At 39.8% G+C, this 70,267-nt stretch overlaps 6 protein-coding genes across 10 annotated transcripts in view; 1 reads left to right on the top strand and 5 right to left on the bottom strand.

Annotated features, from left to right (window-relative positions):
• The window catches only part of LOC122765835 (adenylate cyclase type 4-like), a 17,568-nt gene extending 17,184 nt beyond the window's left edge, over positions 1-384 (bottom strand). Inside the window, exon 1 of the mRNA XM_044020274.1 lies at positions 213-384. The gene's annotated coding sequence lies outside the window, so the exon portion shown is untranslated. The remainder of the gene's footprint in view (positions 1-212) is intronic.
• Positions 385-5,941: 5,557 nt separating this feature from the next.
• On the bottom strand, positions 5,942-16,511 carry khnyn (KH and NYN domain containing). Of its 2 annotated transcripts, none has more exons than XM_044021518.1 (9): positions 15,815-16,511; positions 14,498-14,766; positions 11,484-11,618; positions 9,090-10,855; positions 7,996-8,126; positions 7,789-7,885; positions 7,583-7,690; positions 7,104-7,205; positions 5,942-6,729 (listed from the first exon to the last, which is right to left on the bottom strand). In XM_044021518.1, the coding sequence occupies exons 2-9, from the start codon at positions 14,726-14,728 to the stop codon at positions 6,387-6,389; spliced, it is 2,913 nt and encodes a 970-aa protein (XP_043877453.1). In that variant the 5' UTR covers positions 14,729-14,766; positions 15,815-16,511; the 3' UTR covers positions 5,942-6,386. The 2 variants fall into 2 exon arrangements, with proteins under 2 accessions (XP_043877453.1, XP_043877454.1); XM_044021519.1 differs by lacking the exon at positions 15,815-16,511 and adding an exon at positions 14,878-15,286.
• A 1,527-nt stretch (positions 16,512-18,038) lies between these two features.
• On the top strand, positions 18,039-29,293 carry ripk3 (receptor-interacting serine-threonine kinase 3). 3 transcript variants are annotated; one of them, XM_044021515.1, is made up of 13 exons: positions 18,039-18,169; positions 19,990-20,152; positions 20,264-20,432; positions 21,234-21,389; positions 22,045-22,193; positions 23,798-23,847; positions 25,791-25,952; positions 26,075-26,157; positions 26,499-26,562; positions 26,923-26,987; positions 27,592-27,628; positions 27,742-27,899; positions 28,878-29,293. In XM_044021515.1, the coding sequence occupies exons 1-13, from the start codon at positions 18,097-18,099 to the stop codon at positions 29,103-29,105; spliced, it is 1,557 nt and encodes a 518-aa protein (XP_043877450.1). In that variant the 5' UTR covers positions 18,039-18,096; the 3' UTR covers positions 29,106-29,293. The 3 variants fall into 3 exon arrangements, with proteins under 3 accessions (XP_043877450.1, XP_043877452.1, XP_043877451.1); XM_044021516.1 differs by lacking the exon at positions 18,039-18,169 and adding an exon at positions 18,177-18,269 and having other exon boundaries at positions 28,878-29,292; XM_044021517.1 differs by lacking the exon at positions 28,878-29,293 and having other exon boundaries at positions 27,592-27,665; positions 27,742-27,858.
• Positions 29,294-32,632: 3,339 nt separating this feature from the next.
• Positions 32,633-37,506, bottom strand: si:dkeyp-74b6.2 (cerebellin-1). The gene is made up of 4 exons (XM_044020446.1): positions 37,403-37,506; positions 35,696-36,273; positions 33,464-33,583; positions 32,633-33,098 (listed from the first exon to the last, which is right to left on the bottom strand). Exons 2-4 carry the CDS (start codon positions 35,993-35,995, stop codon positions 32,901-32,903), a joined length of 618 nt encoding a protein of 205 aa, XP_043876381.1. The 5' UTR covers positions 35,996-36,273; positions 37,403-37,506; the 3' UTR covers positions 32,633-32,900.
• Positions 37,507-41,368: 3,862 nt separating this feature from the next.
• Positions 41,369-45,098, bottom strand: LOC122767270 (E3 ubiquitin-protein ligase TRIM39-like). The gene is made up of 10 exons (XM_044022704.1): positions 45,050-45,098; positions 44,315-44,552; positions 43,844-44,222; positions 43,638-43,733; positions 43,179-43,412; positions 42,801-42,948; positions 42,671-42,697; positions 42,496-42,560; positions 42,266-42,388; positions 41,369-42,000 (listed from the first exon to the last, which is right to left on the bottom strand). The coding sequence occupies exons 1-10, from the start codon at positions 45,081-45,083 to the stop codon at positions 41,611-41,613; spliced, it is 1,734 nt and encodes a 577-aa protein (XP_043878639.1). The 5' UTR covers positions 45,084-45,098; the 3' UTR covers positions 41,369-41,610.
• A 13,858-nt stretch (positions 45,099-58,956) lies between these two features.
• On the bottom strand, positions 58,957-67,672 carry LOC122767271 (E3 ubiquitin-protein ligase TRIM39-like). 2 transcript variants are annotated; one of them, XM_044022705.1, is made up of 10 exons: positions 67,642-67,672; positions 64,778-65,006; positions 64,355-64,688; positions 64,152-64,247; positions 63,013-63,246; positions 62,527-62,674; positions 62,404-62,430; positions 61,813-61,877; positions 61,414-61,536; positions 58,957-60,560 (listed from the first exon to the last, which is right to left on the bottom strand). In XM_044022705.1, exons 2-10 carry the CDS (start codon positions 65,002-65,004, stop codon positions 60,174-60,176), a joined length of 1,641 nt encoding a protein of 546 aa, XP_043878640.1. In that variant the 5' UTR covers positions 65,005-65,006; positions 67,642-67,672; the 3' UTR covers positions 58,957-60,173. The 2 variants fall into 2 exon arrangements, with proteins under 2 accessions (XP_043878640.1, XP_043878641.1); XM_044022706.1 differs by having other exon boundaries at positions 63,013-63,243.
• Between the last annotated feature and the right edge of the window lie 2,595 nt (positions 67,673-70,267).

Here is a 70,267-nt window from a genome sequence, read left to right as displayed (position 1 = left end):
ACCGCTCCCTCTCCCAAACCAAAGTCTATAGAGAAAATCAGCGTTTTTAGCTCGTGGCAACACAGGAGCTGATTGTGTGTGGGGGGGTGTGTGTTTAACAAAGCGACACAAGCTTAATTATACAGTTTCTTCTTAAGATATCGTAGACGACATAAGCTGACATAGAATCAATTAAACTTTCCCTTATGTCAAAAAACAAACAAACCCTTTACCGTTTCGTGTTTCGACTTGGTCTGTGTCACAAAAGCAAAGTCCAACACTGTGAGCAAGGAAGTTGTTCTGGGCATGGTTTCAATGCCTTTTTCATGACTAGTGTTTACTCGTCATTTCTCCATTATGCAAAACAACTTGTTGGTTAAGCTGCAGCCTCGTTCCCACACACACACACACACACACACACACTTTTCAGGTGTGTACTGGAATGACATGAGCGTGACACACCCATTGCAGGTTGAGGCGTTTTTTCCTGTCCCTGCTTTACTGTAAAAAGCAGCCTCCATTAGTGGTTTTTATCACAACTAAACCATTTTGGTCCCTGGTTGCCTATTTAAAGCTAAAATTAGCAGGTTAGCAACTAGTTTTGTTTCTGGAATGTTCTTCGCGTCACAGTTCACACATCGGGTTAAAAAACAAATGAAATGGTCTTATTTGGCTGAAATTAGCAGGTTCTCTAAGGACAGCATTAAAAAAGGGCAATTAAAGAGTGTGGGTTTCTATTTTATTATTGTTTATTACTGTTTCTTCAGTTGCTCCTTTAATAGATGTTTCTGTTACTGCAAATTCATGAAATAAAAAACAACGCGCACTGTCCAAAGTTGTAAAGAGTAAGGCTGGCTACAGACATTCACGGCTAATGGCTAGGCTAACAGCTATGTAAGGGCCCTGCAGCCATTTTTGAGCCTGATCTCCACCAGCCACAAAACCTATTTGACCCATAAAATGAAGATAACGCCATGTATAAAGTTTTATCTACAAATATAATAGCTAAAGTTTGTGGTTTAGCTTTCCATATTTCAAACACAGGTCTGTTGAGTTCGGGGAGGTTTTTGAATGTCCAATCCGATCCAATCCAAATTTATTTATAAAGCACATTTAAAAACAGTTGAGTGCTGTACAGTTGGACATAAAAACAACATAAGAAAACACTAAGACCAACTTAAAACCAACAGAAACATTAAAATAATAAAAGTGTTAAGACCAATAGGAAAGGAAAGATGGATTAAAATAGGCAACTCTAATGTCGCACTGGAAAAAGACATAGAATGTCTATTTCTTTAGTTGATGGAATATTAAAACTCTGAAGAGTCACATGTTGCAGACCCCTGGTCTATGCTAAGGGCTGGCAGGAATTAAGCAGATGAAGAAGATAGATTGTACTTTAATCCAAACTGAACCTATGTACTCCTGAATCCGCATACGCACAGTACCTCATACAACCTGATTTGAAAAAAATAAATAACTCATAACTTTACTTTATCACCTGGACTCACCTGCAGCCTTTGATTCACTTGCCCAAAGTTTTTTTTTTTTTTTAAGTGTGAAATGTTTGTGTGACACTGATCTTGAGCGACGACAGTAAACTGATTGTTCTCACTCTGATGTGAACTTGGCTGATGAAACTAGTGTTTCGCTCACTTCTGGTTTTGGCAAAATGACGAAGGGGATTTTTCCAGAATGGGCTCCTCTGCTCTTTTTAAAAAGGCCAAAATCAAACGATCTCAAAAATGATTAGTAGTTTTTTCAACATATTCATTAATACAGTGTTCCCCAAACTTTCAATATAGGGATCCTGCCGTCCATCTGTGGGGTCCCGACCCAATCATTGGGAACCGGCTGAACAGGCTGTAACTGTACATTTCTAGAGATTACAAGACAGCTTACAATCAAAACATACGATCAAACTAAGTTAAACATTTGTTTGGGGACCCAAAAAAATCTCCTGTGACCCGATTTTTGGGTCCCGACCCAGTCTTTGGGAACCAGTATTGTGAACAGCCACACTTAGCCACACTAAAACATAAAAACAGTCTAAACTGCCCAACATTAAAAAAATCATTTATGAGAATAATCTAAATATGCTAAATTAAAACCAAAAGAAATTTTGGGGACCAAAGAAAATTTCCTGTGAACCATCTCTGTGTCCCAACCCAGTCTTTGGGAACCACTGTTACAGCATATCATAATAACAACTTGAAAATGCTAAGTAAATTGATTCATGGGTGAATATGAGCAAGGTTTCACATATTTTTACTAAGTGATTCCAGAAATATAATGTTGATTTTTATGGATATTAACGTCCAGTTTTGTGATCATGTATCTTATAATGAGCTTGTAAGTGAGTTACTGAGTCAGAAATAGTAGTAAAATATGACTAAACTAAATTTTAACCTAATAATAACCTAATAAAAGCCGCTAAACAAACAAACAACGTGAAACATGACAAATGACGCAATAACATGAGTTTAAAGACATTAATGAAGATGAATGTTACCTGAGTTTTTTTTTTGTTGCGGTTTAAAAGTGTCTCGCTGTGTCTCCACGTGCTCTTGTATCCTTTACAACCGTCACGCGCGACTAAAAAACGCGAAAAAATCTCTTTATTTCAACATAAAATCTTTCAAACGTATTTATTTTTTTTTTCTGTTCGGGCGCGACGACGACTGTGTCCGCGTCCTTTACCGAGTGAGAGGCGAGGCAGGGGCGCGCGCGGGATCACGAGCACGAGCACAGTTATGTCATTTGCCTATCGATCTATGAAAAGTCATTTTATGTGTAGTTTTTAAATGTTTGTGTATGCCTACTGTTTTTGTGCATCTATTGATTGTTTTTGTGCATATTTTGCTGGAAAGTGTGAATATTTTTGCGAGTTTGTTTGTGGTGGTTTTGTGTGTAATTTAAAATTCAGTTTTAAATTTCCTTCTATGTGGTGTTTTTGTTTCTTATTTAAGTAGTTTTACTATTTTTCTCCAATGAAATTGTGTACACTGTTTACATTTTTGTGTTTCTTTTAGGTGATGTTGGTGGTTTTGTGTCTCTCTGTGGTGTTTTTGTGTATTATTTCAGTGTTTTTTGTATCTTTCTCTCTTGAAATTGTGTACACTTTTTATATTTTTTGTTTCTTTCAGTTGGTTTATTGTATTGTTTTAGTGTTTTACGTCTCTCGCTGATGATTGTGTGTATGATATTTGCATTTTTGTGTGTCTTTCCAGTGATTTTGGTGTATTTGGTACATTGGTGCATTTTTTTGATGATTTTTGCTGTTTTTGTGTCATTTTTGCATTGTTTTATCTTCTGATGATGATTTTTGTGTCTTTCTCTGAGGTTTTGTGTATGTTTTTTGAATTGTGTGTCCCCCCTGTGATTTCTTTGTATCTTTGTGGTGTATTTGTGTAGCTAGTGTTTTCATCTCTCTCTCGGATGTTTTTGTGTATATTTTTTTTAATTTTTGTGTATATTTCCAGTGGTTTTATGTACCTTTCTGTTGTTTGTTTTTGTTAGTTCACAGTGAATCAGTATGTTGGTTTAAACACCAGTGACGAAGACTGTATTCAAACTCATTTTACTATTTGTGATTAATCATTTTCAGATTTATTCGAAACCACAAATATTTTTTTGTGGATGAAACAGATTTGGACATTTTGTGCCTCAACAAAAATTCACTTAACTAATTATCATTGTTTATTTCACCACCTTTGTTGAATATGTGTTAAAGTCATGTTAGAAATATGGGGTGGAGTCTGAGCTGCCACCACTCTCTGCTGCTTCACATGGGAAACTTGTCTGTAGACGTTCTGGATACTGAATATTAAATCCAGGCCAAGTACACTCACCTCTCCATTAAACCTGTGCTTTCTTTCTTTCACACACCTGTGTGAAAATATTCCCAGGAAGTTCTCAGAATAGATTTCGTTATTGTTTGAAACTCACAGAACCGGTTTGATTGCTTCTATTTCTAGAGCGAGACCATTTTTATGTTTCTTTGTTTCTTCCAGAAAGGACACGAGTCACCCTGCGGTGTATTTGAGTCAATCTCTCCCCGTGTAAACACAAATTATAATTATACACACACGAGAAAAAAAGAGCCAGAAATCATTACAGCAACCAGGAAAAATGTACTCAGCTGCTTCTCTTTCCTCTTTATTTATTATTTTTTATTCTTCTGAGGAAGAATCCTGATATTTTCCATGTTAAAATGATCTGTATTCATTAGTTTGCTCAAAATCAGCTGATAAATTTGCATATTTACACCAAGGTTTCCAATAATAACTGCACCAACAATAACAAAAGACTTTCAACAACTTTCGACTACAAAGAACATTCAAACGGTGATTTTGAAGCGTGAAAGATGCTAAAATGTAGAAATGAAACAGTTGCAAGCAGACATTTGAAGGGTTAAAGGTGCAGTGTGTGAAATGTAATTTGGCCGAATTTGAAGCTAAAATAAGTATTAATACATATTATACAAGTGAACGATCACTCTATTGTAGAATTTATTGATTTTCAAGCGTGAGGTGACTTATATCCAGCTGCTAAATTTCACAAGCTGCACCTTTAACATTAAATAGGGAATAATGTCATTAAATCACAGATTTCTGCAGGTCAGAACAACATAGGAAACATAAGAAAATAGGATTGTACATATTTTTCCTCATACTATACATGTTCTGGCATTTATTTGCAGTGGTAGGTAAACCTGCATTATCTCTCAGAATTATTATTATTCTTATTTTATTGTTAATATTTCTATTTTCTCTTTTAAAATTGTTATTTATATATTTGTATTTTGCACCAAGGGAGTGGCACCCAAATTTCGTTGTCCACAAAATAACGACAATAAAGGCTATTCTAATTCTAATATCTCAAATGATTGATTCTTCTACTGGGTTTGGACACGAAAACAAAAATGCTTTTTATGTTTGACTTTTGACAGAAGAGGTTCAAGTGGTAAAATATTACTCAAAACAAAGAATATGTTAAGAATAAATTTGAACATGAATTAAATCCGCATTTATTGGAATTTGCTGTACTCGCTTGTCTCCTGTCTTGCAGTAAACGTTGGTAATGTGCACCCCCTGGTGGACACAATTGTGATCAGTTTATAATCTGAAAACTGGGAATTTGTGTCAAAACTCCACACACACACACACACACACAAAATAGGTAAAATAAATTGATTTATTTTGTTTGACAAAGTCTGGAAAATATAAGGAGATGTTTTTTTTAACACTTAAAAACAAACACTGATTCCACACATGAAGGCACACAACTATGGGTCAGCTGATACAAGGTCACTCTAAAATAAATTAATAATATAAAAACGTATGATTCAGACTATCAAAATCCAAATCTCTTAAAAAAAACAAAAAAAACAGGTACTTGCTTTGTTGCTCCAGAAGTGACAAAGAATCTAAAAAACCTGAAAACCTAAAAACGTGTCACCTGAGGAGCACCTGTGATTAGGAAAACGACGATTAATAGCTTAAAGGGATAGTCCTTTTTAAAAAAAATAAAAAAATTGGGGTTAAAGTGAGGCACTGAGGCAAAGTAAGTGCTAGCCTGAGACACGAACGCTAGCTGCCAGAGAGGAAACGAGAAAAAAATGATTTTAACCACTAAATAAAAGGCTCAATTAATAAAATATACACAAGCTTCAGTCTCTGCTTTCTTAATAATATGTTTATTACTTTATCTCACAGTTACAACGTCTTTTAAAACAGGAAACTGACGTTTGTTAAACGCTCACTCTCCCACACCAGATCTCATAGAGAAAACCACAGATTTTATGCCACAGCTCACAGGGTGCTTATCTACTGCTGCCCCCGTTAGGGAGTTAAAATGTGTTGTTTTGTGACTTTCTGTGTTTGAAAACTTTCAATAAAATTTAACTTAGTGACACAAACTGACCACAGGAGGCAGCAATAGACGAGCAGCTCCTGTGTCCACATGAGCTTAAATCACAGATTTTCTCGATGGACTTTGGTGTGGAAGAACGCGCCATTTAAAAAACGTACATTCCCAGTCAGAAAAGACTGTCAAAGAATGAGACAAAGCAGTGAACATGTTCTTTAGATATTGCAGACTTAAGCTGACATAGATTTTATTAGGTGACACCTTTGTTAGGTGGCTTTTTCTTGTGTTGTCACAGAGAACTAGCGTCCGTGTCCGTGTTGTTGCTGTATGAGGGTTATGTCTGCACATAGGAGGGGGTGGAGTCTGGAGGAGGAGGGGCATAAGAGTATGAGACTGACTCTGACTATGTCCACTTTTTATATACTGTACAGTGTGTAGTTGCAGCTCTACCTGTGACCTCACCTCAGCAGCACATCACAGTTTAACAGTAAAATCAGAAGACCCGGTTAAGAAACGTATGCAGGGACAAAAGGTCCCTAAACCTTCTGCAGCTCCAGGATCTGGTCCGACAGGACGTTGATGTCCGTCTCCGCTGGGTGACACTGTAGCACCAGCGTCACTTCGTTGTCCTGTCCCGGGAAGACCAGACACAGCTGCTCTCTGAGACTCAGCGTCTCCTCAGGACTCCTGGACTCCTGAGTCCACCTCCGCGCCGCCTTCCCCTGTCCTCTCCCTGTCCCCCGGCCACCTCTGCCCGCCGCACCGCTACCCGGTGTGCGGTCGCGAAAGTTCAACCCCTCCGTCATGGAGCGGGGAGGTTTGGAGGACGGGAACGAGGTGGCTACGCCGGCAAACGAGTGGTTCCCTGGGTCAGGACTCCTGAGACCGCACCGAAAAAGTCAATCATTTTAACATTTAAAAGGTGCAGTGTGTAACATTTAGGAGGTTTTATTGTTAGAAATCAAATACACAAACCAAAGGTATGTGTATAAATGTGTAAAATCGCTTTGTAGCCTTAAAATAAGGCTTTTATATAAACTTTAGGTAAAAGTTTTTGTGGTTTGAAGCTACCTCCTCTCCCCTGTGTGAAGGCCACCGTAGTTCCCTGAAACGCAACTTTTTAACCTTTATCTTAAATTTCACATCAGAGTATAAATTCTGGAGGAACTACAGAGTCTGATACATTAACAACAAAAACTGTGATGTTTTTCACCATACATAAATTAAATATGTGTGTGTGTGTGATTTCACACCCGTGTTCTGAGCGTAGAAAGTCGTCCAGGTGAGGGCCTCCTCGTCCCAGAGGGTCGTCGGGCACCATGAAGTGATTGCCAACAAACGTGTACTGAAGAAGTCTGAGGATAAAAACAACAAATACCCTCTGTATTCTATGGACTAGCCCTTTGAGCTGTACCAAAACTTGACTGTAAATAATGTTTATGTTTAACGTTCATCTGCCATTTTGTTGTTATGCACCAATGTTCTTCATAAATAACGTCTTTTTTGTTTTTAAAACTTTTAAACTCTTTTTTTAACTTTTTAACGACTCAAACCATTTAATAAATCATCAAACTAGTTGCCACTCAACGTATTATCAGTGAGCAAATTAAATATTTGGCTGAAAGTTAATTCAATATGTAGAAATAAAAGGGAAAAAGAGCAAACCTGAGTCGTACAACACATCTCTTTGTCAACATAGCGTAGAGAAACATGCAGATTATTTGGACTGTACCTCTTTTTGATGATGTCCCTCCACAGTGTCGACTCGTCCGAAAGGTCCCTCAGGTTGTCGTTGGTTACGATCACTCCGCCTGTCTTTTGAGCGAGCTGCAGCATAAACCTGAGCAAAAACAAAAGAAGAATGCGACAGACTGTTATAAAAAACACATCCGTTATCCGATTCATCTCATCGAATATGGGCGTAAACTGTTCGTCCACCTGTCGTCGTACGAGCTGATCCTCTTGCCTTGCACTTCTCTGGAGGGAGTGTAGGAGAGCAGACCAATCGTCTGAAGCTCCGTCAGGTAGTGCTGCTCTGAGAAGACCACCAAAAAAAACCACTCAAGACTCAGCACACACTTGCTCCACATTTACTTGTTACATGTACACTTTTTTAGGGGGTAAATAGAACACGGGACGGGGTACCTTTGATTTTGGGGTCGCTCTTCTGTCTCCACTGTGGCAGCAGGACGCTGATGTCACGATGACCTCGGTCCCAGAAATGCTGCACGGCCAGAGCGATGCCTCGACAGGAGAAGAAGTGACCCAGCCCGTGACTGAGCGACACATGTGGAGTTTTTAAACATCAGACTCAAAATCCTGGTCATTTTGACACATTACATGCATCATATTTAAAAATATAAACAGACAAACCATTTGAAATGTTTTGTGGTTGTTGTGTGTCTTTCAAAGAGATCAATCTTAAGAGTCACATGATACAGAGGTCCGGACACAGCCACCCTACCAACATGTTGAGCCCCTGAGCTTGTACCTGGAATCAGGAACCAGTAATCCATCAATGTGTGGATTAATGATTCTGGATTAAACATTTGAGCAGAAAAACCTTTTTTCCTCAAATAGCAAATGGGAAACACACAACCTGTAGCCGTGTTTCCGCTACATGGTCCTAGCTCGCCTCGCCTCTACACGGTTTGGTTGTGTTTCCATTACAATATACTTCCTCCTCAATGCGGCACACAAACGAGTGACTAGTGACTTGTAAAGCAGTTGTTTTCAGTGTACTGAATCATTAGAATCAGTTCATTTTAGCTCCGTCTGACACAGTCACTGGACTGAAATACAATGATAGGGTTTGTGATGCGGCTCGCTAGTTGTGATCGCAGGCTTTCAGCAGCGCTGTCGCTAAATACACCAGATTTTAGACAATTCCCTAGTAATTGTTAGAGATTAACCCATGTTTTTAGGATTAAGTCTTTTTAACTGATCTACAGTTCATCATTGTTTGGCTTGATTCTTATGTCGAACATCGCACTTATGCCTCTTCCTGTGACGGTGACCAATCAGTGGCCGGCAGTCTAACGGCTTCACGCATAGTATCACGTCAGCTTGCTTGGAACCTCGCCAGTGCAGGTACTAAAAAAAGTACCAGGTTCCAGGTACCAGCTAATGGAAACGCAAAATAACCGCGCCGTGCCAAGGTGAGTCGCGTCGCACTAGTGGAAAAGGGGCATTTCCACTTAGAAATACATCCACTCCCAACCCTTTGTTGTGATTCCCACCTCATGGCCACGTTGCTCCCATCAATGATGATCGTCCTCAGTTTTGGGACTCCGGGTTTGTCTGTGAGCTGGAGGTCAAAGGGAGTCAGCAGTCCCTCCAGGAAACGTTGCTCCCCTGTCACTACCACTGAAGACGCAGGCATGAAACCCTGTCTCTCCCTCGCTCTGGTCGGAGACGAACTGTTCCTGGTGAAGCCCGGGCCTTTCCCTCCTTGGTTTACAGCGTTGGAAGGCTTTGGATGCATGATGTTGTCATGAGTGGAATGGTTGTGTTTTGATGTGGCTGGATCAGGCCAGAAGATGTTTTGGTCAGTGTTCGTTTGGATCTTGGTGAGTGGGGGATCTAGGGTTGAGGGGTAAGTGGCCATCGGTGGCCCTTTCACCTCAGGAGGAACGATGGGGTGCTGGGTTTGAGTCTCTGAAGGCCAGTGTTGCTTTGGCTGCAAAGTAGTTTGATGGACGGGAGGTTGTTGGGGTTTAACAATCCACGGAAACAAGTCTAGTTCTGTGATGGGTGCAGTCACGATTGGAACTTCCACCCATCCCTCATCATCAGGTTTACTCTTTTCTCTGTACCCTGCTGGAACAACTATTGGTCCATTTTTCTCCAGGACCACATCGTCTATCTCTCTGGGACCCTCCCTAAATACATCCATCTTACTGCTTCCCTCTCTCTGAAGCTCCAGGAGAAGCTGGTGAGTGGATCTGTCAGGCAACATTTTGTAGACTTTAGCTACTTCCTGTTCGGTGTACCCACAGCTGGCTGCAGCTTTTTTTAACACTCCAAGGACAAAGTCTTCCTCATGTCCTTCATCCTTTTCCTCCAAACTACCTCCCTCAGAGCGTCCAATGCATGCTATGGCTCCTCCTTCTTTTCGTTCATGAACTTCTCCATTGCTGCTCATCACCGAATCTTGACCTGCTGCTGTTGCAACTTCATCCTCCCTGTTCTCACACGGTCGGTTTTTCTCACTCACGTTTTGGGTATTATGTTTTGGATGATGGCCTCCTTGAAGCATTTGCTTCTTGTCGCTGCGATCCTGCTCCTGTTGAACCAAGTCCAGTATCTGTGAGGCCTCCCTTGGTCCCGTTTGGGCGAGCACTCGTTTCACGACGTCCTCTGTGTAGCCCATGGCTGTGAAGAACTTTAAAAGAAGCCAGAACTCTTTGTATCCAGTTGATGATTGACGCTCTTCTTCGTCCCCCTCCTCCTCTTTGGTGCCTAATACGTCCTTCTGTGCAGGGTGCCCCTCTTCTCCTACCTCCTCTGGAGAATGCATTAGTCTCTCCTCAGTACCCTCCGCCCTTCCTCGGGCACCATATGATGCAGATAAAGACTGGACAGAGTCCATGGATGCTGCGTCTTTTCCTGAACCTGCAGTCATCCCTTCAAACAAACCAACAGTGCTGGAAGGCTCAGGGTCTGTGTGTTTAATGGTGGAGGGTTTGTCCCGAATCTCCTCCGATCCATCACGCACCCTGACATTTCCCTCTGTCTTCACCAGGCTTGGGCTTGATCCAAGTCCTGATTCTTTAACCAAATCCAACAGGATTTCCATCACTGATCCTGGAAGCAACAGAAGATCCAGTATGTGCCTGTCCTCCCACTTCTCAACCAGGGATTTGAAGGCCCGGCGTGACTCCAGGGTCTCACCTGAGCCTCTGTCCCCTGTTGCGTGTCGCTCCACCAGCTCTGAAATTAGGGAGTAGGCTCGCACCACGGGCTCGACCAGACCTGATATGAGCAAGAATCCAGAAGAGCCAACCTGGTTTGGTGAGAGAAAAACAGAATTGAAGCTGCTGTTGTTGAAACACTAGTTAAATCTGCATTAAACAGTTGCATTTTCAAGCAGCTAACACTGGTAATAATAATAATTCATGCTTAGGAATACACTCTTCTGAACATTTACATACATTTTTTCGAATCACAATGTCCATAAAGGGGTGAAGAAATATAAATATGGGATTTCCAAGGTATTTTTAGAAACATGTTTTACGACTACCACTGAAAAAGGAAGTTGCTGAAAACAATAAAATTTCCGTGACTTCTACAATTTCGGTGTATCAAAATGTGTAATAAAAAGAATGCAAAAAAAATTCCCTGTGACAACATCGCAGGCGTTTCTTCATAAGTGCAACAGATGAATTAATAAAGCAACTCCTTGAAAAGAATATCACATTATTAGTCAATGTCATTACATCAGTCAACACCGAGTGACTGATGAGTGACTGTACAAAGATGGGGGAGAGTAATGACTCATCACAATCCCCGCCCCACAGAGGAAAAAAAAATGCCTGGGCAAATCCAACATTTGACTTTTAATACCAACATTCACTTTGGGAAATTCCTCTTTTCCCCCCAAAAGCTTAATGACATAGACACACAACACTTACCATAATATGTGCTGACGTGGTCTTAATCAGGGAGTCCATGAACAGCCCTCTAGCTCCACAGAAGACACAGTGAAGGACCCCGGGGTAGGAAACCTCCTGCTGCTCTTCCTGGTTCACAACTCCCTTCACAAACAACTGAAAAGAAAAATTTATTTATACCATATCGAAAGGGCCACCGCTTCTTCTGGATCTCCTGATCAACATTCCATGGTCTTTATTAACAGATATAATTAACATTTCTAGTATAATAACCGCCGTAAAACACAAGGAATCAGCTGAGGGTGTGATCAATCATGCTTTGTGAACAAAGCGTGGATGGACTCCAAAATGAGTCGGCAGACAGACACAATAAGTCAGGGGGAAGTCCCTGAGCTGGAGCAGCGTGTGATGCATTTTGATGTTGACGGATTTCGGAAACAAAAGAAGACACGCGAAACAAGACGCAGAAAACGGGTCCCATTGTCTCTTGATCTTTTCTCTGAGCAAAGACAAAGCAGGTCTGCAAAGGGCATGTCTATATGGTCATGTTTATTGCTTAATTAAAATCATTCAAATTCTTCATACGTATATCATACATCATAATTTTCTATAATCGTTGTCTTTTCAATCACCGATGTCATTTATGATCAATCTTAACATCCTATGTTCGCCCATCAGGCACAATTGTCAGTCAGTCAGTCATCATCTACCGCTTTATAGCCAATCTCAGCTACATCGGGCGATAGGCGGGGTACACCCTGGACAGTTCGTCAGTCCATCGCAGGGCCACACACAGATAGAGACAAACAACCATTCACTCTCACACTCACTCCTATGGTCAATTTAGAGTGTCCAATTTACCTAATCCCCACATTGCATGTTTTTGGACTGTGGGAGGAAGCCGGAGAACCCGGAGAGAACCCACGCACACACGGGGAGAACATGCAAACTCCATGCAGAAAGGCCCTTGTTCCAACCGGGGCTCGAACCCGGGTCTTCTCGCTGCAAGGCGAGAGTGCTAACCACTACACCACCGTGTGGCCCACTTTGAATTGTACTGACAATATTTGTCGGAAAACTGCAATACCAATAAAGTTTTATTGTTGTGTTTTAATACTACATTCTTGTTGCTCACTGCACTCGGAGGCCCAGGTTAACCTAGTTTTGTTTGTGAGTAGACAAAACTTGTGTTCCTAGTCTGGCGTCAACACTCCGAGGCCTATAAATAAATGCACGAGTCACGTCTTATGAATGTTACGACAGCAACTGTGGACGAGAACTGACGGGAACAACAACAATACCACAGTACTTGTCAAGTAGAAACCAAAAGGAAAACGTGCTAGTTTGAAATCAGGAGTTATCGAAAAAGGGAGTGGGTCAAGTTATTGGGCAACGTAATGACGCCAATAATGACTAATGTTAGAGGTGAAACCAAGTCTATGCAACTACTGCATAGATTGATTAATTCAACCACTTTATGTGTACTCTATCTTATCCGGTTTTATATTTCTATACTATCTTGTGTGTATTTAAGGTGTGCAGGGAGCACATTACAATAAATTTCTCGAATCTGAATCACAGAAATAAGAATGTACAAAAAAAGTATTGTTCGACACTCTCTACTACTACTACCACACTTACTACTAATACCATCATATTTTGTTAATCAATGTGACGGGTAGTCACCAAGGTGTTTCATCTTCAACTGTCAACCCCCAAAATTGCTCTTCCCCTGGCTAGAGTGGTAACAACACAAGGAAGCACCCTACTGCCATTCATTTGTGGCCCCTCCATTTTGTGGCCTCTTAAGTAAAATATAAACTTGAAAAATTTCTAAGTGAGGGCCTTTCTCATGGAGAAAAGTGATGCATTGTTTTATAAGATGCCCCTCCAATCTAAAAGGGTGCCATTATGTCCCTACATGACAGTGTCCCACTCCCAAAGGGTAATGTTAGAGGAAATGCTGTACCTGTATCGGGAAACACAGGTATGTGAGAATGTGGAATTATATATTAGTAGTGACTGCCCCCACTGGTGCGGAGTAGATGCCATTTTCAGTTTTTGCCCCTGCCCTTGTGTTAGTGCATCTATATCCAGACTAGCTTGAGTGAAATTGTACTTCATCAAATTTCTTAAAGTCAGACTATTTGTGTTGTGTTTCCATTTATGTCACATGATGAAACTGACAGTGAAGTCACTTCCACATTCCAGTCTGAGAAAATACGAATACAAAAGTATTTTGTATTCGAAATTGTTAGCAATACCAGTCGAAAGAAACTAAATTCTATGCGGTATTTTACAATCAGCGTACCGTAGCAACATGTCATTGACACAACACAACACAACTATGTCTATGACTGAATAAAGGTAAAAAAAAATATGCAACAGCAGTGCAATTAAGTGTAGTTTTATTATTGCCGCGAGTGGCAACCATCTTGGAAGCCTATATTTGTGAGGTTGCTCTGACTTTCCAACTTGAAGGGGGCATTCCAGTTGAAACTTCCGACTAGAAACTTGAAAAATTCTAACTTCCTGTTGCCACTGGCATACACCATAACAAGTAACGCGACTGAGAGTAATAATTCTAGCATGTATACGTTAAACGGGACCCAAACTAGCCTTGGCACTCTGCACATGACCCACAGTTCCCGCTAGACCAGACCAAAAAAGCTAGACCAGTGGTTCTCAAACTTTTTATACCAAGTACCACCTGAGAAAATACTGAGCTCTTGAACTAACCACCAATGTTAAAATACATTAAAATATCATGTCCTCAGCTCTGCTCCGATCACAAAAGTTTTTCTGATTTTATTCCAAGTACCATGACAGGAAGCTTGCGTGATTAGGAAGAACATGTTTTTTGGATCGTATCACTGCTTTACTGAGAAAAAGAGAAGGCCATGTGAAGCTGACAGGCAAATCTTAGTTTGTTAGACGTCTGTTTATGTTTCAAGGTTATGTACTACAGCTTTAAGTCTATAAACATGACTGGAGTCTCTGACGACTCAGGACTAAATAAAGTAAAAGTTTCTTACTTTGGCTGCTTTGACGTCATTGCTCGAGCCACGCAGTTTGAGCCAAATCTGCCCATTGTTGCCATGCGGCAAATCATCGGCCCCGATCCCAAACGTCACCCGGAATATTCGCTCCACGGAGTCGTGCAGGGACGTCAGAGATCCACGCAGTATCCCGGCACACGCAAACTCATCCTCCACCTCAGGTGGTTCATCATCTCCTCCTCCTCTATCACTTCTTTCACCGTCCATCCCCTGTTCTTTAGATCATCGGAGAGGAGTTGGACATACTGAAAAAATAAATAAAATAAAATAATTTAAAACACTCATGGAATTGTTTTTTTACACACAACTAGAACATGTGTATGTTTCAAAATGCATAAAAAGAAGGAAAAACAAACCACATTCGGATGTATGAACTGTTAAAATCAGCTAAGACAGCGACTGAAAAAACATGGGAAAATGAGGATATAATAAAAAACAACAACAGGTACAGTGTAAACAGAAATGCCGACATATTTTTCTGACATATATTGCAACTACAATTTGATTCGCGATTTACGGACAGCCCTTGCATTTTGCCAACAGCCAGAGACGCCACGATGCGATGTTATCACGATATTTAAGTAACAATGTGACATTACCACGATAATTAAGTCACGATACCATATTATCCCAACATTATCACAATATTTAAGTCACAATGTGACATTACCATGATATTTAAGTCACGATACCATATTATAATGATATTTAAGTCATGATGCGATATTATCGTGATATCTAAACTATGATATTATCACGATATTTAAGTCTCAATACGATATTATCATGATATTTAAACTATGATATTATCACGATATTGAAGTCATGATACGATATTATAATGATATACTATGTATACTATGATATCATATACAAAATTATATATCCATATTGCGATATACTCACACAAATCCAGATCTAGTGAGAGTGAACACTTACTAGACTATAATATTTCACTTAATCAATCACCCCCCAACCCCTACTGCGTAAATTTTCGTGCATTCCAGTTGTAGTCGGAAGTCAGATTTCCAACTCAGAAAGTTGAAGGAACCTAACAAAGGTAGTATTGCGTCGGGAACCACACTTCACACATGCGTAGTACAAGAAATTATTGCCATGTTTTTATCGCGATAAATATCAACAGTATGTTGTCATGAACAGAGCTGCTGAATGTGTATTTGTGAAAAACACACACAAAGGAACAGGACATGGAGGCCGCTCGAACGGACATACAGTTCCAAAATAAACAACAACAATCACGAAATGTGATGTTTTTTTCGTCGGTTATCTTACTTGAAATCGCGTGCGAAGTTTCCGCAGCTGGCGACGCAGCTCTCCTCAGGTGTTCCTCTTTCACAAAACAACAACAACAAGCTCGAGCATTTTGACCAAGAATGATAATAATAATATTAATAATAAGAAGAAGATCAACAACAGCGGGAGCTGGAGAAGCAGCGGGGCAGGAGCAGCGACTCTCTGCGGGCAGGAGGAAGAGGAAACCTGGGCAACGGAGGACAAAAAACACCCCCGGATCAAAATCGAAACCTAACGCACACTCATGCGGAGTTAATATGTCTAGCAGGGCGGGTACTAATGACACAGCAGAGAGAGCGGAGGTCAGGATAACGCTGCAACTCAGCACTTTAACGCCATAATAATAAAATAAAAACAACAACTGTCACCACAGCAGATTAAATGTTTTTTATGTTCCGTAGTTTAACATTCAATTTTAACTTATTTGAAAAAACGTACTCATTTGTGTGCCAAATATACATTACAAAGGCTTGAACGTTCATATTTAAAGCGTATGTGTGGATTTAAAATGTTGTATTCACGGGTTTTTGTGCAAACAACAGATGTGGGGGATTTCCAGTGACGTCAGAAACGGGATTTTTTTCTGTCTGTGTTTTGTTTTGGGTTTGACTCACCGACAAACTTAATAACACGTACATTCATCTCTATCACATCCCCGTGGAAGTGTATACTTTCAAATAATAATTTTACTTCTTAAAACTTACATTTAATTTGAAATAAATACTTTATTTTGTGCTGGATATATGAGGAGGAGGAGGGCCGGAAGTGAACTGTAGCTTCCATTTCCGGTGTAGACTGTCAAGTTTGTGGTTTTTCCCCCTCCTCTCCTCATTGTCATAAAATTGTCACAACTTTTTTAAATTTGGGTGAATGCTGACAGTTTTATCACATTGGTTTTTCATATATCTCATACATTCTGTCTCATGTTATTCTTTTCAATTGATGTAAAGTGTCAAGCCTGTTAAATGTGTGGTGCCTTAAATTATATAAATTCTGTATATATTTGTAGTAACTTGGTTCATATGATAGTATGTACCACACTATTTCTATTATTATTTTATTTATTTATTCATGACCTTATAGCCTTTATTTAAATTAAAAATTAAATTAAATTAAATAAAGCACAGGCACAGGTCTATCTAATAAAGTGAACACAATTCAAAGTGTATTTTCTGTGACACTGAACAAGCTCACATTGTTGTCAACCAATTTCCTGTAAGTCACAATGCAGTCTCTGCCCTCTGCTGGCAAAATTGTATTTTTTGTCACCTTGGATTTTCATTGTGGCTGGAAAAGACTCTTTAAAAGTGAAATGTAAACTAATGTTCAGGGTTAAAAAAACAACAACATACAAATAATATAATTGGGATTGGAAAAAAATAAAATAAAATCCAGGACCGTTTCAACATAAACAAATGACAGATTCGCAGATGTTATTTTCCTTTGATTTTAATTATATGGAGTACACAAGTGTGTTTACTGTATTAGAGCTTGATAAACATTAGTAGTTTTGTCACAATCTCATGTATAAAAATTATGAACAATTTTGTTCTCCTTTTTCTGTATTTTTTACAACACCATGTTATTATTTTTTCTGTTCATTTTGAAAATGCAAATAAACAATATTTGAGGGATTGATCGAGAATATAATTGATATTATTGGCAAAAATTGGACTATGTATCAGTTTTGAGTTTGAGCTCTCACTTAAAAACAGTACAAACTAGGAAAATATGAATTCAAAAGATTAAATAGAAAGACTTAGGTGAACACGAAATACTGTAATTGAACTCATGAATCTTAACTTAATCCAGCAATCTGCTACAATACTCGGGTTGGATATTGGCAACATCCTTTTAGCTGAGTCATGTTTTGTTTTGCTTATTTCTTCTTTATGGGAGGAATCACATGTTTTGAGTTGCACAAAATGGATGTAGGTGGAGAATACATCAGAAACAAACAACCTCTTAGTTTATATTGACTGATAAAGTACTGAGATTGGTATATCGGTTGGTCGGTTGGTCATAAGAGGAAAATGCTCTGCTGAAATGAAAGAAAATTGAACAAATTCAACACTATCACCAAAATAACAATATAACACATCTTTTTATGGCAAGTCAGAGAGAAAAATTGCTACCATCACCACTCACCACTTTCCTGAAGCAGAAGTAAAAGGGAAACTCATGGGCAGCTCTCTTTCACTTCTGCTTTCTCCCGCTCTCACGAAACACAATAGAAGCTGCTGCAAAGTAGAAAGTCACCAATGGAGGCGGCAGAATTTCGCTCTCTGTCCAATAGTGTGAATAATGAGGAAGGAGAAGAGCGTGGCTCCACGGGTGAGTGCTTTACCCTCATGTTTTAGTTGATTTATTGGCAGCAAAGTGCAGCTTGTGGTGGTTTTGGAGCCGAGTAACTTCACGGCTTTGATGTTTTAAGGTAAAACATTTGATTTTTACTTTGTTTTTACTCTGTTTGCTGTTTAGCGTTTAGACTAAGGTGTAGGAATTGGGTGAATACCTTAGATGAGCAGTGTCTGCTACTGAGATACACAAATGTCTATGTTAGGATAAGTTGAAACAAGCAATATATGAGAACAGATGTTATTTTCTCCATTTTTGTATGGGGACAAACTATCATGACCCAATTCATAGTTTGAATCTACAAAAAATCTATAAAGAACAAATTTGTGTATATAATAGAATGCTTCTGAATATTTCACTGGCATTTCCATGATATGTATATACTGTATATATATGTATATATGTATATAGATACACAAATCTTGAGTAAAAATGTAAATACATTTGCCCCCCCAAAGAAATACAAATAAAAACCAACAACAAAAAAACCTCAAGTCCCAATTCGTAGTTTAAATCTTTACAAGCACAACTTTGCGTATAATATGTTGTTTCTGAATATTTTTACTGCCATTTTAGTGACGTTTATGTTTCATAAACAAATGTACACACATCTTGAGTAAAAAAAGAAGAGAAATAACAACACAAGACATTGAAAATAACATTGAACAAAAGTCAATTTAAAGAAGACAAATATGTGATAAAATAAGATTTGTACATTGTAAATTAAATTGTAATTTGAACAATCAGTGTAACGTTTCTATTGTTTTGTCCACCCTCAGATTGTTTGCTCATAAACCAGACGAAGAAAAAGCTGTGGTTTCCTGTGTTTGTGTGTAGCTCCTCATGTCTGTCCCTCTGTAACAAACCAATAAAGTTCATCTGAATACACACACATATACATTATACATAACAGTAGCTTACAGTCGTTACCTTGTTACCACTAACTTTATCTCTTTTTATTTTTACTAACTTCCTGAAATCAGCTGACCCGCTGGGAAAACTAACACATTTTGGTTGATTTGAATCAAAGAAATTAATTTTTAAAACGTATATCGAAGAGAAAAGACAAATATACTTGGTGTAAGATAGTAGTGAAATCTAAGAAATAGAGTTAGTTATTTGGCACAGATGTCCAACATTTTCTGGTTTCAGGTTCTCAAATGCAACTATTTCCTGTTTTCTCAGTTCTGAAAGTGGAAAAACTGACAACATGTTTCGACACGAGAAAAACTTGTGAGGATCAACTTTTGTTCACAAGCTCGTAATAAATCAATCAAAAGTGATTTAAAAGATAAGCTCAAGATTATCGTCATTGGCACAGGAACCACTGTCCTTTGTAGTCAAGGGGAAGTCTGAAATCAAAATGGGGACTCTGGATGTGTAAAACAAAAAGAAAATGTTACAATCACATTTGGATTGTCATGGTTTAATGGTTGCTTCCGCTGCCCCCTGGTGGAAAAACCTGGTTTATATATCGCACATAAAATAAATAAAAATAAATAAAGGATTTGCTTGTAATCTTGAGCGTTCTAGACTAAATTTAAGTTCTGGAACGTCCTGGAATTAAAAGAACTCTCTGCCCAAAGAGAGAGCCAAACTGAGCGTATCTAACACTAACTGTAATTGTAACTACCTTACAATTCAATGCTGTGTTTTTTTCACATTGCATATAACAACATTTTGTTGCCAGTTTCACTGCTGTGTTTTCCGTGCAATGACAATAAAAGTAAGTCTAATAAACTAATAATTAACGCAGTGACTCTCTGTTTTGATCCACGACTAATCCCCCCCCCCAGTGAATATGGCTGTAAACATCTGTTTACGTCCTGAATTGATCAAAGACTCCAGCCTCAGGGACTGGAAGGTGATCGGCTCTGGAGGGTTCGGACAAATCTACAAAGCCAGGCATCATCACTGGTGCTACGATGTGGCCATTAAGCTGCTTCACTATAACAACGGGTGAGTGTTAACAAAGATTTGGTTTTTTTTTTTTTTTATATCAGTAAGGCGAATAGATGAATTTTATCAGTAAGTGTTAATTGCTGATGACGCAAACACACTCTCACACAGGAACAGTGCATCTCTGCTGCGTGAGGCCGCGATGATGCATCGAGGGAGCAGCGAGTACGTCATGCAGGTCCTCGGGGTCTTCCAGGGTCGAGTTCCGAACTCTGGTCCTTCAGAGCAGCTAGGTCTGGTCATGAAGTTCATGGAGAAAGGATCTCTGACCTCCCTGCAGGTAACTTCTCCTTCAGTAAATTAATTTATGTCACTGACTTGGTTAGAACAACAATCCAGGTCATTCAGGTGAGTTTATGTCTTTCATTTTGGGTAGATTGCAACTTTGGCACAAATATTGGTAGTCCCAAAAAGATGAATCCTGGTCATTGTGGCAAGCCCCTTCTGTTGTACTTCACTGTCACACTGACATGTTCAATTCATCCAACAATTCAGCAGATTTCAATCAAATTTGGTAGAAATATTCAGAGTCCCAAGAGGATGACTCCTGGTCTTTGTGGTTATCTCCTTCCTTTGGTTCTACTGTCATGCTGACATGTTAATATCATCAAGTGGATGGATTGCAATCAAATTTGGTAGAAATATTCATGGTCCCAAGAATATACAGTAACTCCTTGTCATTGTGGAGATCTCCATCTGCTGTACTTCACTGTCACATTGACACGATAAATTCATCCATCAAATGGATAGATTCCAATCATACTTGGTACAAATAGGGTTCCAAGAAGTTGAATTCTGGTCGTCATGGTGATCCTGTTTAATATTTAATGTTCTCTATCTTTTGGATAGATTATTGGATAGATTATTTTGGCACAGTTTCACTGTCCCCTTGACAATAGCTTTCCTTTGTCGTTTCCATCAGCTGAATAGATTGCAGTGGTTTTGGTCTCCAGAGAATGAGTCCTGATATTTATTGTCTCCAGAGGTCAAATCCAGATGATTACAATTGTCCTCCTCCTTCCGTCATCACCATCACAGTGATTTAGATTTCCCTTTATTTATTTATTTTTTTCCCTGACAGGAAACCTTACTTGGACCTCCACCGTTGCCATTGATCTTCAGACTGGCTTATCAAGTGGCTGTGGGTATAAACTTCCTCCACAGCTGCTCACCTGCCCTGCTCCACCTGGACCTGAAGCCCAGCAACGTACTGCTGGACTCCGATCTCAATGTCAAGGTGAGGTCCATTTTAAACTGATCAAATCAGGCATTTAACTAGGTGATTAAGTTAATCCTTCCGACAGCAGCTTTATATTTCAATTCCTTGCTCTGGTCTGACATAGGGCCTCCTGGGTCTTATCTGTCTGGGGTAGAAGAAGCAATATTTCAATAAAGTTTCACTTTTCAAAAAACTTTTCAACATGTTTTGTCCATTTGTTGTGATGCAGGGCCACACGGTTGGTGTAGTGGTTAGCACTCTTGCCTTTGCAGCGAGAAGACCCGGGTTTGAGTTTGCATGTTCTCTCCGTGTGTGTGTTTTCTCCGGGTTCTCCGGTTTCCTGCCACAATCCAAAAACATGCAGATTTGGGAATTAGACAAATTGGACACTCTAAATTGACCGTGGTGAATGATTGTTTGTCTCTATATTTCACCCTATGTCAGCTGAGATTGGCACAGCACTTCCCAGTCTGTTAAAATGATTTACATTTATAACTTTGAATAGTCCCCCCCCTTCTATTTCCTCTTCAATTCATTTTAATTGTTTGACAGTGTCACAAAGTCTATGAACTTGTTCTGTTTTTGTGTTAACACCAACCACTGTGTGCTTTTCTTCCCCTTACCTGCATGGCTTTTTACGGTCCAATCCTTGATTCTTCTTCTCCCTCTCCAGCTTACAGATTTTGGCCTTGCAAAGATTTACCACAGTGTCACGCGAGCCTCCAAAAAGGACAGTGATGATGAAGGAGGGACGATCAGCTACATGCCACCGGAGGCCTTCGAACTATCGTACGCTCCCACACGAGCCTCAGATATCTACAGGTACAAGAGTCACTCAACCAGACTTATATTACAGTGTTTTATATGTCATATGTTGCTCAAGTGATGACAAGGTAATCCAGTGAGTAGTAGTCTAGAGTCGCCCCCTGATGGCCAGTTAAAAACATGACCTACACTTTTATATAACACTCTAGGTCAGGGGTCAGCAGTTAAGTTTGGATAAAATATTGGGCCAAAACATAATCATAATCATCATCAGGCAAAACCCGATTCATATCTAAACTATCCAGTCTTGTACAAATACACAAATGTGTGTGAGATGCGGATAATAAAATGTCCAAAAAAAAAAAACAACCCCTAACAAACTATATTTTTCCTTTTCATAGTGTTAATAATTATTGTCTTTTCGAGCGTTAGCATATTTAGGCTCGCTACCAGTAGTGTTTTATTTTCTATTTTTTCAAATCAAACATATGCCAGTTAATTGTCAATTCTAGCAACAGAATCTCTTTGAATCAGTACTTCTTCTTTTCAAAATCAAGGCTCTGAATTTCTGTATGAAATTGATACTTTTGTGTAGACAAACTATTTATTTAAAAAATTTACAAATTACAACTAAAAATGTCCTATACTGCAGTCAACCACCAGAGGGCACTCTTATAAGAGCACATATGTATTTCTCTGTAAAACAAAAAGTCAAATCATTGCAGTCTCATTTTTCTCCATAGACTTTTATGCAAACCAGTGGCCCTGATGGCCATTTATATATTATATATCATATTATATTATATTTGGGCTGACAATATGGGTCGCAAGTGGGTTTGCACATGGTTTCCACGGTGGTCCCACTAATGTTTGCCCACTTCAAGCCCACATAGTAGACTTTCCAGGCTATCTTGGTACTAAGTTGGTACGAAAGCCGTGTTTTCCACTGAGTGGAATGGGTTCAGTTTGTACGGGCAGAGCTAGAGTGACTCCACCCACGACAGTCAGCTGATTGGGCATGGGGCCCACAGGTGGGGCCACCATGGAGACCATGGACAATGCAGACTGGACCGGAACTGGACCAGGAACACTATGTCCATTTTTTATATACAGTCTATAGTGCATCCATGTTCCATCAACTAAAAAGGAGGCTGGATTTATGACCTATACTGCATTCAACCACCAGGTGGCACTCAAAGCCTTTAGGTTTCACAGTAGAGTCAGAGTGACTTTTTAGAGACTTTTAAGACATATCCAGACCCATCTAGTGCTGGAGAAAGTCGATAAAAGTAATCAGTAAAACCAAATAAAACATACAATTTGGATGTGCTCATTTATGAAAAGCCAGAGAGAAGAAGTGAGCAGCAGTTGTTCAGAGGACCTTAAGGCTATACACATGTTTTACAACTGTATGTGTTTAAAATGTGTTAATTACTCTCAGGTTCTCAGGTGAACTCCTCACCTTACAGAATGTTCTCTTTGCACTTCCTGCTCCTCCTGAAAAAAATTTCTTGCTGGTTTTTAATTAGTGGTGACCTAATTCTCTCACGAGACTCACCTTACAGACAAAAAACATACCGCAAACCGGCTCACCATGCCAGTAAACATGCTTATGATGTTTGTGTGTAAGAAGTGGTGATATCTGACCTCTTCTCTTTCAGCTATGGCATTCTCCTGTGGTCCATAGTGACCGGGAAACAACCGTATGCAAGTAAGTGACAGGGATGAAACACGCCCTCTCCTCATTCTCTACCTGTGTGAAAACGGGGCTGCGATAATTAATTGTCCCAGCTTCTTGATTGTGAATATTTACAGTTTTCCTTCTCTATGACAGTAAACGGGAGGAGGAGGAGGAGAAAGTATGCTCACAATTCTCTCGTTTATTTGGCACACGTCACAAAACAAACAAATTAAGTGTGACGTGAGCAAAAAAAAAAACTAGGGCAGTTGTTCTCAATCTTTTTATACCAAGTAGGGCAGCAACGATTATTCTGTGACCTGTGCCTCAGGTGCACACCTGGGAAATTGCCATGGGAATAATACATGGGGTGTGCGTGTGTTTATAGGTCACATCTTCGGTGTGTTTTTTTGCTGTTGAGTCAAAGTTATGATTCATTTTATATTGTATATTTAAAAAAAAAAAAAAGATTGTACAAAAGTCTCAAAATAGAGTTTTTATTTTATTCTTGTTCATAAAAACAAGCCGAGCGAACTTCACAAATTTCACAAATTCAGTCTGGTTTAAAACATTTAGTTTAGTGCTTTTTGCTCAGGTGCGTTTATATAGTTGACATTGCAGTACGTTGTGTACATTCCTATAGCCTCTGTGCAGTATAGGTTTTAACATAGTAATGGGAAAAAAAGCAGCCTAAATGCTCTGTGGTCTAACTATTTTGGTCATTTTCGCGCTTCTTTGCTCCGTATAACAAAGAAATCCTTAAAACTGAATCATTTCGGTTTGAGAACGTCATCGCTACAAGCTTTGCTAAACATTTTTCCAACATTTTCTGACATTCTAGAGACCGAGCGACTACTACTAGCCTACTATTAATCAAATATGAAAATAATCTTGAGTTGCAGCCCTAATACAGAGAGCCATCTGAGAAACTAACCATTATCACGAACATTAAAATACAGTGGTGTAAATAAATCAGCTACAGACCACCAGAGGAAAGCTTGCTTACCACCAGAGGCCCACGTACCACAGTTTGGGAACCATGGAACTAGACAAATGCAAGTATTTTGTCCTCCTTGATTGTTTGACTTGGGATACTGAATTACCTTTTATTTTATTTACATAGTGGTTCAATTTAATCGCGGTTGAAACACAAACTTTTTCTCAAATGAAAGTAAACTGAACATCTTTGGTTTTGTGGACGAAGCGCACTGATTGACCTTTCTTTTTGGACCAAACGAGTAATCGGTTGATCAGGAGAATAATCGACAGATTGGCCGACGATGATACAGTCTGAAGTTGCAGCTCTACCTGACAGTTCTCCTGTCTGTGTCTTTGTTTACCGATTCTTATCCAGTGCATGCGTCATCACACCCGCCACTTGTACTCAGGTGTCACGTACGCAAACAAAGCACTCGCCAAGGCTTATCAGATACACTGATAACAACAACCAGCACCTTTTTAAATTAGAAATGTGACTGTGTAACTGTCAGTTAACTGCCTTTGGCTTTAAGAAACACTTTTATTTTGACAATTATTAAACGTAATTAAAAAAAACGTGAGAAAGAGTAAACATAGACAGTAAAGATACTTTGTGTCTCACTTAATTTAATAGAATTTCCCATTTTTACCGGGTTTAGCTAAACTTCCACTCCTTATATACATTTTTTCCCCCATTTATTCCGAGAATTTTACATCATTTCACTATAACGCTCCATCTGACTTGAATAATCTACCAGATTTTTTACAATCTGTAACCCATTTCCATCGCTTCTGTATCCATCTTACATAAACATAAACAAAAATTCTTTTGTTGCTGAGATAGACATTTAAATTGCCACCAAATCCTTAATCTGGCTCAGATCCACATTTATACTCCAATTTTGTCTGTTTTCATCCTGGAACTTCATCAAAATAATGTTAGTTGTACATTCTTATTTTTTTTTTATTAATCCTTTGTTTCTCTTCTCCTTCTGTAGATGCAAAGTCCTGCATTGTGCGTTTACGGATCCCGGAGGGGGATCGTCCGTCGCTGGTGGAGTTCAAGAACGAGGCTGAGGGGCACGACGATTTGCTGACCCTCATGGGTCTCATGACTAGATGCTGGGAAGCGAGCCCTGGCCAAAGACCCACCTCATTTGGTAATAAAAAAACAACAACAAAACTTTAATAATAAATAAGTCACGTCTTGGAAGTCACCATATGTGCCACGTCAGCACAGAGTTATGTTAGCATTCCGCTAAAGCTGTCTGTCTTCTGACAGATTGTGCCACTGCTACCGAAAAACTGTTCATGAGACACAGAGACGCCGTCGTCGATGCCGTCCATCTGGTACAAAAAAAACTGGTACGTGTCAAGAAAAACGCCCCATAAACTGTAGATCAGTGGTTCCCAAACTCTTTGTACCGAGTGCCACCTGAGAAAATATTGAGCTCTCGAAGGAACACCATGTGTTGCTCTTGTTTTCTTTTGTTATTTCTTTAAAGTTCCTCAGCTTCACACCGATCACATACCCTGGTATAAAGAGTAGAACAGTATTTCTGATTACCACCCGAGGAAGCTTGCGTAGACATACCACAGTTTGAGAACCATGGCTCTAGAGTAATGTTGAGAGGTGGCAAAATTCAGGCATGACTCAGCGAATCACTGTTTAACATCTGACTCACGCTTTCTCTTCCCTTTTCCAGAAGCAAAAAGAAGAAGAAAGAACAATAGAGCAGCTCCAGGGGGTTCATATCACTCCCTTGTCAGGTCTTTTTCATCATTAACTCAACATTATTATTATTATTTTTTTAGTTTTCAACTTTTCTTTTAGCGTTCATAAGCTAGCTTAAGCCTAGTTAGCATTTAGCAGAATGAAAGCCTGTCTTCTCACTTGATTGACACTTTTCTTTTCAACGATTAATTATATTTAATGACTGCATAAAAAGGATTATGAAGATAAGTTTGTTAGAGTAGTAGTTAAATGAAGGTAATCGGGTCAAAACACTGTCCCCAATGTCACGTCTCATCAAACCAAAAGATCAAACCTTACACATTAGGTTTGGTGTTAGTTCTCACATTTGATTAATTTTTAAATGTCTCTTTTTTTTGTCCTTTTTTTATCCCCAGCATGTGCCTCGGTTCGAGGAGTGAACATGTGCGACAACGTGCCGACAGGACGTCCGCCCGTTCAGGTGAGACGCAGAGAGTTTCGCGATCACTTTGCAACAACAACTCCGCCCATTATGTCGTTATTTTTCATTTCATGTCTTATCTGCCTCTGCCTCTAAGACACTGACATAAGTGGAATAAAACCACATCAAACTACTTTTACTAATCAAAACTATACCAGTTCGAACCTGGATTATCTTATTGGGAATAAATCTGCCTCCTGTGAAAATTCCGTAGCTGACTTTGATCGACCTATTTACACCACTGTATTTTAACGTTGGTGATAATAGTGTTACCTCAAGAGCTTGATATTTTCTTAGGTGGTATTTGGTATAAAAAGTTTGAGAACCACAGCACTTACATGTTAGTGTAAGTAGTGTAGAGTACTTGTACCACATGTACTTCCTGTTTACCCCGCGTCGCCTCAATAAACTGGGTCAAGATCTTAAAACCCACAACATCCTCAAACTTCACACCTATATGTCAGCGTCAGAACTCTTAAAATGCCCTGAAGGTGTTTCTCTGCTCCTAAACAGAGAGGTTAAATGTCAAAAGAACACACATTAGCAGGAGTTATCTTACCAGCTAAGTGCTAACAAGCACAACGTTGACTTCTTTGTGTTGCAGGAAGCTGGCAGTTGGACCGCAGCGAGTGAACACAAAGGTAAAGAGGGAGTAGCAGCTGCACAGAATCATCCAAGGTTTGCAGGGAAGGTTTTGTTTCAGGTCGTGATTTAGACAAATTCATCTCTCATGGCCTGTCGTTTTCTATTTCAGACCCGATAACACCTCCACAGGGAAATTCATCCTCAGAGCACTGTAAAATTATACCATCCTCTGTTTATCCCATCGGTGCATCACCACTGCCTTCATCCACCAGGAAGTCATCTCAAGGCAGAGCACCGAAGATGGATAAAGTCTTTCACGAGTACCAGGTGGGTTTTTATGGTGTGGTCCGAGTGATTGCAGCCATCTTGTAATCCTATTTTGAAGTTGGTGAGGTTGCTTTGACTTTAGCCTCAAAATGAGAAACAGGTGTCCGTTCAGGCTCCTACTAGATCTACTATCTACTAGATAGGAACAGCAGACTGATGGAGGGTGAGAGTGCAGAGGTGGATCCAAGTGCAGAAGGAGATAGGAGGGGTAGGGTAAGTGCTAGGACAGAAGATGCTCTTGGAAGTGCTGGGTTTTCAAGAGCTTCATGAAGATAGGCAGGGATGCCCCTGTTCTGGTAATGCTTGGTAGGTTCCACCACCGTGGAACGCCAGAGAGGAGATATAATTTCTTCCTCCCTGTCCTTGGTCTCCCCCGAGGTCTCCTCCCAGTTGGACCTGCCAAGAAGAGATCCTTAAGAAGGCACCTTGGGAGTTGTCACCTTACTGTGGTCTGCCAACCAACCTGGGAGCTATGTTGTCAGTAGCCACATGCTCCTTGTAGGGTCTTCCATGCCAAATTGGTCTCAGACAAGGGGCCAGACAAACAATAGTTCAAGAAGAACTCATGAAATGTAACCTTGCCTGAAGCTCACGTCTGGAGCCAGGCCCAGCGAGCACCTAGTGGCACAACCCAAATAAGCGACATGGAAACCCGTCCTGCCCCACCATCCTTGTCAACACCTTACCTCGACATATATTTTTTACGACAGTTGTAACAAACAATACCGTTTACCAACTGTGGTGGGAGCCAGAGAGCAAATCCTACATTGTGTAAGCAATTATATACTCATACGGACATACTCATGGGTCGTATATAAAATATCTGCCAATAAACCCTCCAAAATGTTACACACTGGACCGTTAAGGCTTCAAAATGGCAGTTCACAATTCCAGTACTTCCAACTGCTTTAATTGAATAAAAATGATAGTATTTGTATACTATTACTATAAAATTCTACCTCTCTTTTGTATGTGCAGCGTCAGAGTTCCAGCCCCGTCACTTGTTCCAACAACCCTCCTGACTCGAGGAAAGTCTGCATCCACAGCAGCCATGTGACCGGCGTCCAGATCGGGAACCACAGCACCATGAACATCACATACAGGGACACCTACGAGAGGAGACGTCACCCAACAGCACCGCCTAGTGTCAGCCTCCCAGCGTCACGCTCAGGAAGTTTCAAGAAAAAGACAGGAGGAGTCGGCTGAGTTCAACCGGTTCACGTCAAACTTCTCAGATTTCGTCAGGTTTCTCGTGATCTTGCAAAACAAAGGGTTTATGTTCTCTATGAAAAAAATAATAATACATTTAGGATTCAGATAGAGGTTTCAGTTGCATGCATCCTTGTTTTTGTCATTCTTTGAATTTTTATATATATGTATATATATATATACATATATATACATATATATACATATATATATATATATACATATATATATATTTTTTAACATTATTTATTCCGTTTTTTTTGTTTGTCCTTTCTTTAATAAGAAAAAAAGCCCCTCATACGTCTTGTTTGCTGTCATGTGTTTTTTTGGTTATTCAAACTGTCAAATATTCCCAGTATCAGTGCCAGGGTTAAAGCAAACATCGGCTTGGCAACAGACGGACCGTGAATCGAAAGTGACCGCAGTCAAGTCCGACCTGTTTACAAGCACGTCAACATTTCTTTAAAATGTACAGATCGATAGATACTTTGAAACCCTTCTGGGTATTTGAGATGAAAGCTGTAATCTCCACCTCTTTGACGTCGCTGAGGTGAAAACGACAAACAAACACATTGTTTTTCAACTTGTCAACGTTCATCTGCAATGAAATAATGAACTGGATCATCAAACTATAATGTTATTATATTTTCTTAAGGTGTTTTTGAAAAGGGAGAATGTTTTTCTATTTCTACTAATTTTGGTTTGATTTATACTCGCTGTCTTTTAGTGGGAAAATCTTGAAAATAAGGTGCTCAAATTTTTAAATCCTTTTTACTTGTGTTGTATATATACAGTATTTTTTTTTTTTTCTTAAATCGAATGTCAATTTTCAATTTATTTTTAGACACAAGATTGACTTTTAACAGGTTTGTGGTTGGAAGGAAGGGATAATAAGTTGGATTTGAACTAGAACCATGATGTACTGTAGCTTCAATGAAGTTTCAATTACACACGAAAAAAGCTTTATCTTCAAAGAAAAACTTGAATGAGAAATACACAATGAAGGTACTTCAGTGGAAATGAAGGGAAACATTAAGAACCACGCGATTGTATGTACAGTTTACTATGATTCTGATAATAAATGTTGCATTCAAAACCCAAATTATTTGGTTTTTATGATTTGATTTTCTTTTATTAAGTAGTTAAAAAAAGGTGCAATTTCAAACACCAAAATCTGGCCACCGTGAAGCAAGAATGGAGAAGAAAATGTGTCTCTTACAATGGGATTTTTCACACTTTTGATTAAAATTGGTCAGGCCATCAAATGAATGGCACATTATTGTTTCACATTATCTATCATTCTCTTTTTGAGAAATTAGAGGTGAAAGTTCTATCACCGTCATGAATTTGCAACAATGATATTTGTGACGATATTTCACAGGATTTAAAATGAAAAAAGTTAATTTTTGCCACTACAAAAACATGACGAGTCACCACTAGATGAGTGCAAATTATTACAATTGGAATTTAACGTTTTTCATAGATTTTTTTAAAACATTTTCTGTGAGGAGATTAGAGCCACATTACTTTTAAACCCCGAGTTTTCCCGTTACAGCTTTGCTCTCCCGACACGAGTCGCCAAAGTGCTAACACAGGCCTCTGCTGTGCACCAGGGAGTTGAAACTAATCGGTAGCGATGGTCCGGCGTGAGATCGGCAGGTTTCTGGCAGCAGAACCTTCCCTTCGCTGCCAGACCTCCATCTGCCACCGGATCCACTGCAGGGCGATGCATGTTTGCTGTGCGTCAGCGAGGATGAAAAAAAAAACAAGACAATATGTGTAATTTGTGTTTTTTTTTTTTTTTTGTCAATAAAATCATTATTTAACAATTTTTAAGATAAATACTTGAAATGATGCTGGTACAGTATGTACGTATGGGGAAAGTAATTGTGTACGGACACCACTTAGGTCAAACGTCCCGCATTCTCCTGGACACACAGCGGGGGACGCAAACTATTTATGGAACAACCGTCTGTCTGCGTCAAGTGATTTATTTGAGCATGAAAAGGTTGTTTGGAGGCCAAACGAGTTTCAGCATTGATCAAGGACATGTGATCAATATGTCCTCCTCGACTGGGAGCTCACTTTGAAATACGTGAACTTTGAGGTTTGAAGAAGAGTGAAACGGGAAATCGATAATACCGCGTGAAAATGTGTGACTTTCTTTCGTCAAGAAATTCCTTGTCTACCGGAAATTTAATAGGGGTAGGAATCGCCGGAGACAGTGCGATACGGTATTGTCGCGATATTTAAGTCACGATGTGATATTATCGCGATATTGGAAAACAACAGTAGTGAACACATAAACCCCAGCCCAACACAGAACACTATTGTGTTACTACATTCATATGCTACAGGACCCTGATGTGCAAATATTCCAGGGTCCGCGACGCTAATGCGACGCGCAATGCGATGCTCGCGGCGCGTGGGCGTAAGTACACCAGGGCCTAACACAGAACAGAAAGAATGGAGAAAGTGAGTCAGAACAAACCAAGTGTACTTATATTCCACACAATCCCTCAAGTAGTACAGACAGTTGGGTCAACGAGGGTCAGTGAAGCTACATTCGTGTTTTTTCCTTCATCAACGACCAGTGAGTACTAAATTCATAGATATATGCTGATACATAAAGACACAAAGTGTATGGAAGAGAACAGACACGATCATCGCCTTTATGTTTTCATGCACTAAAAGGAAATTCACAAACCTCACACAGGATGACACCTAGGGCAACGTGGACGACACATTACAGTTGTCAGACACCACACAATAATGGCGCTTTTCCGTTACACAGGTCTAGCACGGCTCAACTCGACTCCACTTTTTTTTGCTTTTCCATTAGTGATAGTAACTGGTACCTGGTGTTTTTTTTTTAGTACCTCCTCTGGCGAGGTTCTGGGCCGATACTGAAATGTGAGGTCGACAGACAGTCAGCGGACCGAACTGTAGATCAGTTAAAAAGACTTAAAGATCCTGAAAACATGCGTTAATCTCCAACATTTATCAAAAAGGAAATGTCTCAAATCGAAACATTTAACGGAGAAGTCCGGTGTATTTGGCGATCGTGAGCTGAATCACAACCCGTTCGTGTGCCAGATGGAGTCTGTGCTCCGGTCATGCAGGAAGTACTGAACAATTCTGTGAACAAATCTTTTTAATGAACTGATTGTAATGATTCAGTTACACCCAAAACTGTTAAAAAGTTAATAGTGGATCATTTGTGTATAAAATGACCTCGCCCACGCTGAGGAGGTACTATTGGCGCATTTCCACCGCCTCGCCTCGCCTCGCCACGGTTTAAGTAGTTTCCACTAGCATAGTTTCTCGTGATTTTACATATTTTTAGTACCTGCTCCAGTGAGGTTCCAAGCGTGCTTAAGTGGGTACTATGCGATGATTGGTCAGACTTCCGGCCGCTAACTGGCCAGAGTCCCGAGATGCAACCTAATGGTGCTGTGTCGTGCCGTGCCGAGGCGTGTAGAGCCGGTGGAAATGCGCCATAAGAAGTAATGGAAAATGATGTGTCTGATACCAAACCGAGCCGAGTTGAGCCGGGTAGAGCTAGAACTGTATCGCAGAAAAGCGTCATACGCCATAAAAGTGCAATACAAATGAAGATTACGTTCATTTAAATGATCCAAAGTGAATTCACTCATCCATTTGACACCTATGAAGCCGCATCAAAGCATTTAAATGTCTTTTTTGACACTTCCTCCGTCGCGTCAAGGAGCCTTATAGTAAAGTCGTTATTTCATACGGTGCTCTGCGTGGCTGGGACAACCTCGACCAACCTTACAAGGGGAACACCAGGAACCCAGAGAAGGTGGAGTACTTCCACCCTCCCATCAGGTTCCCCCGCTCCAGTTTGAGGTAAGTCTTGTCCCCTCGCTCCATCATCACCAGCCCGGCGTTAGTGGCAGCTTCCCTGGTCACGTCCTGGTCACCAGCGAAGGCTGAGATCACAGGCCAGCCATTGAGGACCAAGCTCACCTGGGCAAAGCAGGGGTGAGAGGATGAGGAACTTCAGAAGAAGTTCAAACTATCATAAATCACTCAAATTGCATGTTGCCAGGTTTTGGCAGTGCTGGGACGGACAAAGTTGAGCAAGTGTTATTAATAATTATTACAGTAGGATAATTAGATGTTATACATTGTAAATTAACTCCACTCCCTTGAACACCAAGTTCAAGTGACATTAGAGTCGTTTGCTTTGGCTTTGTTTTGTACGGTGAAAGGAAGCAGAGAAGCGTTGCGTGTCTAAATATGGTCACTGGTTTCCTCTCATGATGCAAGCGCAACCTTCCGCTTCAGAGTCAGTGCAGTTCACAGCCGTGACAGTGATGCACTTTTCTTACTTGTATGGTTTGCCGGTTGTAAACTTTGACCACGTGGAAGCTGAAACTGTAGACTCCTTTCCTGGGGGCCACAAAGATGCTCCTCGCGGGATCAAAATGGCTGCCAATGTTTACTAGGATCTGAAAAAACAAAGGATAGTGATTGCAAACAAAGAATTTTGGACTTATTACACATTTTAAAGAGCAAATGTCCTGTGAATAGAAGCAAATATTGTAAAAAAAAAAGTGATTTAATTATTCAGAAAGTAATAACAAAAAATATTTACAGTCATTTACAGTCAAAGAAGAGCTGACTGTCAGATCATCTTAATCTCATAGATTGTATTCTGGAGTTGATGTGTTGTGACTTGTATTTGCTGCTAGTGACAAGGGAGTAAAAAAGAGGTGAGACAGAGTGAGGCTGTGTTGCTGTGTGAGTATTAATGAAACCTGAAAGTTAAATGTAAAAAAAAAAAAAAAGAGAGTCAAATTTTACAATTCTTAATGATAATGATTTTTTGACACATTCCAATTATACATAACATTCTGTTTCAGAGCTTTGCTCGTTTTTCTAAAAGTTAGGACAATAAACACTTCATGTGTGTCATTCATACAGCCCCACGACAGCGCTCAGTATTGGTATTGAGCAACACTTTCACAGCACAGACAGAGATAAATAATGGTGGCGTACGTGATTGGTGTGACACGACAACAATGACCTGGTTGACAACAGCTCGGGGACTGAGTCAGAGGCCGGTGGTGACTCAGTCTGCTGATTTTGTAAATGAATATGTTGCCTGGCACAAACACAATGTGCCTTGTGTAAGAAAAGCCTGATCAGTGATTGGCTTATTTCAATGGAGGCTTGTTGCGCGACAACAGCGCCGCTCGACCGGTGACAATTAGAGGTCTTACAGGCGGCCGTGGTCCTTTGCTGGAATGGTTTTTTTTGGTCAATGTTTTCTTTTAGTAGCAGCGATGATCGGAAAGAGTCACACAATGATCTCCTGAAAAACCTCTTTAAAAATCTACTCTGTGGGCTTTTTAAAACTTCAAGAGTGCACTCCCCTATCCTGAAATTTACATCCAGACTAAATAAAGTCTAAAATATCAATATTTGCCTCAGTGTGCTATGAAGGTACATTCATAGTAAGCGCCAATCTAATCAGATCATTCTCTATGTGTGTGGCACAGGAAGTTGCAGTAATAGACAACGCTTCAGCTGTTTGAAGGTATGTGAGTGACAGTTAGAGTGATGACACACTGTTCTGGATACTATGTAGTGGCAGAGAAGAACAACAACCCTATGCATCCACTTTTACTCACACGCCTCTTTATGTACAGTGCTTTCAAGGCCCTTTTTCCGTTCCATTTTTCCTCCACAGCAACAATGTGGTTTGGAATCATAATGACTGCACTGAGTCTGCTGTGCACAAAGTCACACAGTGAGACAGGTTTTGTACCAATCGTCGGCGGAAGACCTCATTTAGTCCCTGCTCCCAGTTATGAAACACCTTCACAGAAGAGTAGAGGCCTGAAAGGGAAACATCAGTTGACTATACTGTTCAGATAAAACAGTGGGTGATTGTGTGGGTCAACTAGCAGAAGAATGTCCTTAGAATCCAGATTAAGACTATTTACCCTGCTGTGGATTATCCAGGGTTTCATCTGGACATTATTCACAGATTTGTCAAGGGAGCAAAGCCGTGTTTACGTTTGATACAGAACGACAACAGCGGTGAAACAGCGGTTTCACGCGGGGGACACACGCCATGAGAAGCAACTTTTGCAAACATTTGCGTTCTTACACACCGAAAATTCCAGACATGAACTTTGGGTAATGTCTGAAGGATTGGGTCCAAACTTCTGACAAACACAGCGGGAATTGGGTGCCTGAAAGCAGCTAGTTTTTGAAAAGAAATTCTGTATTTAAGCCATATTTAAACATGGTTTCTGTGGTATTTGCCCATCTTTCAACAACACACAGAGTCAATCTGATGCCGTAGAGAAGAGGTCGCATGGGGTTGTCTTTTGTTTGTGGCCCAGGTAATGTTGCCAGACCTGTCATGGTTGTATAAGAGAAAAAAAGCAGTTGACCTAATGAAACCAAGACCTTGAAGTGCAACAGCTGGAACAGCTGGAAGACCAGACTCAGCTATTTACTGGAGGTAAATAGCTGAGTAATTAGTAATCGACTGCTAGCTCAGTCGTCTTAGCCAATAGACAATCAATCATGACTTGTGGGAAACGCACCTGATCAAAGTAGATGGTCATGGTGCGGTTGCTCATCTCCGACGGCTCGTGGTTGGTGTTACGGATGGCCGAAAACGCCACCCGTCCACTTCCCGACCTCACCGACAGTCCCAGAGCGTTACCCGACGGCTCTGCTGAGGGCGTCGAGTCGCACACCACCAGGCACTTTCCCTCCAACACGATCGGCTCGGTGTCATTCTGGCATCTGACGCCCGAGGGCCCCCAGTGGACGAGAAGCAGCAGTGCAACGCAAAAGGCAGAGTGGGGAGTAAGACAGGGTGGAGAGGGAAGTAAAAGCATCGCTCTGAATTAAGACAGGGTTTAGGTGCTTTAATTATGTTTCTTCAGTGAAAGTGTGGCCGCTACAAATCTTCATTAAGTCTTCTTCACATCTCATGGGGCATCAAGGGATTCTACAATCTTCAATGAGCAAACACTGGGTGGATGTGCAGACTTGAGTGGCCACCAAGAGGCTTCTTATATGCTCAATATCCACTTCTCCACACCTCAGCCACCAGTCGGCCGTATGCTGATGCAGAATCCTCAAAACTGGTTTGGACACCGTCAAGACCTCAGGCCTGTTTGAGAAGACCAGACATTAGCACTTAGCGTATGTTTTCATACATAAAAGCAAGAATAAGAAGCTTAGAAACTTGGAGCTAGTGTTGTAGTCAAGACCACGCTAATAAAACCCAGTTCAGAGTACACTAGAGACCAGAACTGACATGCAGTCAAGACCAAAACCAAGACCAAGTCAATACTAGACTATCGTATGTGTATCCCCTGCCTTTTTCCTTGTAGAAGTTTGATTTTGGTCTTGTTCGTGCAGTGTGTAAGAATTAGCGGCATCTAGTGGAGAGACTGCAGTTTGCACAAAAATGGAGGACTCCTCTGTTCACCCCTCCCTTCCCTAAATGAGTCAGGGAACTACAGTGGCCTACTAAAGGCCCTTTCTAAGTGCTATTTAGAGACTTATAGAAAACCATACTTATTTGTATGATATTCAACAAATCATCCTTTCACACATTGAACCTTTAAAGCTACAGTGTCTAATGTTTGCCGCGTCCTTCATTTGAAGCAAAACCCTCAGTCCCGACCGCCGTCGCTTCACTCGCTCAATGTTGCTGTTGCCTCCGTTTAGCCATTGACTTCCTGTGTGCAGCGCGGCAATGGCACCAGGCGGCACGAGCTCTAAACACTGCTATTCCGAGAAACGCAGATAGAGAGAGAGCGAGAGGGACCCGTGTGGACCTTGTGATGGACTTTGGCGACAGTTTGAACGATATTTGTCAATATGTAAAAGTCACAGGCTGAGAAAAATCTAATCTAAGGAAAAAAAAAAGTGCTGATGAGGTAACGCTTTGGCTGGGAAGAGGAAAGACGTGTGTGCTGCCAGCTGGACTCAGGAGGGGGGACGGTGGACTATCACATCCCCACCACTGAGAGGCCATCTGTGGGTAAACACTCCTACCCCCCCCACCTCCAATCACCTTCCCAATTTAATCCTTAATCTCTGCACTCAAATTCCGTTACACGAACACACACAGATATTACTGTACTGCACAGAATAATCACTGTTTCTACTTTCGTGCACAATAAAAACAAACCTTAAATAAGTGTAGTAACATACGTCACACGTTTTAATATAAAAAAAGGGAGCAGTTATAAGTATTTATTCTTGAAGAAAAGTGCGGCAAAAACACCCACCTGTCACTTCTTCTTGAGTTGGAGAATCTCAGGATCCTCGGGGTCCTCTGTTACCCTCAGCTTCATCCGTGCTCCTCTGCCTCTCTTTTCAACCCCCTCACTCTCTCCTCTCTTCCTCTAAATGATCTCTCTGTTCCTGGAGCAGACGTTTAATCACATCACGAGCATCGCAGCCCCTCCTCCCACTGTACCTGTGTTCCCCTCCCTCACTGTTCCCCCTCTTTTACCTCACATAACACTGATATTCCAACAAACGATGCTATGAATGCCGTCTGTGGGGTCTTTTTCCAGTAAATTAAGGGCTGGTGGCTAATTGTAATTATTAAGGATTACAGATTACAAATAAAAAAAACACTTGATTGAAGAATTGACAAAAACAAACAAACTAGATACAACAGAATGATCTAGCAATATAATACAATATGATGAAAAGGAAAAGATTAAGATTTGTTTAAAGTGTGGATGCTCAGCTTCAGGGAGCATTCACACCAGGATAGTCCGGGGGACTTGGTTCGATTTGGATTTCACGCCTTCATTTGCTGAGCAGTTACAGCAGCTGCTCGTTTGGGGCCGGTATTGCCCAAAACAAGCATTGAACAAGAAAAAAAAAAGATCGATTGGCCTGGACCGAAAACAGAATTGCGTCCACTTGTTCACCACAAAAACAAACAGTGGAGTAACACCGAGTTTGTGCAGTCTTGGGATTTCTGTTTGACCAGAGTTCTCTTCTTTGGTCTGGATGAGCTTAATTTGAGGCAAAATAATCTCATTAACGTCGAGGAATTACAAGCATTTTTAGCCTCATCAAATCATAGGATGAAGTCAAATTATTATTAATAAAAGGCTTCTTTTAACACTTGGATTATAATCCTTTGCAGCCTTCAGTCTTCATTAAGTGAGAAGCATGAGTGGGTTTCCATTCCACTCATTCCATTTCATTAGCTGCAAGAGCTCTTGTGTCTCTTTTGCAGTATGTTTTGGGTCATTATTCATCTGTCGTGGGAAATGCCGTCTGATCGGTTTTGCAGCGTTTGTCTGTATGTGAGCAGAGATGATTATGATCCTGTACGGGATTGTGTGTGTGCTCACTGCCGATGTGTGAAAAGCACGGGTTCAAATTCACGATCACTATTTGGAAGTGTGTGCAAAAATAACAAGTTGTAGTTCTAAAGTGAGAGCGTCCACACTTTGATCGCACCTCGTGATTTCATTGTGGCGGTGTCTTTTTCCACATAACATCATTTCTTGATATATTCAAGAAATTATAATGTGCTTTTCTATTTTTTCTGGGTTATTTTCGACTTTTTTGTTTGTTCTGGTCTATAACATCTACCCACTAAGCTTTGGAAGATTTGGTGGAACTGTTTTCGTCTTAGGGGGCGCTATAGAGCCCTTGAGCAACACAAGGGTCCGGAAACTATGCTTTTATGCATGTTAACCCCCTCAAAGCGACAGATATAATAATACAAATAATAATAAGAAGGATAACAACAGGTTCCTCGCACAAATTTGTGTTTTTTCAGTTTTCGGTTAAAATAAAATTCAGTTAAAGAGCTTAAGTATTAACCATTACAGAAAAATAAAGAATTATTGTGTGGTGGTCAAAATGTACCTAACTCTATGTATATATATATATGTATACATGTATAAATATTTTTGACAAATTAAATAAAGTAAAAATACTTACAATTTAAATGACCTAATTCAAAAGGCAGATTGTGTTTATTTATATAACTTAATAGCTTTAGTTGGAAATAACCTAAATCAATTAGGTGTAACCAGAGGTGTTTTCTACATGATTCATGATACATGAATTAGACTGCAGCTGCTGTAGTCTGTGGAGTAGGGGGCTGTACTCCGGAGACAAAAGCCGTACAGTGCCGAATTGTAGATAAATGAACTTAACTGGGTTAACAACAACAGAAGTGTGGTGTAAAGTCACTAGTCACACTCGTGTGTGCGTATAAAACGAAGTCACCGCATAAAACAAGTCACTGCAGTAATGACTCCGCCCAAGGTACTTTTTTGTAGTGGAGATGCAACCTAATTGTGTCGTGTCGTGCCGAGGCGAGGCGAGGCGAGGCGAGTAGAGCCGGTGGAAATGCGGCTTAAGTGTGTCACTGGTTTCCCGTAGGTAGCACTGTTTTGAAAGTCTCATTGTTATGCTGTCAACAAAGGTTGGTGAAGGCGTGTGCTGCAATCATATTTGTGTCACGTGCAAATAAAAAATTACAACCATGCCTATTATTTTTTTGTTTTGCTATTTGAAATGAAAGAAGCAGAGTTTGGAAAGTACTAAAACAATTTCACTCAAGTATTGATGTTGAGGGAATTTTTTAAGTACAAAAGTACCTCTTAAGTTAGTAAAATTGCTGGGCTAAAAATCGATGCAGGTAAAAGTGAGCTCATTTGAAATGTACTCACAATGAAAGTTACTTTCTTTTTGCATTTTTTTTAAAAGATAAAGAGCTATTTTTCAATAGGAACCGCTAACATGTAAGTAAAAGTGTAGAAAAAAAATAAAACACAACGTTTAAAAAAAAAGAAAAAGGTTGACAAATTTAAAAGAAATGACACCAATTGGTCAAACCTAACCAAAATTAACCAAATTCAAACATATGTAAATAAATTGTCTTCATATAACTTGATAACTGTAGTATTTAACCTAAATTAACCTAAATTAATTGGGTGTAACCAGAGGTGTCTGTATGATTCACAGGTACACTGAAAAAATAAAAATGGTTAAAAAAACTTAAAAAACACTTAAATTGGTAAAACTTAAATAACTGTATTTAAACTTTTGAAAGCAATTTTTCTTTGTGTAACTTCATGTAAAAAAAAAAAGAAAAAAACAGACCCTGAAAAAAAATCCCTTAAAAACAGACCCCCCCAAAAATCTCGTAAAGACAAAAGTACAATTAACAATAAAAATAGCCAAGTGTTTTCGCTATTAACGTGAGTGGCGGCCATCTTGGAATCCTAGGTCGAGGGTTTTTGAGGTTGTGGAAATCTGACCTCAGGGGGGAAATTTGGACTAAGATCTAAGAAATTCCGACTTCTGACAACAACTGGAAGAATTCATATTCTTTAATCAGGGCTGTATGAATGGATTTTGTGTGCCCTGGGTAAAAAGGGACGTTTTTCTCCTTGTTTTTTCTTTTCTTGTTTTTGTCTTTGTTTTTTTTGAATATATATATTTTTTCCTACTCAGTTTAATCAAACTAAGGCCGTAGTCCGACTAAGCGTAAACATGCAGGAGTAATCAGACTATGAATTGCATCATCCGACAAAGACTAGCTTGATTTTAGTCAGACTGATGTGTTTACCTGACACTGAGAAAACCGAATTATTGTCTTAATCCGACTAGAATTTGACATTTAACATGCATGTAAATGCACTGCATGTTTTTCCATGAAATCTTGTCACGGACAAACTCAATAGATGTTCAAAAATCAAGGAAAAAAGATCGGGATAACGTTCTGAGACACTTTTAGTTGCCAGTCATTGAACCCCAAGAATGTAAAACTTTAACTGAAACATGCCACACTCCTTAATTACACTTAATTAGTAGTTTCTTGTTAGTATAATAACCTCACTCGTTCTGCCAGTTTTTATCTGAACCTTTTGCTACAGACCTTTACCTGGGAAAATGTAAATTAGCAAATAAAAGTGTAAAAATACTGATTCTTTGTATTAAACCCAATTCCCCATTTTTAAAGCATTTTAGAAATGCTTTAAAAATGTTGGGTGAGGCCCGAACATTTCTAAAGCATTGCAAGCCAGTTGCAAGCGACTAAAATTAGAAAGTACCCACAATACGTTATTTTCACTGTAATAGCCAGATAAAAGCTTGAAAAGTATAATTATTATGATTAGATACAAGTGTTTTTGAATTACCATATTGTAAAATGTGTCCTTTATGTCTCACAAATGTTTTCTGTTATTATTACAAAGCTGAAAAATTCCTACGGTACTGTAACGTGTAAAACATTCACTTTTATTTTAGTCACAATTATAACATTTAAAAACATTCTATTTACATTTAAATTTACAGGTTTTTTTACATTTAAATTTACAATTTGTCATGTGCGTTGTTCACTCGGTGTGAACAGAGACGAGGTCAGTGATGCTTAAATATTAGTACAACAACAAAGTGCAACTATACAATAATTGAAACAAATCCAAAAGTCACTAAACAGTGTTTTGCATTATACAGAAGACTCGATGGTTAGCTCGTGCCGAGTGGGCGGGGCGCAGATGACGAGCGGAGCCGCGTTTTTGCCGCTGTTCTGGACACAGGGGTTAAAGTAAGCGTAGAGAGGTTCGGCGAAGTCGCAGCCGCTGTACGTGTAGATGTGCGTCTTGGCCTCTGCGTCGTAGAACGACACCGACCGTTCCTCGTAGTCCAGGAACACGCCCACTTTCTCGGGCGCCTTCTGGAGGTGCAGGGGGATGGAGCGTCCGGCGCACGCCGTCAAACTGCCGCCCTGGCGTCTGCAGATCGCCCAGAAACCGCCGTCGGGACAAACCGAGATGGAGCCCTTCCTGTTGATGGACTTCCGCGCTATGCCGATGTCCCAGTCGGTTTTATCTTTGACCTGAAAGACAAGCACAGAAAACTGGAATTAGACGAGCAGAAAAGAGAAAAATACAACAAAAATCTCCTTTTTTGACCAATGTTTCATGTTTCAGGATTAAATTACAAAAATTTAAAAAATAAGATAAACGTAGCTATTGTAACTCAATTTTTTTTTGCTAAATTCTTTTGATTTGTGACCCAGATGTTAACCCATATTTGGTTGTGATTGTACTGCAAAGGTCAAGGACAACAACTAAACGCGTTTTTTTCTTTTTACGACGTACCTGGACGACCCAGTAGCGTCTACCAGAAGTGAAGCTTTGTTTCCCCAAAACGCAGACACAGGTGTCAAAGCGCTGAGGGTTTTCTGGGAATGAGGTCTTTCTTTTCTGGCTGCTGACGCTCACCTAAAGCACGGACAAAATCATCAACATTAAAATCATATCGTGTCGATCAATCAATGATGTTACGTAAGGTTTCCCCCACTGTGGTTATTTAGGACAATGGACAATACCTTTTTCCCGTCTGGAGACAGCATGAGCCAACCTGACGCAGTCTCAGGATCCAGAGTCACATCCACTGTAGAGGTAAAAAAAAAACCTGTCAGTCCACTGATAAAAAAAGCAGCAAGAATTGGGGAAAAACATGAATAACGGATAAAAAAAAAGGACATTTGAGTCTGAATGTACCTGCGTATTGATTCATCTTTTCTGCTTCTGTGAACAGGAACAACAAACACAAACAAAAAAGGGTTATTTTCATGCTTTTGCTTCCACAACAAGTTAGAAATAATCGTTTGGAAAGAGCAGTTACGCTCACCTTCTGCAGACAGCTGGTTCACAAACGCCTGACAGACATCGGACAGCTTGTTGATGGCTCGTCTCACCGTCCACAAAGAGTTGTCGGCGTGGATCGCGACGTCAGACCAGTCTTGAGTGGGTGGGAGAATACTGAGCGACGGAAAACCCTGGAAAAGGGACACGGGACACGTGAGACACCGCAGATTTCTAGTTTTTCACCTCTTTGAACATGTATTCTGGTAATTGAATCAATTTACAGCACTCTTTTATGTCCTTTTAGCCAGTATTGGACTGATACCGATGCGGAGTATCCTTCTAATTGCACAACTACTATTTTTTGAAGCTTTGAGATTCAGGATTCAAAACCGGAAGTTCACTGATAGCTCAGATATCTCACCTGCAGGAGGTGAAGGGGGTTCTTGATGAGCTTCAGCTGCCGCAGCTCGTCGCCCCGCATCTGAAGCTCTTGGATTTCCTGTTCCAGCTCGTCCAGCAGCTCCTTCGCCTGCCGCTCGGCCTCTGCGTGCTTCTCCTCCAGCTCCTCCACCAGCCCAGAGTAGTGCTCGTGGATAGCCTTTATCAGCGTGGTGTAGACGTGAGCGTTGCTCTCGATCTCCCGGTCCGTGTTTTTCTTTACAAAGAGAGACGAGGACCGCGTAAATTTCACAGAACAAGACAAGTTGCACGTTCATGAACCTCCAGACGTCAACGAATCAGAAGCGACTGGTGTTCAGTTCCCCTTGGATCGTCCAAAAAAACAACCCCTCCAAGTCCAGTTGCTACTGATTCAGTGACTTCCCTTAAAAGGTACAACTTGAACCAAAGAGAATCCACACGGATTTGTCTCTGAACTTACTTTGCTCTGGTCCACCGAATTTCTGATCTCCTCCATTTTCCTCTTACGGGTCTGGATCAACTGCTGAATGTTCATCTTCGTCGCTTTCATGTGAGACTGCAGAAAATCAAACAGATTCTTTGAGTATGACGAGCTGAAGGTGCGAAAAATAAGGGAACCGAGGCAGAGAGAACAAACAGGTTTTCCTGCAACTTCAATCTCCTCACCTTGATCCTCTTGCTCTCCTTCTCCAGAGGGACCACCTGGTGGCGCCGGTGGGTGCCATCTGTGCACTTTGCGCACACGGGCCGCTGGTCGGTCTTGCAGAAGAGCGTCAGCGGCTCGTCGTGCTTCCTGCACACGTGGCTGCTGGTGAACGAGGCCGGGTCCAGGAGCCGGTGCCACTGCAGCGCGGGCACCGTGCAGTGAGGCTCCACGTGAGTCTCGCAGTAGGACGCCTGGCAGACCAGGCACGACTTCACCGCCGGCAGCTTGTCCCCTTGGCAGACGTCGCAGGCGGCGTTGTCGGCATCGAACGAGCGCTGGCTCGGCAGCAGGCTGCTGCTGCCCGGCTGGACCTCAGCGTCGCCGTCTTCTTGTGTCGCCCTGGGAGAACGAAAGACGTTTGCGATGTAAGTCATTGCAACTGAATTCAGAACGTGAGTGACGTGATGCGATGCAACACATTCCACACAAACCTTTTGAGGACTTCGATCATGTTGGCGAAATCCAGGTTGATATTGAGCGACGGACGTTTGCGGAACGTGTTCTTGCACAGAGGACATTCCGACTTGCCCTTGATGTCCCAGTAGCCTTCGATACAGACCAGGCAGAAGTTGTGCGCACATGGGATGGACACCGGGTCAGTGTAGATGTCCAGACAGATGCAGCACTTGAATTGCTCCTTAAGTAAATGCGATGCCATGTTTTTTCCCACTGCAAAAATAAAAAGGTGGATTAGTCAAAACGGGCAAACATGAAAACTAGGCCATGATTTATGGCCTCGTTTTTTTTAAATTTATTAGTTGAATGACATTTGAAATGAACACAAAAAATGCGTCACAAACCTTACAGCTTCACAACTTGAAAAATCTGATTTGACATAAACTTAATTCTTCGATTGCTGCTTTCTAACAGCAACTAGGGCTTTGTTCAAAATCATGAAAAACGTGCTAAAAAAAAGTCTTTGTTTGTCTCTCTTAAATACCCTTATTTCTTGTTTTATCCAAAAACCCACTGTATCTGAGTATTAAAATGGTTAAAAAAGTTACGTCAAAGGTCATGCAATATTCACATTTATGACACTGCAACTCACTGATTAATTCCCCCAAAACGTTTTAAGAAATATTCAATATTTAAGATTTATTTATTTAATTTGTTTCTGAATTGAAAAATAACGAATAAAAATGAATGCAGTCTCTGCAGACTCTTACCAGTTTGTCTTCTCATCATATGCGGCGGCTTCATCGTCCGTCTTCTTATATACAGGCTTCAGACTCACTGTCTGAATCACCTGTGAAGCTCCGCCCCCTGCATATAGAGTTACCCATAGTGCTCAGTCTTTCCAGTAAATCTGGTCCTGCCTCCCTGAGTTTTTGTCGTGAGATCACAAGGCCCGAGTCGTGGCGGTAAGAGGTGGAGGGTGTGGCTTTGCTAAAACGGTTTGGCACAGTTTTGGGGGATTACATAAGAGACCAAAGCAAGAAATTACACAACATGAATGTGGTGACAGGATGTGCAGAGCTGGTTTTATGTGGATAAAATATTCTTCTCACAGGAGCAATGAGAATCATTTGTCAACGTTGATAAATCCATTATTATAAGTATTTTAAACATTTTATGATACGGTTGACTTACACTGTTCTGCAAATCATGTTCCCGACTCATAAGAAAAAAACAAAACAAATATCTACTTCTATCTACAAATAAATCTTAATCACTTAATCACACAGAAAATTCCAAATCAAATCCATCCATCCATTTTCTACCGCTCCATCCTCCACATGAGCACCTCCCATGGTCAATCTAGAGTGACCAATCTACCTAATCCCCATATTGCATGCTTTTGGACTGTGGGGATAAATGAGAACCCCACACACACACACACACAGGGAGAAACCACTACACCAACCTTGTGGCCCTCCAAATCAAATCATATTTTGGAAAAATCAATATTTTGGCAAAGTATATGGGTGCGTGAGCGTGTGCAGGCATCGTACGTGCATGCATGTTGGCCTGTGGCCAGTTGGAAAATTAACTTGATTTTTGAGATTTGTGAAAGCAGACGCTCTTCAGATTCTCTCTTCTTTCTGCTCATTCTGAACGAAATGATCGTATTATTATAGTTTTATTTTAACCTGAAAGAAATGCATGACAAAAAAAACTCCTCCTCACTTAAATATAAGCATATATATATTAAAAAATATATTCATTTTCTTTAAAAAAAAAATACAAATGCAAGTTTTTCTTAAAGGTCCAGTGTGTAAGAATTAGTGACAGCTAATGGTGAGACAGCAGATTGTAACAAGTGACAGAATCCTCCATTTTCATCGTTGTATTGTGTAATTTCCTTCTGCTCTAAGAACAACAACAACGCAACTCGGGTGAAGTGGGCGTGTTTTCCTAGTGGGCTTATTTTCCTAAATGAATCAAATATTCAATTTCTGCCACAAAAAAAAATACCCCTCTTAAAACTTAACATACTAGACCGTCCCATTTATTGTTAGGCTTTCATTTCGTTTTTTTGAGCAGAATCCACTTCTAAAACCTTTCATGGACGCATGAATGATGATTTTTTTTTTTCACTTTAAGCACAATACTCTTGTACGCTACACTGAAAATCACAGTAAAACAGTAAAATTGCGGTTCATAAAGCGCTCACTCTCCCGTACCAAAGTCTAATGAGGAGATTGGCAATTTGAACAACATTTGAAACTCAGTGACGGAGGCAGCAGTGGATCAACAACTCCTGTGTGCTGTGATGTAAATCTGATTTTCTCTATGGACTTTGGTGTGGAGAAGACACACTTTACAAACTTGTGATTTTAGCCATGAAATGCTCACTCATGTAAAAAGTGTTTTTAATTTATCGGAGACATACGTAGGTATCAATGTTATCATGCAAGTCTCTTGGTAAGTGGCCAAAATCTGATTTTCCTTTCGTTTCCCGTGTTTTTACAAACATGAACTGCAGCTTCAAGCAGAACAGGTTTAAGGTTTGCAACCTGGTATGATTTGCTTTGCAAGTTGCTTATTATGTTTAATTACTTAATAATGTACCAAGAAAATAATCACTTGATTCAGTTTATTTGTTTGGATTAAAATAAATGTAGGGAAGTGCAGGTTTAATGGCTAGAAACGATTTTTTTGTTTGGTCCGGCAAAATGTCCTTTTCAAACAGTTTTTGTCTCATTCTTGTTTCCAGAACAAAGAAACCCAACATTGTTCACACATCAAGCGAGGCTCGTCATGATGCCACGATTTCGACTGACTGACAGCAGTGAAGAGATAACGCATAACTTCCTAGATCTGCTCATTTTTTAAACACGTCACAGTGCTTTGTTTGATGAGTTCCACATCTCTGAAAAACAAAAGAAAATCACGCATTCTGACGATGCATTAAAAGGAACAAAGAGTTGACAAGGCCACATTTGTTTCCCAGCGTCTTGCACCAAAGAGTTCCTGCTTTCTTTCAAAACTACTGGAGTACAGAAATATTCCTTTATGACAAATAAGTCATGCACGAAAAAGACGTCGATTTCTTTCGTCTACATCCATTCATGCAATGCACAAATCAGCTTTAAAAGCCATCCAGACGTTTCTAAAGTTGTTGTAATTCATAGGAATGAGACAAATTATGTGTTGCCGCAGTGACTGAACGGAGGGACTGGATGTTCCAAGTGTTTAAGGTAACATAATGTGTAGGTTCTGGTGATACGTCAGGTTTTTTTTCCATTGTGGTAAAGTAGTCGGTGTCTTCTCTAATACACGTATGCACTGTACAAAACGTGGAAAGTGTAGCTTGGAAAGTCTAAAAAAACAATAAAAAAATCTGCATTTTTAGCTCGCGTGGACGCAGGAGCTGCTGGTCTACTGCTGCCTCGTGTGGTCAGCTTGTGTCACTGAGGTAAATCTGAAGAAAGGATTTTAAAGTCACAAAATAACGTATTTGAACTCACTGACGGACGCAGCAGTGGATCGACAACTCCTTTGTGCTGTGATGTCAAAATCACTGATTTTCTTTATGGACTCTGATGTGAAGAAGGAACGATTTACAATCTTGTGATTTTAGTCATAAAAGGCTGAAAAATGGGATTAAAAAAAAAAATGCTGCTTTTTTAAAGTGAGTCATTTGTTAAGTAATTTTTCCCTTTTTGAGAGCGAGTCTGGTTTATGGAAACACGGTGGTAGTGAGTCACTATTTCAAACAACCACTCATGACAAAGTTGACTGCGTGTTCACAACTTTATTGCAATGTTACACAACATTTTCTGACAGTTTGTAAAACCCCCTCTCTCTCTCCCACACGAAAGTCCATAGATAAAATCAGTGATTTTATCCTCGCGTGACATGTTAACAGTGTTAGGTTTCTTTTTTTCTGGTAACAGGAGCAGAAATTAAACCACCCATGAGATACGTGGAACTCGTTTGTTGACTTTCTCACCTTTCTTTTCAAAATTCCACTTTTGAACAACAATTATTCGTTTTTCCAGGACAGGAAAAAAAAAAATAGCCATGAAACCTGCACTGACAAACATTTCTCTACATTTATTTTAATCGGAAAACAAAATAAACTGACTCTAAATTAAATTTCTTAAAAAGGTAAGTGCTTTTTTGTAGTTTCCAATTGATGTTGCAAATGAAACCTTAAACCTAAAGACAACTGTTTTTGCTTGAAGCTGTAGTTCATGTATGGAACTTTGAATAATAACAAAAGGAAAATCTCATTTTGGCCACTTACCAAGAGACTCACCTGATAAATTCTATGCCTACGTACATCTGCAATGAATGAAAAACATTTTTTTATCCCATTAGTCAGCATTATATGGCTAAAATTACAAGTTTGTAAATTGCTCCATCTCCACACCAAAGTCCATAGAGAAAATAAGTGATGACCAACTGACCACACGAGGCAGCAGTGGACCAGCATTTCTAACAGAAATATAAAGCAGACAACATACTCTTAACATATTAGACACGCATATTTTATCTGGTGAGCCTTTTTGTTCAGTTGCTTAAATCATTTTTTCCCCCTTGTTTTACAGGTTGGCAGCCACGATTTGTACAGTGCATACGTGTGTGTGTGTGAGAGCAGGCAGCTTTATTTAAGACACCGACTTAAACCACAATGGAAACCACCGACTCCAAACTTTTCTGTTGGAAAATGTTGTCTAGCAATGAGATGAAGCTGTGAGCAAGTAGTTAAGGTTTCTACATGTGCTTGAGCTATAAATCTGATTTTCTCTATGGAGACAAATGGTGCAGGGGAGTAAGTGGTTTGCAAACAGGAAAATAATGAAACTGCCAACTGTACCTTTAAAGGAAGCAGACACCAGTTGGCACAGCACGTTCTATTGTTCATTTTTATTTTATTGGATGTTGAAACACCGGAAGGGAGCGTACCTTGTGAAAGTCTGGAAAGAAAAAAACAAAACAAAAACAGAACAGAAAAAAAGAAAGCTGATTAACCAGCAAAACAGCTCGTACAACCGTGATGTACATTGAGTCATCCACACACACAGAAATTATGTTTTGCCTCTTTAGGACCAGGTTTTGGTCACTAGAGAGCCCAAAAAGATTCTTTTAAGGGATGACAGAACATGAGGACCATTTCCTCACAAAGACACACATACAAAAGCACACACACACACACACACAGTCTGGTTTCCATGGCTTCAGAGGACATCACATTGACTTAAATAGACTCACTCTAACCTGAACCATATACAACGTGTCATCACCTTGAAATGTCCCCATGAAGACGACGGGTCCCCATGATGTGAGTGTGAAAACACACTTAGGTGCCCACAACACAAGTAATACCTGAACACACACACACACACAGACAGACAGACATGCAATCATTGCAATTGTGTACATGAATAACATTCGACATGTAAGTGAAACTTAATCCACTGACTCAAAAGAGCATCATGATCTCATAGTGTCAGGGGGAAAATTACAATATATAAAAAAAACATTGACCCTTAATAACTTATATGAAACTGATAATAAATTATTAAAAGTTTTCAGGGTGTCTGAAAAAGAGGGACCTCACATTGGTAGAAACGTTAAAAAACTACAATACAAAGTTGGGTTTTTAATGTTGAAATTAAAATTCTAGTTAATTTTGCGCCACATAATTCATACGTTTCCGATTATGGGAAGTAGTAAAACACAACTGTGTCCTTTTAAACGTACAGTATGATTTCAATAATTGGTTATGATTATTTGATGATGATGATTAGCTCATTCATTTTAGAATTGGGCATGTGTTTACCGGTATAAACTGAAGCAGGACATCCGTTTGTAATGAATGATTCACTTCAATGGGAATAATTAGATAATTATGACCTCAGCTGCTGTCACCAGGACAATGGGATTCATTAATCGGATCATCAACCTATAATTTCATGTCATCAGAATATAAACAAAACAGACTTTGTTTGATTTTCAGGTTGTGTTTTTAGATTAAGTAAAGTACTGTATTTTTGACATAGTAAACGTTGGCGAAAATGGATGAAAATTGGCACACAAATCACAACTGGTGAACAATGTCAAACTAAAGGGAAATACATAAAAGTGGTGTAAAATGACTCAGTAGTGCACACAAAAGGTGAAACCCGGTAGGACAAAGCCAAAACTAAACATGTCACAGCCCAAGTTGAACAAAAAAGTCTATTGGGACCATGGCCTCGACACAACAGGAAGTCGGCATCTTGGCATCTTTCAAAATAATAGACGAACACGTTAATTGTAGCAGCATTAAAAAAAAAAAAGAAGTAAATTTGTAGGACACACGTTAAAGATGTAACGTCATCACAGATTCAAAAGGGCGTGGCCACGGCAAGCATCGGAATTTGATCCTCTGCCACTAAACAGGAAGTGGGCTGTAACTTTGGGCGTACGGTGACCGATCTGCTCGAAACTTTATACGACGACAAGGGACCGATCCTGTCAACAACTGTGAACTTCATTAAGCTTCTTTATCTTGCAAATTTTGAATCCACAAATGTAAATTTACTCAGAACTAAACCCTGTTTGGATAACATGAAGAAATTTAATTACTTGCTAAATCCCTGACAATACAAGATGATTTAAAAAGAAAAAAGGAAAAAAAAAAGGGCAACATTGATTTGATTACAATAATTATATCTTCTTTCTGTATTGTTAATGTGTTACAGTTTATTATTTTTATTCATTTTTGAATTAAACTTTCACCTGTTTTAAAACAGTTGAAAGCAGAGCTGCAACTAACGATCATTTTCATAATTGATTAATCGTTTGGTCCATGAAACATCAGAAAACGTTAAATGTTGATCAGAGATTGTCAAACCTGCAAATGATGACGCCCTTGAATGTTTTTTAGTTTTTTTTGTCCACAAACCAATATGAACGAGTTCTAATGATTTCTTTATGTGGAGCAAAGAAACGAAGAATAAGTTCACAATTGTTTCAGCTCTAGTTGCCACCCTTATTGCTCTGCAATAAATTCTGGTGATTTAGGACTCTATTGAGACATAGTTATTATCTTTTGAACAGACAATAGATTCTAGTCAAGATACTAATTGTGAAACCTTGTACCTTTTCAGTCTTGCCCATTTTTGCTGAGTGTGTCGCAAATGTTTCTCAAATAAAATATAGGTTTGTCATTGAAGAACACTAAAAGAATATTATCTTTGTACTTTTATGTGGGTAAAAAACAAAGAAGATTTAAATGATTCAACAAATTACAGATTTTACTTTTTAACTGCATTTTTAAAAAAATCAAGATTCCCAAATTGTATGGACTTTTGCGGGTTTTGTTTTTTTTGCTATACGCAACCCATGTGGGATGGGGAAACAAAGCACTTACCCACCCTTGATAAAGAATAATGACTCTCTGTTCACCACAGCATACCTTCACGTTCGAGCCACAGAGCTGCTTTTGTGACCGGTATTGTGTGTTTCACATGCCAGGATGTTTCCCGACGCTCGGCACAATACCGTCTCTGCGTTACAGACACCTCTGGACAATAGCAGCTGTCACATCTCACATTCCAGGTTCAAATGAGTCGTGCAGCGTCTTCCAATGCCAAGACGGAGCTGTTGTGCACATAGTGTTCTCTGCTACTGCTAACTCTGATTGACACTCCTGGAATGAGTCAATAAGAAATAAGCAGATTAAATTTTCTCTGCTTGCAAAAAAACAACAAACTTTGTTTTTATTCGGTCACCTGATAAAGGTAATGGGGGCGGGACTAGATAAGCTTTTGCTTCTCCCGCCTCCCTTTTTGGTCATGTGTATTGTGTGAACTACACTAAGATGATGAGTGATCTAACTGAAATGACCGAAATAAACATATAAATAAATAAAATAAAAAGGTTAAGGTGGCCATATGTCGGATTTAGGCTGGACAGTGTGGATTTTTCCTATCCTAACAGTCATTTTTAACCACACTACACAAAGCAAGCACAGTGAGCAATAAGTCACTCTCACGCTGACAAAAGACGAGATGACATAAAAAAAAAGTGTTTGTTTTAAGTTGGTGAATGCCAGTTTCTGTTGTTTTGTTTTCCACTCCTTTCAGATAAAAGGTCTACGTAGTCAGGAAAAACACTGTGACTGCTGCACAGCTAGCGCAGTTAGCTGACAATTCCAGTTTGGATCAGGTTTGCACCATTTTGTCAGTGTTGTATCCGCTGCTCTTCTTTAGCTTGTAATGAAGTTCATATACGCGCAGATGACACTGTTGCGTATATACATTAAAAACCAGTTGATCTGACTGTGTAGTTACTTCAAATACACTTAACAGCTACTTGTGTACATATCAAGCCTACTTAATGAAGTGTTTATACACTCAGTGGCCATTACACATGTTCATAAAATTATTTCCAAGATTTCACAGGCTTTTACTGTAAATTGAAGTGTGAATATTTAAAATATAAAACCATTATGTTTTACTGTAAAATTCCTCTAGGTTTGGCTATTACACAAACTACACAAGCTTTTTGTGTTTTCTTTGAAGTGGTTAAATACAGTATTACAGAATTAGGATTAGTAATGTGGCCTAAGTGTGAAATTGCAATAAAAACAGTATTTGCAAAAGGGAAATACTGCCAATAACCTTTAAAGTAAAGTATCTGGGGCACACATTTACTGTAAATATTCATGTACAGTCAAATGTGTGCCTTCATTTTCTTATTTATGGCGAAGCAAATGTTATCCAATGCTGGAAATGCTACGAGAGATACAAACCACATGATTAATAAATCTTAAGTGATGTGTGTTATGGTTGGAGAGGCTCAGTGGTTAAGACCGGTACCCTGCGTGTGAAAGACATCATGGTCGCAAGTTCGATTCCACCCCTGGCTGATTGTACTCAATTCCATTGTAAGTCGCTTTGGATAAAAGTGTCTGCTAAATGACATGTAATGTAATGTGTGTCATTGTGCATCTGCTATCAGACATTAATTGATGTACATGTGTAAAAGAAGGTCAGTGTTTGCCACCATTACATAAGTGAATGAAGCTGCTCTTTCATTCATTTGTGGGGGAAAAACTCCAAAAAAAACACAGTACAGTTTCACCTTTTTACAATAAAGTGGTTATATAATTTCGGCGACATGCAGATCTGTCTCTGTTGAACCGGTTGCTCTGTCAATCAGCAGTTTTGTTTCATTTCTATTTGTTATATAAGATGTGGTGTTTTTGTTTATTTTATTTTATTTTATTTTTTAATTAACTGGCTGACAGTTGAGATGGCAGCAAACAAAGAACTGAGGCCAAAACAGACAGAGCAGTGATTCATGACTGGAGACATACAGATATTTAGAGAACCTGTTAAACTGGTTTAAAACATCTGGTGCTATTTTTACATTTACGCAAACCATAGGACACGTAGCATCGGTGGAAAATAAATAGTTAATTGGGTCAGTGTTGTATCCACTGCTCTTAATGATGTTCACGCTTGCACTCTATGGCTACTTCAAATTCACCCATTTGTCACTTCTTTAGATGTTTTGTGTCTCTAGTAAAGTTTCCACGGTTATTTTCTGCTTGTGCACTCAGATGATCTCTGTTGCATACTTTGGACGTAACGCGCGGTTATTTTAAGTCACTCTCACGCTGACAAAAGACAAGATGACATAAAAAAGTGTTTGTTTTAAGTTGGTGAATGCCAGTTTTTGTTGTTTTGTTTTCCACTCCTTTCAGATAAAAAAAAAACAGGTCGACGTAGTCAGGAAAAACGTAGTCAGTGTTCACTGCTCTTCTTTAGCTTGTAATGATGTTCATATACGCAGATGACATTGTTGTCTATATACATTAAAAACCAATTGATAGTTACTTCAAATACACTTAACGGCTACTTGTTTACATATCAAAACATACCTCATGAAGTGTTTATACCCTCAGTGGCCATTTTATTATGTAGTAGAGTCTGATGTGTTCTTCTGCTTACCCAGAAAGAATATTACACATACAATAAAATTATTTCCAAGATTTCACAGGCTTTTACTTTAAATTGAAGTGTGAATATTTAAAATATAAAACCATTATGTTTTACTGTAAAATTCCTCTAGGTTTGGCTATTACACAAACTACACAAGCTTTTTGTGTTTTCCTTGAAGTGGTTAAATACAGTATTACAGAATTAGGATTAGTAATGTGGCCTAAGTGTGAAATTGCAATAAAAACAGTATTTGTAAAAGGGAAATACTGCCAATAACCTTTAAAGTAAAGTATCTGGGGCACACATTTACTGTAAATATTCATGTACAGTCAAATGTGTGCCTTCATTTTCTTATTTATGGCGAAGCAAATGTTATCCAATGCTGGAAATGCTACGAGAGATACAAACCACATGATTAATAAATCTTAAGTGATGTGTGTTATGGTTGGAGAGACTCAGTGGTTAAGACCGGTACCCTGCGTGTGAAAGACATCATGGTCGCAAGTTCGATTCCACCCCTGGCTGATTGTACTCAATTCCATTGTAAGTCGCTTTGGATAAAAGTGTCTGCTAAATGACATGTAATGTAATGTGTGTCATTGTGCATCTGCTATCAGACATTAATTGATGTACATGTGTAAAAGAAGGTCAGTGTTTGCCACCATTACATAAGTGAATGAAGCTGCTCTTTCATTCATTTGTGGGGGAAAAACTCCAAAAAAAACACAGTACAGTTTCACCTTTTTTCAATAAAGTGGTTATATAATTTCGGTGACATGCAGATCTGTCTCTGTTGAACCGGTTGCTCTGTCAATCAGCAGTTTTGTTTCATTTCTATTTGTTATATAAGATGTGGTGTTTTTGTTTATTTTATTTTATTTTATTTTTTAATTAACTGGCTGACAGTTGAGATGGCAGCAAACAAAGCACTGAGGCCAAAACAGACAGAGCAGTGATTCATGACTGGAGACATACAGATATTTAGAGAACCTGTTAAACTGGTTTAAAACATCTGGTGCTATTTTTACATTTACGCAAACCATAGGACACGTAGCATCGGTGGAAAATAAATAGTTAATTGGGTCAGTGTTGTATCCACTGCTCTTAATGATGTTCACGCTTGCACTCGATGGCTACTTCAAATTCACCCAGTTGTCACTTCTTTAGATGTTTTGTGTCTCTAGTAAAGTTTCCACGGTTATTTTCTGCTTGTGCACTCAGATGATCTCTGTTGCATACTTTGGACGTAACGCGCGGTTATTTTAAGTCACTCTCACGCTGACAAAAGACAAGATGACATAAAAAAGTGTTTGTTTTAAGTTGGTGAATGCCAGTTTTTGTTGTTTTGTTTTCCGCTCCTTTCAGATAAAAAAAAAAACAGGTCGACGTAGTCAGGAAAAACGTAGTCAGTGTTCACTGCTCTTCTTTAGCTTGTAATGATGTTCATATACGCAGATGACATTGTTGTCTATATACATTAAAAACCAATTGATAGTTACTTCAAATACACTTAACGGCTACTTGTTTACATATCAAAACATACCTCATGAAGTGTTTATACACTCAGTGGTACAAAGGACAGACGACAAAGCGTCCGATGTGTTCTTATGCTTACCCGCTAACAATATTACACATTCTCTTAAAATTCCAAGATTTCACTTTTACTGTAAATTTAAGTGCAATTATTTAAAATATGAAACCATGTATTATGTTTTACAGTAAAATGACTCTAGGTTTGGCTATTACACAATAGTGCACAAGTTTCCTGTTTTCTTTGGAGTGGTTAAATACAGTAATACAGTAAAACTTTTTTAATTACAGAGCAGTGATTCTTGCGTGGAGACATGAAGCCATTTAGAGAATCCGTTAAACTGGTTTAAAACATCTGGTGCTATTTTTACTTGGGAAACGTAGCATCTGTATATCTGTTGATGAAGTAGCTCTTCACTGTGATATGAGGTTGAATTGCTGCGTCAATAAGACTTCTAACTTATAAAGTTGCGTAGCCTCAAAATATTTAGATTAGTTGGTCCAAAATGGTGGCCTCTGCTCTTGACATATAAACATAAAAGGCTCATTCTGGAGTTACTAATCCTAATTCTGTAATATTACATTACAAAACACTTGTGTAGTTTTGTGTAATAGCCAAACCTCAGAGGAATTTTACTGTAAAACATAATATATGGTTTTATTTTAAATATTCACACTTAAATTTACAGTATAATATTGTAAATAACTTATATTCCAAGAAAAGGTGTAATATTCTTAGTGGGTAACAATGTTTTTCCTGGCTACATCGAGTGGAAAACAATACTACAGAATCTGGCATTCACCAACTTAAAACAAACACATTTTTTCATGAATGCATGAAGTCATCTTCAAGCTGTGAGATGTCTTTTGTCCGAGCAAGAGTGACTAAAAATAACCACTCGCTACGCCCAAGGTATGTAACAGAGATCATCTCTGAGCGCACAAGCAAGCGTTAGCAGCAGAAAATAACCATGGAAACTTTGCTAAAGACACAAAATATCGAAATAAAGGCCAACTGAGTGAATATGAAGTAGCTATCGAGTCTGGTCAGCTGTTTTGTATGTGGATATACAACATCCGCGTAAAAAAATATCGGCTAACTGTGCTAGCTGTGAACTTTATGTGGTTATTTTTTATTTATCACTTTAGAAAAGGTGGAGCTCAAAATTTTCTCATTCACCCTGGTTTTCCAATTAAAGATAAAATAACAAGAGCGACTGATTGTACGGCTTGTTGTTTTTCGTTAACTCCAGAATGAGCCTTTTATATTTATATATCAGCGTATATATACACACACGCCTAGTTTTTACAGTAGCCCACACAGATTTTTATCATTGCACATATTAAAAATGTCTTTTTGACGCAGGAATCCAACCTCATATCACAGTGACGTGCCGAAACTTTAGTGATTTCATCAACAGAAAAACACATGCTACATTTCCCCATGGGTTTATGTAAAAGTAAAAAAAATAGCACCAGGCGTTTTAATCCAAATTTAAGATTTCTTTTTAACTGTTACTTCACGGGTACAGCATATAGTAGTGTCATTTTGCAGTATTTTCTTTAATAAATACTATTTTTTAGTGTAACCACATTTATGCATATATTACTGTAAGTTTGCAGTAGACCATTTACTTCTTATGTAACTTCCAGAGTTGGTTGCTCTGGATGTCACTTCAGGGCTTCACCTTATGCTGCAAAGCATAATGATGGTGATGATGATGTGGCTCTTCACCTTAAATGTAATAGACCCATGCCAAGGTTTATTTTTAAGTCTCATAAAACAGGCTTTGTTTCCCCACATGACTGACAGCAACAGAAACTGAGGAGCACATGAACGTTAATTATAAACACCGGAGTGTGATTTTCTCAGACATGTATTGTATGTATGTATGAACACACACATGAACATATATATGTATAGATAGATGGAGCACAAACGATTTAATTAGGGAAGGATGAATGCGACACATCAACCACATCAAAAGTTGTCTCCTAATGAAATGAAGTGGTGAGGTCAGTGCTGGTGTAATGCTGGTTCTCCACAAAAAGGGGGAGCTAACACTTACTTCCAGTTAAAACTCTCTCATGGGCAGAAAACACTTAAGAAAATAGAAGCTAAAGCACTCAAGGCAGTTTAGCCACTTTATTAGGTACACCTGTTTACTTGCTTATCAACACAAACATCTCAGCAGCCAATCACAAACTGAGCATCAGAATGGTAAATTTGATTTAAGTGACTCTGAACAAGACATGAGCTTTTTTGGGGATTTTGGTACAAAAAAAAAGGATGAAATATTCATTTTCTCTGGGAGAAAATGTCTGATTGGAAGTCAGGAGAGAGCCTGGAAGCTGATGCAACATGAGAAGCTCGTGCTACTCTATTATTATTCAAGTGTTCCTAATAAAGTGGCCGGTATATTGTGCAATACCAGCAGAGTCATGTGTTCATGTCACCTGCAGTAAATCATGAAGCTGTGACAGAGCAGTGGTTTGTGAGATCGCTGCATCAAAGCTGAGGTATTCATTGGTGACCAGCGCCACCTTGTGAGCATTTGGGTTCACAGCCCCTTTAATTTGATTTTTAACTGATTAAATGTGTTGATAAATAACACCTATAACTTCACATTTATGCCATATATTACTATCATAAATACAGGTTTTTTTATGTAACTTCACATTTATGCCATTTTTTTGTAACTTGAAACTATTTCTATTTATTTTTTTATTGTAACTTCACAAACTGAAGGCTCCACAGGTCGATCAATTTAACACACTGTACCTTTAAAGGCGCCAAGGATGCAGCGTGTCAGACATCAGAGAGAGTTCCACAGCAGTGATGGTTAAATCTCCATTTGTCCAACAAAAAAGCACCAGTGATTTGGGAGTTTTAAAGCAGCAGCTTCACAGTCAACAGGCAAACACTGGTTCTGATGATGATGAGCTCACAGGTGACTTAATTAGACAAAGCGATTTGGGGGAAACAGGACAGGTGTTCGTCCTCTGCTTAATCATCATGAGCTAATTACTTGTTTTTTATTTGAGATTCATCCTCCACATGCAGGGTCTGTAGATAGGGAAGGTGCCAGGAAAGAAGGGAGGGAGGGAGGAAAGACAGACAGACAGATACGATTTATGTCCATATCAATAAAACACTCTTGTTTTGACAAAGTTTATTTAGTTTGTGCAAAATATGAAATTCTCACCCTGAGAAAACGTGTCACCTTCTTACAGTGTATAAAACATTTGGATTAAAGTGGAGCAATAAGTAAAGTAACATTATTTCATGATTTGAGGATAAAGTAGTAGAAAATGGATGGATGGATGGATTATGTGATGATAATACAACCCATACACATTTATCACGGCTCGCTAAGTACTTTTAAATATGTCAAGTATTTCACTGGAAAAACAATCAATCGCACATTTTACGTGTGACGTCACACTGTTCTCAAAATAACCACGCGGACAGGAGTGTAAAAACACGTATATGAAAATCAAAAAGTCAAACATTTATAGTATGTTAAAATAAGAGATAATATTCAGCCGTTCCCCGGCGATATAAACACGGCTGAGTTGTCCACTCACATACATGTATGATCCCAAAAATGTGTGTCAATACACACTTCTGCAGAAAAAAATTAAGAAAGAGACTTCGATTAGTATTTCAAGACCTTGTAGCTAACTGGTCATGACATCGCCCAATAAGAATCTGAACTCCCATCCTCTAGACAGTGTTTCTCAAACTTTTTCAGACCAAGGACCGGTTAACCCGTTAAAAAAAAACACTCACGGACCACCTAACTCAAAACAGCCCCAAAGTTCGCAAGTTTGATATTGAAAACAACACATATATGTCGCAGGCAGTTTGAGAAACACTGAAATTAAAACGCTGACATTTTACATTTTTAAACATGATATGTTACATGCTTGTCACCTCGCGGACCACTAGGAGTCGCTCACGGACCGACTTCGAGAAAGGAATCACGTCCAAGTCGGCCGCAATGCTGACGTTCCTTTAAATAGCCAGGAAAATGTTGAGTGACGTCATAAACCAAGAGAGAACAAGAGGCTTTTTGCAAACAGTGGAGTCGCCCCCTATTGGTTGTTCCTGTATTCTTATTTCAGGGTTGCCCTCAGGCAGCAAACCACAAGACTACGTCGACTTTTTTATACACAGTCTACGCTTCTGACCCAATGCTGTGACCACCGTCCAAAACGAGCAGCTAAAGTGAGGTCAGCTGTGTCAACGACGGCGTTCGACAATAATCTGCCATCGCGGCTGTTTGATCATTTGGCCAGATTATCCAAAATCGCTCAGGTAATTCATTCTGGACAGCAAGAACGGAAATGCAAATGTGGAAGTCTGACCCGCTCATAACACTGCCTCGTGGTCAGGGTAATAAACCTCCACTGGACAGATGACCAGCGGGGCGGTGTTTTTCCCGTTGTCGTGGAGACACGGGTTGAAGTACGGGTAGAGGGGCTCGGTGAAGGTGCAGCCGCTGTAGGTGTAGATGTGAGACTTTGCCTCCGCGTCGAAGAAGGACACGGATCCTTCCTCGTAGTCCACGAATATGCCCACTTTCTGAGGCGTTTCCTGGAGGTTGAGGGTGACGGAGGGGCCGGCACAGGCGCTCAGGCTGCCACCTTTGCGCCTGCAGATGGCCCAGAAACCGCAGTCGGGGCGCACCGTGATGGCCCCCTTCGTGTTAATGGACTCCCTGGCGACGCCGAGATCCCAATCTGTTTTATCTCCGACCTACAACACAGTGGAGAAAATCAAGATCAAATTCCAGCAAAAACCCGGGTCTTACTTATCCGCGTCCGAATGTCGCAGAGAGTTTGGCGAGCCTCCACGCGACGTAAATTTGGTCCATTTCTGCATTAGCACAAAGCCCCGTTGTGAATGAACGGGCGATTGCATCCTGATTGAAGACCTTTCATCCTCTTTGTGGCGCAACACTTTCCAGTCGGTGGCGCTCTCTTGAAAAACTTGGAAACTTGCTTGAGATTATGTGAGGAAGTCCGCTGGAACCCACACGTACAAGTTGTGAGAGAAAAATCTAATCTTCAGCCAACTTTAAGCCAATAAGACACAAACTAGGGGCCTTTCAAGGTTCCTTAGATACAAGTGCACCATCTGGACCGGATACACATCAGACCTGGACGCCTCACTGTTCAGATGTCAGGCATCGTTTCAGTTCTCCTACAGAACCTGAGCTGTCTTCAATAAAAATATTACAGCTCATCACTGAGGGAAAACTAGAACATACAAAAGTGGACGAACTCCTCGTGAGAAATCTAGAGTTCATTTGTCATGTTGTTTTTCATTTGCGTTAAGCTGCTCTGCAAACCTAACTTCTGCTCAAGTTTCCCCACCAATACAAAGAAAGTGCTGAGCACCTTAACGTCCACAGGGGGGCGATGAAGACTTACGTTTGACAAGCTGAGTTGTCAATCCTCTGAAAATGAAGACATAGCAATAGCAGTAAAGTTGACCTAATTGCGATTTTCGTCTTTTTTTCTAGAGCTTTGTGTTCTTAAAAGCCAAAAATAAGAACCAATGAGGGACTGACTGTTAAACAATGCTTATAATTGACCCGAGTTCTTACCTGAACAACCCAATAGTGTCTCCCAGAGGTGAAGCTTTGTTTCGCCAGAACGGAGACGCATGAGTCGAACCTGCGCGGCTCGTTGGGGAGCAAGAGTTTCCTCGGCCGGTTGCTGATGCTCACCTGTGGATCATTATCCACAAGAAAAACATGATTTCATGTTTATTGTACGTACATTATAGAATGATAGAATAACACCAAACTGAATACAAGTTAGTTTATAGCTGCTAATCTCGATGTTTTCTTCAAAAATAACACATCCATGTCACCTTTACTTTTCATCCATTCAGGACCCATACCACAGCCAGCCACCAGGGGGCGATCAGGCTTTTTATGCTTTCACCTCAGAGGAGCCGTTACATCATCCAACTTTATATACAGTTTATGATTCACCTCTACCTTTTTCCTGTCCGCGGACAGACTCAGCCAGCCGGCAGCGGTCGCAGGATCGAAAGTTACATTCACTAAAAAGCAAAAACAAAAACAAAAACAGGTTAAGAATGAATTCTTGGAGGAAAAAAACTTCCATTAGGAATAAACCGCATTTTTTAACCACATTTAAAACAATTCCATTTAAATATACTATTTTTATTGTCATTTATAATAAATATGGGGTTTGCAAAGCTGTTTACAAAGCAGCTAAAAAACAAGGGGTTCACAATCACGGGGTAGAGCAAGTCGTCTTCTGACTTGAGGGTTGTGGGTTCGATTCAGGGCTCTGCTAGTCTACATAGTGTAAAGCAGCTTTGAGTGGTCACCAAGACTAGAAAAGCGCTATTATAAATGCAGACCAGTTACCATTATTGCAGTATTCTTGCCATTTATGTAGAGCCGACTCATGCTACAACTGTATAAAGGTCAAAAGTGCCAAAAAGTTGGAAGCATAGCATTGTCCAAAATGTCTTGTTATACTGAAGCGTTAAGATTGTCCTTCACTGAAGATAAGGGGTCTAGAGCAAAATCTATATTAATTATGATCCAAACATGTACCTGCGTATTGAGTTATCTTGTCCACTTCTGAAAAAGAGAAGAAAGAAAGTCATTTGTGTTTCATGAAGATTAAACACTACTCAAGTGCTGTTTCAGGAATTGGTGGGTATCTAATTCACTGACCATCTCCCAACAGTTTCTTTTCGAGTGTCTGGCAGACTTCCACCAGCTGGGAAAACGCTTTCCTCACTTGTCCGATGTGGATGTCGGAGTGGAACGTGACCGACGACCAGTCCCTGGTGACCAATGGGGAACTCAGTTGTGGGAACATCTGAAAGGAAGAGGAGGCGAAAAGACGATTCATTGTGAGCCAAAAACCCAAATATTTCGACTCATTACTCATCTACTCAAACGTGTCAAATCCTGGCTGACAAATTGTTGAAGATTTTCAGAATTGTACCTCAGTAACTGATTTCTAATAAAGATTTTTGACCATATTTCAAATCATACAGGACTTGAAAATCTGCTTTTCCATGAGTGGACACTTGATATTCTGACCCCTGGTGGTTGGATATGTGATGGTGTTAAGCCATCCAGTTTGGGACAGTTACTTGTCCTTGTGAGTTCAGTTTTACAGAGTGATGTGATGTCTGTGTGTGCAGGATTCACCTGCAGAAGGTAAAGTGGGTCGTCGCTGTTCTCCAGCGCCTGCAGCTCGCTGCGTCTCCTCTCGAGTTCAAGGATCTCCTGCTCCAGCTCTTTCCCGCTCTCCTCCGCTCTCCTCTCCGCCTCCTCCTGCTTCTTCTCAATCTCCTCGATCAGCAGGGCCTGGTTTCTCTCGATGGCGCTTATCACTTTGGTGAAGACCTGGACGCTTGTCTGTACCTCCTGTGCTTTTTGCTGCTGTGAAAAATGCAGAGATCCATATCAATGTGTGTGGGCCAAAATAGTTATGGGGCCCTAAGGTGAATTGGATTTTGGGGGAGGGCCCCCTCCCACCACCTCAGATTGGCCTGTGCTTGACTATTATTGATGTAAATGTAGCACTATAAATTGCATTAATTATTAAAGTTATAAACCACTTTTAATGTTTAATGACTTTTCCTGTTAAACCACACACAATATATAAGCAGCCGTTTAGTTCTGATACACTTTATCTTAGGTATGCTGGGACTGTCAACTTTTATATATACTTTATTAATCCCCTAGGGGTAATTCTTTCTCTGCATTTAACCCATCCTTTACTAGGAACCTTCCTAGAGGGAGAAGTGGGCAGCCACAATGAGCAGCGCCTCGGGTACCTTGCTCAGGGGTATCCTGACCTGGTGGGGACTCAAACTGGCAACCCTCTGGTTACAAGCCAAGTTCCCTTTCCACCTGGAAAGTCATTGGCTAGAGAATGTTTGTTGCACTGCTACTCACTTAGGTCACATTTAGCGCAGATTTGACAGATTTAGATTTAGCGTTTAGATTAAACATTAAGGCATGGATTCAGCATTCAGGTGTAAGTTTAACAGTTAGATTTATATTCCACACAAATCTCAAATCACAGGGAAATTAGTCAAACATGATCAAAGTGAGCTAAAGGCCCTGGTATACTGGTATATGCCAAAGTGCACATCATATATCGTGGACCCTGCTATACAGGGTCCTGTATACCAGGGCCTTAAATGGCCCGAAGGTAGCCCGAAAGTAGTCGTCATAAAAAGGTAAGCAAAGCTCTACATTCTGCACCTCAAAGTAGTGCAAGGATCCGAGTGGAAAAACTAGCTGCACAAGTTTCTGATAAGTAAAGAATGAACACGTACTCTGTTCTGCTCCACAGACGTCTTGATTTCCTCATGCTTTTTGACTCTGGTCTCAATCATCTGTTCATACTCCGCGTTAGTCTTCTTTACCTGGCTCTGAAAAAGTTGAACACATTATTTTCCACTTAATAACCATAAAATAAGCAAAACATTCAATATATTCTACAGTTTACGCCACTGAAAGGACAGATGTAGAGACTTACTTTGACCTTATTGCTCTCCTTCTCAATGGGGACGATATTATGGTACTTATGGTCCCTCTCGGTGCATTTCACACACACAGGGATCTGATCATCTTTGCAGAACTTCCCCAAGTGCTTGTTATGGTTTCTGCAGAGGTGACAGAAGGTTCCTGGGTCTGTCAGTCTGTGCATCGTCAGAACTGGATCCCTGAGATGAGGAGTCAGGTGCGTCTCGCAGAAAGACTTCTTGCAGACGACGCAGGACTTGACCGCTGTTGAGTCATCACTGCAGACGTCACACGGAACGTCAGTCACAGAACGCTGTTGCTTGAAGGACGGCCTGCTTTTCATAGACCTTTTGAATTGACACAGATCTGGTTAAAGGTGTGTTTGGTTTACAAGACGTTTGCAAATGTATACACAGAAAATGGACCACAGACAGACCTTTTGAAGCCATCAGTGATTTCTTTTAAGACCAGGTTGATCCTGAGCTCAGGGCGGTGTTTGAAGGTGTATTTGCAAAGGGGACACACATACTTGTGTCTCGTATCCCAGAAGTGTTTCAGGCACTCCAGGCAAAAATTATGGCCACACAGGATGGAAGTGGGGTTGTTGAAGATGTCAAGACAGATGCTGCACCGGAACTGCTCCTCTGATAGTTTGGGGGCCATGTCTGAAAAACAACATTATGCAACATATTTAAGCTCTTTTATAGTCATACATTAACATAAAAAGATAAAAAGCCTGATTTACTTGGACTATACTTTTGTAGAAACCTTTTTTAATACGGAATAAATAAATAAATAAAACAAAATATCACTGTATGCAGATGACATTAGACTTTATATGTCCAAATACCAAAAAAAAAAAACTTATCAGGCTTCATTGGAAGCCAGTCTAGCTCCACCCTGACCTTACTGTACCATTTTACTCTGGCACCCCAAGGGAATGGTTGGGGCTGGTTGTTTTGGTACTGTTCCTAATGGCAACACAAAAAAACGCATACCATACTGTATTCTGTGTTCTGTACCAAACACAAACTGTACTATACTGAACGGTTCTACTTTGTGGTAACATGGATTAAGAGACAGAAAACTGAACCTGACATTGCAGTTTTTGTGTTGAAACATCACCAAAGTCTGACTCAGTCACTTCTGATTGATCAGTTGTATTCATAAAAGCTCCATGTGAATTAGGTTAGTTCAGTCAATGTTGCCAAAAATAAATATAAATCAGAGAGCAACTGTCAATCGGTACAATTATTAAGGTGGAGAATCAAAGGCCGGGAGCAACTCCAGCAACTCACAAATGAACCAGTTGTTTTGGATACATACGTCTGCTATGAAAACATTTTACAGCCTATAATTATACTGTGTCTGGTATTGTATTGTGCTTCACATAGCACATCCTGGGAACTGATGGAAATAACCTTGAGAACAAGGTACATTCCTGCATGGCAGTGGCACAAAAAGGCCATCACTCATTGTGATTTTCACATTTATGTTTTAATAAAAACATGCAATTGGAATTGACAAATATTGGTGATATCAGTTAAGAAGGTATGTTTATAAATGGCAGTGGCACAATCCATGCTCCATCGCTCCATCAGTTTGGGAGTCCTTGGCCTGAAAAACTTTGAAAAGACCCCTGGCTTAAACCATAAACTGCATATAAAAATGGACGTAGCCTTCTGGTTGCAGAACAAAGTCCCATCTTGCACCCATCTTTTAACATGTATTTATCTCTACATGGGAACAAAATGTACAAAACTGACATCAGTTCCAAGACCTGGAACTTGTGACTGAGGCCATTTTCTCTTCCTCATGTGGAAGTTAAAGCAGTAGAAGATAGATTGATGGAATCCAGTATAATGAAGTCAAAACTAGAATGTTTTCAGCACATTATTCTACAGATTTACCAATAAGCTGCCAAATAAATGTGAAAAGGTGTTTGATTGGTAAACAAGTGAAAACCTCTACCAAGCTATGGTGTCTTCAGGTGTTAGTATGAAGCTACAGCTCCTGAAGATCTCATTCGCATTCTTGTATATTATTTTCTTTTAATAATGGTGTTTTTGTTGTCTTTTTTTCTGTTGTGTCTGAGCAGTTTTGTGTGTTTTTGTGTTAAAAGGAATCAAATATTTTTCCAAAGCCCCAAGACAGAAAGATAACAACAACAATTTAACAGTGAAGCAATATATCACCATATGCAGACGATATGTTACCTTATATCACACAAAAAACTCGGAAGTTTTGTTTTGGGTTTTTTTGCAAATAGCTTCAGTCTTTAACCTCATGTTTAGGCTAAAACAACAGATTTTTATTCAGTTAGACGTTTGTGAAATGTGAAGCAGTGCAGGTGAAATCAGAAAAGATGATAGACATCTATAGTGGTCCTATAAAAGGACAGCTGTAAATAGTCACGACCAATTAAAAAAGGAACACACACAACACACACAAAGAATCATTCACAATCTTCAGGTGATGCAGGTGGATTGGATCAGTGCCAAGCTGATCTCATATGACCTGTTAATTCAACGCTGCATCCCCATGTCTTTAAAGGGCTCTAATCTGTCGAGATCTACTCGTTCGTCATCACTTATCACTTGCCAACAACCTTTCAATGATGTGATTACAATGTACACAGGAAGCATTTTGCTACCTTGGTGCTCTAGCACTGGCAGGAGGAAGCTTGTTTCTTGTAGTCAGGGCAGCGGGAGCTGGTTCCGTCTCAGGCAGGCCACAGGATGGTCATCTATCATTGTGGATCCCAAATAAAACAGCCCGACCGGACCTGAGCCCGGTGCACAATCTGCCCGGGCTGACCCGACCCATTAACTGTAATTATGAGCCGCAGCCCGAACCCAGCGTTTTTTTAAATTAGTGGGCGTTCAAACGGACTAGCGCGCATTAGAGAACGCGTCACAGTCGAGCAGTAAAATCGATGCGGGGCAACGAGCGAGAGAGCGCAGGTGAGATGCGATGACGACGCAGTGGTGACTTTTTAGCCAAGAGAAAAATATGACCAAAGAGTTGATTCATCATTAAGGATTTAATTTACCGTTGTCAAGGCTACATCTCGCGATTGACTGAGGATTAGTAATTACTGGTAAAATGTCTAAAAGTAAGATGTCGAAGGACTTTGGCGGATCCCTGTTGCTCTGAAGATTTGTTTACATATTTACACATTTTAATTTATTGACAAGTGAAAGGTTTACCTAAATGTAATCCCTTCTCTGAATATAAGTCTACGCTGAAGCAGTTAATCTCTGTTTGCAAACCATAAACTAAGTACAAACAAAGTCTTACCTGTTGACAGATAGTCCTTAACAGTTGGGCTGACTGCGTCTGAATGAATCAGTTAAAAAAAAAAACTGCCTCCTAAAAGGTGACGCTTGACTCAAACTGGTATTTCTGGTTGTCACTGTATGGCATTATCAAACTTTTAATTATCCCTCACAGGGGTTGGTGTCCCAAGCTCTTCCAGTCATGTTAAGATTAACAATCTATGTATGATTGACTAAAATGACGCCCGTATTCACTACAGAGAACTTCATGACACCACAATCCGTTTTTTTCCATTGTGGTTTCATCGGGAGGCACATGTCAAAGATTTAAATGAGCGTAAATTTACATGCATTGGAGTTCATTGTCTTTGGAAGAGCGAGCAACAAAAATAACCTCTCTTATAGCCTCGACCTTGTTGTTCATGTTCTTCGTCGCAGTGGACAAATTGTCTACATTTTCCAAATTGTCCCTGCATTTTGTTCAGGTACAATGGATACTTGAAACATTTTAAGTGAACTTCAAGAGAACAGTTCACTATATGCAGATGATATGTTTCTTTACATTGCCAAAACAACAAAGATAAACTCTGCCTTGATGTTAGTGATCAGTCCTGATTTATGTTTTACAGTGCATTGAACAAATTACCTCTGCTGTAATTTAGAGCAACTTCATTCTATTGTAATTAAAGTAATTAACGCATAGTACATGTTCAAAAGGAGCAGGAGAAGTGTTGTGACGACCCCGAGTGGGCGGGATTGTGTAGGAGTGCCCCTCTCCCTGTTTTACACAGGAATGCAATCAAGCCTATGCATCGCAGCTGTGTGCAGCTCTTGCTCTCTCTCACCATTTCCGGCCTGGCGTCCTGCAGCTCACATTGTTTTGTGCACATACTGTACTATATATATACCCATATATATATATATATATATATATATATGTATTAGTTTTTTTTGCAAAAACATTTTGAGGTAGATTATTTTTTGCTTTGTATGCTATTTGTGCCATCCTTAATCCATAACCTTCGAGGTGGAACTGTTTTGTGGAGGCTGTTTTTTTGTGTGACTTCAACAGAACTACATTTTTACTGTGGGTGGCATCATGATGTCTGTCCTGGTACATCCTCATAATTATTTGCACAGCAATGTCATTGTCCTATTGGCTGCCAGCCATTTTCAGATCAGTGGCCGAATTGACGTCTACAGCAGTCAATGGCAGCCAATGAGTTAAATATGACTCATCTATTACAGAGTCAAGGTCAGCAAATACTGGGTTCTTCTGTGACTGATGCCTTGATCTATTAAAATATATCCATTAAATATATCTTTTGTGTCTGTGCTGCACTGTATTTATGTGTTTTAAATAAAAATAGAAACATGAATACATTATTAATAGCTACCACTGTTGCCTCACAGGTTATTCCAACTTTATTGTCAAAATTTCACGTTTAATTTTGACATGTCGAGATTAATCACGCCATGGCAAAAAAAAAAATTTCGGCATGATATTTTCGTTAGTGATGTGTCGTTTGTGAACGATTCGTTCAATATGAGCTAATGTTTTCTATGACTCGGGAGTAATGAGTCGTCTCAGTGAGCGAGTCGCTCATTTTCATGCAGTACCTTCCTTCGCCACATGGCCTGCAGCTGCATAAAGCTCAGTCAGCTGGACAGGAAACAGAAATGATTAGTTCCCGACTCACTCAACTGGGCGTCCGTCTTCAGGTCCATGATTTTCCAACTTTGTTCTCGAAAATGACTTTGAGTTTAATCTCAATTTATTTTATTTAATCTCAAAATTTTGAGTATAATCCTGACATATCGATTGAAGATTAATCTTGTCATGGTGACAAAATATGTTTTTGTGTTATGGTTTTCCAACTTAATAGTCAATTCTCCACCTTTATATTCGTAAATTCAAATTTAATCCTGACATGTCGAGTTTAAAGTCGACATGACGAGATTAATTTCATCATGGCAAAAAAAAATGATATTCCAAGTTTATTTTCGAAATTTCGAGTTTAAACTCGAAACTCTGAGTTTATTCTCTACGTGTCAAGTTAAAAGTTGAAAGTCATGGCAAAAAAAAAAAAAATTGTCACGATACTCCAATTTAATTTCAACATGTCGACTTTAAACAGGTTAAAAAAATGTGTGAACTTAACTTACAATAACATAATAATTGGCCAACAATTTACATTTTGATACATTTAGAACGTGAGAACTCAATCAAGTCCCCACGTTGACATGACAAGAGTCGCATGTGAAAGTGTAGTCAGTCAACGGGTTCATGCACTGACTGTTAAATTGAGCGTGAATATTTTAGTGTTTGAGGTCAAAGCCATCAGAACATCACATATGACAACAATCATTTCTCTGGTGAGTGAATTTCCCCTGCAGTGTTTGGAGGTGGCTCAATAGCGCAGTGTTCTTCACTCTGGCACCACTATCACACAATCGCTCACGTGCACTCACAGGTGACTTTAGAGAACAGTGTAAAAAAGTATCCCAGTACCACGTGCGTTTGGTCCATTTCCTTCTCCTGAGAGTCTCCTGAGAGTCTTCTCTGATGCGTCTGCTGGCACCACGGAAACCAGTGAAATCATCTGTAAATCAGTTGCTATGAGACGTTGACCTGGTGGAGATTTTAA

Source organism: Solea senegalensis, linkage group LG3 (assembly GCF_019176455.1).
Source record: "Solea senegalensis isolate Sse05_10M linkage group LG3, IFAPA_SoseM_1, whole genome shotgun sequence".
In the NCBI taxonomy this organism is placed as follows: Eukaryota; Metazoa; Chordata; class Actinopteri; order Pleuronectiformes; family Soleidae; genus Solea; species Solea senegalensis.
Note: the sequence above shows the minus strand (reverse complement) of the source record. Positions and strands in the feature narration are given on the sequence as shown.

Bases quoted from the DNA above. Each gene is read 5' to 3' on its own strand.
- ripk3 (XM_044021515.1), top strand. From the start codon at position 18,097: ATGGAGGCGGCAGAATTTCGCTCTCTGTCCAATAGTGTGAATAATGAG. The intron at 23,848-25,790 runs GTAAGTGACAGG...CTCCTTCTGTAG, and splicing joins CGGGAAACAACCGTATGCAA to ATGCAAAGTCCTGCATTGTG. The intron at 27,629-27,741 runs GTAAAGAGGGAG...TTTCTATTTCAG, and splicing joins CGCAGCGAGTGAACACAAAG to ACCCGATAACACCTCCACAG.
- si:dkeyp-74b6.2 (XM_044020446.1), bottom strand. From the start codon at position 35,995: ATGCTTTTACTTCCCTCTCCACCCTGTCTTACTCCCCACTCTGCCTTT. The intron at 33,584-35,695 runs GTGCGTTTCCCA...TTGTTTTTTCAG, and splicing joins TGACCATCTACTTTGATCAG to ATCCTAGTAAACATTGGCAG. The intron at 33,099-33,463 runs GTAAGAAAAGTG...TGCTTTGCCCAG, and splicing joins ACAACCGGCAAACCATACAA to GTGAGCTTGGTCCTCAATGG.
- khnyn (XM_044021518.1), bottom strand. From the start codon at position 14,728: ATGGACGGTGAAAGAAGTGATAGAGGAGGAGGAGATGATGAACCACCT. The intron at 10,856-11,483 runs GTAAGTGTTGTG...TCACCAAACCAG, and splicing joins CCACGTCAGCACATATTATG to GTTGGCTCTTCTGGATTCTT. The intron at 8,127-9,089 runs GTGGGAATCACA...TGTGTCGCTCAG, and splicing joins GGGAGCAACGTGGCCATGAG to TCACGGGCTGGGTCACTTCT.
- LOC122767270 (XM_044022704.1), bottom strand. From the start codon at position 45,083: ATGAAGCCGCCGCATATGATGAGAAGACAAACTG. The intron at 42,949-43,178 runs GTGAGATATCTG...TCCCTTTTCCAG, and splicing joins ACCCCCTTCACCTCCTGCAG to GGTTTTCCGTCGCTCAGTAT. The intron at 42,561-42,670 runs GTACATTCAGAC...TTACCTCTACAG, and splicing joins AAAGATGAATCAATACGCAG to TGGATGTGACTCTGGATCCT.
- LOC122767271 (XM_044022705.1), bottom strand. From the start codon at position 65,004: ATGGCCCCCAAACTATCAGAGGAGCAGTTCCGGTGCAGCATCTGTCTT. The intron at 64,248-64,354 runs GTAAGTCTCTAC...CAACTTTTTCAG, and splicing joins AGGAGAGCAATAAGGTCAAA to AGCCAGGTAAAGAAGACTAA. The intron at 63,247-64,151 runs GTACGTGTTCAT...CATTTTTCACAG, and splicing joins CGTCTGTGGAGCAGAACAGA to CAGCAAAAAGCACAGGAGGT.